This window comes from Apteryx mantelli, chromosome 14 (genome assembly GCF_036417845.1).
Source record: "Apteryx mantelli isolate bAptMan1 chromosome 14, bAptMan1.hap1, whole genome shotgun sequence".
NCBI classification, from domain to species: Eukaryota; Metazoa; Chordata; class Aves; order Apterygiformes; family Apterygidae; genus Apteryx; species Apteryx mantelli.
Genome location: NC_089991.1, coordinates 14,963,390 through 15,035,478, shown reverse-complemented (window position 1 = coordinate 15,035,478; position 72,089 = coordinate 14,963,390). Strand labels below are relative to the sequence as shown.

Below are 72,089 nucleotides of genomic sequence, written 5' to 3'. Positions count from 1 at the left end.
GGTGATGAATCGTATTAATTTCTTTCACTCTGGGCTTAGATATATGGCTTTTCTGGTAAACAATATTTCTGCCTTCATCGAGGTCCCAGTGGACCTATTCATCTGAATTACTTACAGCAATTAATAAAGTTTGCTGTATAATATTAATTGCTCTAATTAACTTTTTTGATTACTCCCTCCTAATGAAACAGGTAACATCTTATTTTATTATTATTTGCCTGAACCATTGCATAGACTTTCCTTCTCCTTGACCTACCATTTTAAACTTTTTTCTATCAGATATTTTTACTTTTTTTAACTTGCTATATATCAGAAAATAATTCTGATCACAATTAAGTAATGTGTATATTTTAGGTACATGAACCAGTCAATGCTTGGTAACCTCTTTTCATTCCTTGTCTCAATTTTATCCCACTCAGAGACGAACGGGATTTCTGTTTTTGCATCCTAGTGCTGTAGGTGAGAATAAAACAGACAACAAGCCAATTCTTTTTCTTATTTATATTCCATTTCTGTTTCTCTGAAGCTTTGATTCTGATTTTCTTTTTCCTCCTCCTTGACAGCAGTGCATTGGAGTGAGGTTTGTAGGTTTTCAGCAGTAACTCCCAAATCCCTACCCTGGTTAGTATGCAGCGGCACAAGCCTAGATCTCATGTCAGTGTTTTTCTAGCTTGCTTTTCTGTTTTTAGCTTCCTAGTTTTGGCTTGTGGATTTTTCTTTTATTGCTAAATAAAAGGATCCTACTTGTATCTGTACTGATCTGCTATTTCCATCATATAAACCCAGGAAGAAAAATGATACTATAATCCACTTTTGAATCATGTTATAACAATCCTCATTAATTGAGGCTTTCTCTTTAATCACCTCATAAGACTAGGTAGATATTTTTGCCTAAAAACTGCCACCTAAGTAGGCAATAGAGCCACTAAGTATTGCTGAAACCCTCTATTTCTCCCTAGTTGAAAATGTTATTTCGCTGAATACCTTTCACCTGTATCCCAGCCTGGTTCCAGCATGCCATCATTTTCTTTTTTCAACATGACTCAGCATCATACTTGCAACCTGAGAACTATATCAAATTATTCAAATTGCTGTTGAATACTGAGGTGCAAAAAGCTCACAGCTATAAGCCACATCATTTTCAACTCTGAAAGCATAAAAGTCTAAATCTAGATGGTTCGAGATGATTTTCCTAATGAGGGCTGCAGTTTCTCATCGGATCTTTTGGCCAGGAAGGAGCAGACAGTGGCAATTATCTTGATTAAAGTGCAAAAATGTTTTTTCCAGATGTCTATTTCCTCCAAATGCATCAGAAATTAAATCTGATTTGAATTATCTGTACATTGGCTCAATTACTACAATAACAAAAGATTTGTGATATAGCTGAAGAGGAGTCTGACTTCTTAGATAACTTAAAACCACTACTTGGTTTCTCACCATAAATTGAAAATGAAGACATACAAATAAAGCTAAATTGACCTAGAACATATGTGAACATCCTCAGATTCTTTATTAGGGGATAGGAGTTTGCTTCCTCTTTCTTGCTGCTGCAGCCTCTTTGAATACTCCCTTTTCTTGCTTATAGAGTTTTTCCACTTTAGTACTTTCCTTTCCATCCAAGTCTCTAAAATTCAGTAATGTACTTTTTTCCTGACAGGTCTCACTGCCCATATTTTTGTCTTTTGTACAAAATATACCTTTTTCTAATCTTGAATGTTCTGTCAGAAATGAAAGAAATTAGCATGAAGGGACAGCATATTATGAAAGCACTGATCAGAAGTGGGGAGATACCTAGCACAGTGTTTTCTCCTCAGGACAGTAAGCCTTAGTCTATATTCCTATCATATAGCTATATCAAAGATTAACTTGAGAAAGTAAGATAATTAGTGTCGATGCCAGATCTTATACTATAGTGCTCTAATTCTACCTTAAGAGGAAGACTTAGCACTGGAATTGTATGCAACTCGGCCCAACCTTTAGGAATTGCACATTCTTGTAGGTGATCTAAAATGCAAGGGATGGCACCAAACCTCCTAATATTCTTCTTCTTTTTTTCTTTTCTTACATCCATCCTTAAATGAATGCTGCTTTTTCTCCTCAAAGGTGATATAGGAGACAACTTGTCTCGGTGCACAGTCCTTCCCTCCTTCACCACTTTCACCATGTCAGTATACTCCAGTATGTGCCTTTCCCAAAAGAAGTCTGCTGTGAAGATGTTTGCCAATTATTTGTAGCTGGTATCAAGTTTCTTTTTGTACTATTCAGGCAGCACAAGACAGGCTTTGAAGATGAGAGAATTTGTTTTATATAGCAGAATACACTTAACCTTTATAATAAATTTCATTAACTCACAGAAGTTGAGAAGGATTTTTAAGTCAGCTATTCATTTCCTGTGAATAACTTGATATCACATTAATAATATTACTAATTATCAAACTATCTTTTAGTCATCATGTTTAGTCTTTCATATTTAAGTATTTAACACAGGCTATTTTCATATACTGATAGTTCAGACCCTTATGGGCTAAACATATCACATGTTGGAACTGTTTGTTTTAGATTGAAACGATGTCACATGGCTATCCCGAAGTCAAATTTCTGGGTTCAAAGCAAACTGCACATTTTTGACTCCTAAACACTAAGTCTGAGCAGTGTGAGGTGTTCAAAGTACCTGTTCACTAAATTTGATCCAATAAAAGTAAAATCCAGTGTGTGTTTGGCATTCATTAGGGGCAAACACATTCCATGCATTTAGAAAAGTCTAAAAGATCTAGTCAGAAATATCTGGTACATTATTCATCCTTTGTTATAATACCAAAAATGGAAACACCTGACCTAGCCTATCATTTTAAGACCTTACGAAGCACTAACAACTGTAAATCATGGTCTGATCGAGCTCTCAGTGAGAAGTGCACAATGGCTGCTTTCTCTACAGTGAGGGACATTAATGTTACTAGATCTGCAGTAACGCATGAATGAATAAACATTCTAAATTTTTTATTCCATCCCAGATTTTAAAAAAGGGAAGTTCTGGTGCTGAAGATATAGTCTGGTGATGTGTCACACCATATTACAGTGAATAACAAAATATTTCTGCTCTAAACTCTAATTTTTTGTGAAATCCAAAGGCAGCGTTGAGCAGGGATAAGCTGCTCAGAACAGGCATGAGGGCAGTAGCTAGTGCCTATTCCTTTTGATGATTTACTGTCTCCTTTGGACAGGTCAGAGATGGCTAAATGTTTTTTGGCATTTAGGCCATATACAGTCATTACAAGTCACAACTCCGGGGCACTTCTGTCTCAGGACTACTGCTCTAATCCTGACATAGGTTGCCTGTAGCCAGTAAATCTTCCCCCAAGTCCTTTGTGCTTTTTAATCCAGCAGTCCCTTATGGCACAAAACAATCTGTCGTTTCAGTTTGGTCCTGGGTCTATTTCCTGTTTCTAGCCCTAACAACTCTTGGCAACAGCAAGAGCAAAACAAAAGCAGGTAATTGAAGGTTTAGCAAAATAGAATCTGCAAGGAAACTCTAGCACCAATGGTCTATAAATATCACACAAAGCTGTATTGCCTCCATTTGTTATTTTAACAAGATAAGCCTTTGTGTTGATGATGAAAGATCAGCCTACGTGGCCCATGACCTAAACTTGTTTAGCCATCCCCATTTCAGTAGTTAACCACATGTAAGGAAGAGATATCTGGCCATCACATGCCTGGCCATCACCTTTGGCCACCTTTCCTTTCATAGTCCCAGTGACCAGACTATCGAGGTGAGCACAGTCAGCTTGACACAAGTTTGGAGAAAAATTCAAGGCCTTCAAACCACATACACCTGTCATAAGATAGCTATTTTATGTAGAAAGATAGAAGAAAAAATGGTAAATGAGAGTAGCAAAGCAGAATGAAAGCTTTGCATCTATTGCAGGTTGAAATCACATTAGGCTTCCAGGTTAGGTACAGAATTGCCATTCGTACCTGTGAATAGCTCACAATTTCTCGCTATTGCAAGCTGGAAGCAAGCTTTGGCATTACTGAGGTGTGTGTCACTCATGGGGTGCTTGCTCTGCCTCATTTAAGATTGGTTGCAGCTCAGGCCACAAATACAGAGCTTGATTCTCCCCTGCTGTGCACAGCCACGGGTGTTCCCAGCAAAGCGAGGAGCACTCCAGCTGGGCAGAGCAAGTGGGGCTGGAAAGCACAACTGCCCCGCTGGCTGCCGTGCCTGGGCTCAGTGGCGCTAAGCGGAGTCATATGCAAGTGTGCTATTTGTGGGTACTGAAGATATTTTAACATACTAGGCTAGAATAAACATCAACTTTTAGAGGACCTTATACTTTGGTATCAATGTGCTAATTACGATGATGCAAATAAGATATATTCAGTATATTCCTGTTCCAAGTGCAAGGAAAGGGAGAGAGCCCTTTGGATAAAATACACAGGGGAAAAAAAAGGGCAGGGCAAGGACACAGGGAGGTTTTCAGACTAGCTGGTGTGGTGCACCATTGAAGTCTATGAAAAGAACTTAAATAGAATCTAAACTCACCATCTCAGCAGTGGGTGCAGCTGCTGAGTAGTGGGATGTTGGACCTGAGCTCCCAGACTTTTCATGGTTAGTGCAAAAAAAGAAAGGACATTTGAAGTGGCTGCCAAACGCCGAACTTTCTGGTGATTTCCCTAAAGCTTAGAAGGAACTGTGGCACTGTTTACCCTTCTTAGGAAATTATGTAAAATAGGGACCTCTTCATTACGGCTGCTGTGTTAGTAGTTAACTAAAAAATAAAGTGAGTGCAAATGAACATTGAAGCTAAAGAGGAAAGAGCAGCCACTTGAAGTTGAGGGTGAAAGTCACATATATTTGTGTGTATATATATATGTATTTAAATATATACTTTTAAATATATATATTTGAAAGTGTATCTGCAGGATTTTTATATTCGATTAAAGGGTTAGGACAGTTTCACTGGAGTTGAGATAAGAGATTCTTCTCATTATCCCACAGTTCAAGCTTTACATATATATTGAAGACATAAAGAGAGTTGTTTTTCCCTAAGGATGTTCTGCCCTTGGCAAAGTGCCAGAGCTAATGCAAATCTGTCAAAGGGTCAGGAGGTTTTACACTGTTTCTGTAATGTTAGTCATACAAACATTTTTAAATGTATTTTATACAAATCTGCACTCTATCATTTTCCCTTGAGCAAAGAGTAATTAGAGGCAACAATAAAAAAAAAAAAACTTATTCTCCACCTCTCTGTGACTTGCTACAAGATCTTATTTGATATTTACTGGACAGCAGCCTCACAGTGTCCTCCTTGGAAGACTCCATTGCCATAAGGCAACTGGTTTTATTTAGTAATCTTCTGCACCAGCAGTTTTAGCTTTTGAGCTCCAAAATTGATTTTCCTCATCTTGGTGTGTCTTTACAGCTGTGCCCCTTGGCCTACTGCACTGCACTGGCCAGTGGCAGGAGTGGCAGAGGAAATGCAACTCCAGTGGGTGATTTCTGGGACATCAGAAGTGGCAGCTTCATGAATACAGCAAGTGGAGACAGTTCTTGTGCAGTATATTACAGCTGGGAATCGGTCACCAAAGAAGCAGTTCAAGTTTAGGAAACTTTCCTCTTCATAGAAGCCCCCTCTCCCCCCTGCAAGACAGGGGATGTGTCTACCCTCTAAATGCACAGCCCAAAGTTGTTTTAGACTTCTGCTAAATATTTCATAAACTGTGTAAGAACTATTTAAATCTTAAATTTTGATTACAGGGACATGCTGCGATGAAAAAAACCTGCATAAAAAAGCCTGCATAAAATATATTCCTGTTTTGCTTAAAATATTGCTTTTACTACAGTATTCTCTAGTACTGGTTCAACTTTTCACTATCAATAGTCATTCCACTGCTGAGACTCCTAATACACATAAATATAGCCATTACTGTAGTGTGACTTCCATCATTTCATGCTTTTTTCTAATTATCTGCTTCTTCCCTCTTTGTGTAGCGTTTACCACTGAGAATTGAGATCATTCACTGCAGATTGTTTGCTGTATCAGCTAAGTATTATTAGTTATATGACATATTTTCTGAAGATAGTCTAAAGGTCACACAAGAAATCTGGAAGAGCAGCATGGATCCCTGGCTGATTTCTTCAGTCTCAGTGAACTGCAGGATAATTCTTCCTCTTACCTGCATTTGTTTCAAGAGGGAAGTATGAATTCAGAGAAGTTTGTAAGCAGATTAGCATTATTGTCACCATTTCACCAATGAAGGAACACTTTCATAGGAAGAAAAAGTGACTTACCTGCACTCACCCAGGAAAAAGTCAATAGTTTAGGTCCTTAGAATTTTGATGCATAGTTGAGCCCTAAGATTATATAACTTGAGTGGTGGTGTGGCGATGGTGAATATTTCCTTTTTGTTGTACAAAACTGGACTCCAAGTCACCTTAGATGAGCAGTCCCTCAAATCTCAGTCAACCAGAGTGAGCAGTTACTATGACCAACATTTCATGGCCTAGTCTGTCCTTGTTTTCACCTATGGAAGTCTGTTGAGTTTCTCAAATAGAAAAGGGATCTCAGCATACATCCGATTTAATGTTTTCTTGGCTTTTCTGAAGCACACCAGTGTAATTGAGGAAATTATTGAATTAATACTGTGCACATTTAGTAAGAAAATTTCAGTCGCAGGGAGCAAAGATTTCTCTTGGGATTTTTGATCCCCCTTTGGGGCAAAGGTTTGCATGGGATTATCTCCTGAAGTCCTTTCCAGCCTTGTCTTCCAATGGTACCACGGTATCCCTTGGGAGAGGGCCACAAGACAGCCCAGCACTTAGGGATTTTTGCAGAAATCTGTGGCTGACGTATCCTTGCCATACCCCTCCTGGAGGCAGACTCGGTTGGGCATCAGCAGCTGCCTGTGGGGACGCTGACCCGGGCAATGCAACTGGCAGGGGAATGTCTCCCTTGCCACCCCTGGGGCACAGGTCAGATGCTGGCCCCTGCCGAAGCCATGGCCTGACCTGGAGTCCCTGGCCAGTGCGGAAGCTCCTTTGGGAAGAGCTCTCACCTTGAAAGGGCAGCTATGCAGCTGCCACTGCATTGCCTCCATCCCTCCGTTGTTTGGGTGCACCTTCGCTCTTTGCCAGCCTCCCCTATCCCACCTCTGACTTTCTAGCCTTCAGTTCCTTCTTGTATGGCATTAGCAAAGTTCCTCCGTGACCCTGTTGCTCAGTTTGCCATGTCTATGCTGATGAGAACAGTGTGTGCCTTTTTCTGGCTATGCAAAAGGCTTGGACTTCCTGCACAGCACCTCAAGTAACGGAGCTGAAATCTCAGGCAAGTTCTTTCCTCCCTGTGAAAACTCATAATAATAGCAACAAGATACGTTTTTGATCTGGAATTGAGGGCAAAATGCATTAGAATTCAGTTTCTGCTGTGTTGGTTTTCTGTTCAAGATGCTTCATTGAGCTGACCTTGAAGCAAGTTTACTTTATTTTACTAATATATACCATCCAGCCACAAATACAATGTGAAGAGGATGTGGCTGATGATTTGCCATTTAACACTGACTGTAGTTTCAGATATCGTCAGTCTTTTTCTCTACTAAGCATACGTTCCTAGCTATTAAATGCTAGATATAATAAAACAAAATAATAGCTAATAATCCTTGTAACTTGCCAGCAATACATAGGTATAATGGCTCGTCTGACATTCTTTAGAGCCAATATTTACCTTTATTGCTCGTAAGTGCCTCCCGAGACTCATTATTCATGTAATTCCTATTAAGAGGCAGTAGTAAAACAGCCTGTTGTCTTACAACTCTTGTTGTTAAGTACACTATGTTTAGTAATAAATCAGTCAGCTTGTGCTACACAAGAGAATTCTTATTATCCTTATCACTAGACATTTATAAATAAATGAATCATGTTTATTTATAGACTTCTTTTCATTTACTTGAAGTAGCCAGATAAAAACAGCACTTCTTTAGGTATATTTTCATATTTCTTGAAGTTTGCTTATTCCTACCCTTTGAACCTATGCCTGTAACAAAATTAATATTCTTGCTTTTTATATCTTTCATTTTGCAATAAACCAATATTTAGGAACAATTTTGTAGCAATGTGTTAAAAGATAACTAATGTCAGTTCTAGAATAATGTGATAGAAATACTTCACAGAACTGAGTTACTTGAACTTCAAGCTGTTATTTCCACTGCCATTATTAAGACTTGATACAGAAAGATGATAATTAACTTGTGTCTCTAATCCGTCTGATCCATGGCTCCACACAGATCTATGACAACCCTCAATATAAATTTCAAGCTCTCTTATATAATTAAGAAAAGCTTTGACATCAATGTGAATATAGGAAATCTGTTTCTCCTTCGAAGACTTGATGTTTGTGTGGCTTGCCACTTACATTTTTGTGGAACTGTTCATGTTTCTGGAAGAGTAAGATTTTTAGCTTGATACCCTGGAAAAATCCAGACCAATAAAACATTGTCAACTGAAATTGCTACAATGTCTAAGGCTCTTTGTCTTCCTGTTACAAATTTTTATAGCTTCACCAGTATGCTTTTTAAAAGTAATTCTACATATGGCTAGAAATATTGAGTGAAGTTTTCAAAAACATCCAGTGCTGGTTTAATTCTGCTCTTCACTACAACAAAGGGTTTTGGTTGTGTTTTATTACTGCATTTGGTAGGAGAAGGCCAATGCTATCTAGGCGATTTGGGGTTTTTTAATCATCAGGACTAAAGCTATAATAAACATCTGAAAGTGAACTTCCCGTTTTAACAACTTTCTATATTATCCATACTGATCCTTCTCTTTTATCGTAGTGTTTTTTAAATTAATTTGCTCAATTTTTAAACTTTTGGGAGTTCCAGGCAGAAAATCCTTCTACTCTAAGACCAGCTGTGTAGAAGCAGACATTTTTGGCTCAGGCACCTTAGTTGGAATAGAAGGTCTAGATAAGAGTCATTTATGAATAAATATCACTGTTGAGATTCAGTAATTCAGTGACCAGAGAACAACTCCGCTGCAATCATATAAAGCTGCTAGTGGGATCCTGGCTAGGATCCGTTGGGAGTATTTGGAAGTAATTTTCAGTTTGGAACTGCAAAAAGAGTCACCCTTTCTGGGAACCTGGCTGTCTTTTTTCTGGTGTCTGAAGTAAGAGAAATGCACTCGGGTGTGAAAATTCAGGCTTTACAGCTATATAAATATTGAATCAATATATGTATTACTCTTATAATATGCAGTGTATCCTTTCAAACTTTTGAAAGGGGATGTGTTGCTCTAGTTATGTTATTTTTCTGTGGCCTTGCTGCAGATGGGGTAGTTATGAGACAGAACAGTCATGAGCAAGCCGGTAAAGGCCCCTGTGAGCACTACTGATGGCCCAAGGACTCCTTTTGCTTGGTCTAAACTGGCCCAGTTTCTTACAAATCGAGTGCTGGCAAGGCAAGCTAGGGAGGAGCTCAGCAGAAATGTGCAGAAATCAGCAGGCTGATTTATAGTAGGTGTTTTCTTGAGAATAGCTGTATGTAGCACAGTTTTATTTAACATTCCCTATAGGTGTCTTGTCTAAATGAAGAAACAAAATCTTGCCAAGCCTACAGAGTTTTACGTTAATCTGCATATTATTTTGTTGGATCCATAAGGCTCAGCTGAATGTTACGTGTAGTTACAAAAATATTTCACGTGGCCATCTTAAAACTAATGTTTGATCTAAGACTCCCACGCTGTTAGTTGCAGGGATATGCGCTACTGCCTTTGAGAATAGTGTCCCCAGCCTCTCTGTGCCTGCCTTCACCCCTCAGACAGCAAAAAAGGAAAACTGAAGTTGAAATTCATGGGGTTTTTTTTTGTAGAAAAACCAAACCAAACCCCCAAACCTGTCCAAGAGGCCTCCTGAAGCCAGTGAAATTGTATTAATTTCATCCAGTAAGGATATGGCCTCTTAACAATTAACAGATTGCGATTAACAGAGACTTTTACTGTGGCCTGTATTGACTTTTCTTCTATTGAGAAGATGCATTCCTTTAAAATGATTCTTGGCTGAAATCCAATCTGTTTTTATAAGATATTTTATTTAGAAAGTAATTTCATATAAGTGAAAATAAAGATCTTTCAATTGTAGCTTCACTAGGTTTTATTTTATGGTTTTAGATGACCATAGAAGATTTTCTTATGTTGCATTTGTGGTAGAATTTATCATACCTTTGTGGTAAATTTGTTGTACTAACAAATATTACTACAATGGAGAACAATCCTAGAACCTTTCCAACGATTTATGCAGAAGTGCTGTTTGCTCATTACAGGCAGTAATGGAATAGGAACTTTGAGTATGGTTTTAAGAAATTTACATTAATCCTATATGAGCTTTTTTTTTCTATGAGGCACTCTAGTCACCTAGTGTTAAGTGGATGATCAATACATGTAAAACTATCATTCAGCAAAGAAAATGCATTCTGGGCAACCATTAGCAAACCACTTCTATGGAAATTCAGCATCTTAGGTCTAATTAAGCTCCTTAGGCCTGTACAACTTGAGGTTAATTATATGCTTTGCATATGAGGGCACTTGGCAAGAAATTCATCATATCTGTAGTCAAAATGCCCTTGATTTGAGAAAGAGTTCACTGAATGGATGTTTCTTCCTTTGAGAGCACATTCAAAAAAAAAAGTGCCCTTTGCCTGTCTGTCTGCAGGAGGTTTCTGAGGGGAAATGTCTCTAGTCTTTGGGTGGAATGTGTTTAATAGGCAGCTGCGCTGCAAGTGCAAAATCCACCCAGAACATCTCCAGATGCCCCAAAGCAGTTTAATAAAATGAATTTCTCAGCAGCCGTGAAGTCACGCTGTCTGTTCAGATGGGCCTATGGCCGGGCTGGGTGAGCCTACAGGATCTTGTCATTTGGAGGCTTTTACCTCTCTTGTTGTATTTGACATAGTTTGTATTCAGATGTAACATGACAGCAACAGCTTGACAAGCTGATAATACACTTTACTTGCAAAATTCATGTGCTAAGACTGCAAACACATTTTTATTTAAGCTATGTCATGTTTATGCATAGCAGGATTGCTTTTTGCTGTAGATCTGCCAATAGAAAGTCTGAGGAGATCTTGAGTTTCTACCTTTTAAAGTATGATATTTCTCCAACTGCTAAGAAGTTTAACTTTCCCCAGTCACACTAATTTATTTGGACAGTCATTCAGATATAAAGCACAAGCTGAAAGAGGTTCTCTGTTATTTGCTCCCTGAAGCATGTGTGCCCCATTTTCTACCCATTAGTGTGTTTCATAACCTTTTATTATTTCTGTATTGGTGGAGAATGGAAGGGGATAGAAAAGGAATTCAGTTTTTCAGGACTCGCGTCTGTCAGTCCAAGAGAAAGAATATCATTAAGAAAGTTTTTGGTTTGCTTCTCTTCATTCCCACAGTATTAATGATTCTATGAGAAGGTCAAAGATTTTCCTCACTCTTGTTGGACCGGTTAACTGGTATGGTTAAGACATGCACGTTTCCACGATTAAGAATGTATGAAGTCTGGCTGCCTTTTGACACTTTGACTGCTTGGACTATCAACCAAGCATTTAGGTATCTGTTTGCTGACGGATACTTCAGCAGGAATCCAAAGCAAAGCTTACACGTGTGCTTCCGCACTGGAAGTGACACACTTCATTCACTCTCGTCCACTTTGCGTGGTATTTTGATGTTAAATATAGTTGCCTGAATTACCACTTGTAACTCTGATAATGTGACCTACCAGCAAGATCAAAACAAGCAGAATGCATATGAAAAGAGGACTTTCTCTATTACCTAATATGCAGGCAGTAGGAACATGGCTTAATTCTGGCTGGCAGCCATCAAACTCCTCCATCATCTTTCCCTGTCTCCATAAGAGATGGATTATGACAGAGAGGGAGGGAAAACAACATTTTATCCTCAGCCAGGAAAAAGGGTTATGGAAGAAAAAAGGCAACAGCAAGTTTCAGATTGAGCTAAACTTGCTCTGCTACATTCCTGCAGTGGCTTTGAGGGATGATCCAAGAAAACCTGGCAGAATTTTCCCTGCTGCTGGACTCTGTCAGAGTAACACAGCAATGCCATGCCAGGGTGTCATGCTAGGACTGTCTGGTGACTGTGAATCTGTCTCCTCATGAGGCTGCTCTTCAACAACTTGAGGTTGAATAGTGCTATATGTATTTCTCCGAGTCAAATCTTGTCACTTCTATTCATTTTCACTCAAGTTACTCAAGTAAGATTCTGCCTAAAAATGCCTGAGCATCGACAAAGGAAAATGTGAGGATCCCCATGTATGCTCTGCATCTGGCATGTAAACATAGGAGGTGGCTGTTCAAACGCTGTCACTTGCCGCTCTCTTTACTCCTTCAGAAATGAGCTTCCATAGGGATTCAGCTCCATGGAGCTAGGAGGAGGAGGCAAGAAATAGGGATTCAAACTGTATTACTCGCATTCAAAATACACTGAGGAAAGCAGAATCAGTTAATAGCATTTGAGCCTATATTAACGTGATCTTCCTTGCCTTCCGTTTTGAAAATTTCTTCTGTGGGACTCACAAGGGAGTAAGAACACTATATATACACTGTTATATACATATACATATTTGTATCAACCCTTCCTGCTGTGGATCCTTTAAAACTTATGTCCATCAGGGAATCCACTGGTTGTCTTCCTTCCCATACAGATGAGCACGAACCGCACTTCCTAGCAACTTCTTCCCTCCAAAACTGAGAGTTGAATGCACTGGACTGATTTTTCCTCTATCTGTATTTTTGTGTGTGGAGAAGAATGAAGGCTTGACAATGAAAATTTTCAAGCTATACATATGCTTGTTAGAATGCTATCTCCACAACTCACTAAATAAGTGAAATAATATTTTTTTACAACCTGAGGTTCTGTTCTGACAGGCTTTCTTAAATCTGTATATTTATTTAAATAGTGATCTATAATAAAAATACCCATACTCTACCTTTCTGGTTCATCTGTCATTTTAACTCGGAGACAATGTATTTTTTTCTATTCCTACCTTATATCATGTTCATTGCTATGGTATTACTAAACCTTACAAATTGTTCATCTGATTCACTTTATTGCTTTAATGGATATACATTGTGCAGACAGCACTATCTGTTTTTGAATGTCAAATCATATTTCAGAAATCTTTTTGTTAATATATTTGCCCCTGGAAAACACTAGACAGAAAATTACATTCATTAAAACTGTATTCGTTACCAAATCCACAGAAACTAAGTTTTTTGAATGAATAGCAGTTTATCAAGCAATGTGTCGTAAAAGACAGTAACTAAAGAAAACCAAAGTAAAACATTCACTTTCATTATTGAACATTTTTAGCTTTATTATTATAATAGAATTACAGTCTGACATAAAATAAAGAGCTTTTGCTAAACTCTGTAAAGCAATACATGCTTCTGCCATAAACAACCTCTATTAGATTTAGGTTTTATTGCCACATCACTGCACTGAGGTGCAATAAACATTCAATGTCATCTTTTTAAAATTATCCCAGGAGTAAACAGAAACTGTCCTCTATAAGAGTGTATCATTATTTTCAAGGAAGACTTACTATTATTACATGGTTTAGCAAAGCACTGTAAAAAAGCTACATAGAGGATACCTTGTCTTTGATAAACTGTGCAATCAAGTTTATACAGTATAATACTATTCTCATAGACTAACAAACTAAGAGGTGATATAATGCAGTCATTGCATAGCAAAAAGCAGACTAGTTAAGTAATATTCACATCTAATGTGCAAAATGCAGACCAAAAGGTAGCTATGAATTGTTAGAAAGATAAAATGCTCTAAATGAACACACTAGATTAACGCCAAAAATAACAAGATAAACAAGTACACAGAAGTTAAAGAGCCATAGTTTATTTTTTTCTATACATATATCTACACATGATATCAGAAGATGAAACACCCCCTTTTAATAAGCTCCAATCAGATAACTTATCAAGTTTAGACAGGACTAAATGTTAGACAATGAAGCATTATTTAAAAAAAAAAAACTTTTCTAAATAAAAGATTAACTATTTCCTTTTGTAGATGTAAATGGCAACTTCTTGATTTATTGAGAAAGAGTTTATAAAACATTGCCTGAAACATGAATATGAAATTTGACTCTCATTAGCTATTTCTCTGAAGGCTCATGTAGCATTGTTTTTAAGTTCATTCAATACCATATATTAACAGTTTCTGAATTGATGCTTGCAAAATTCCACCAGTCTTCCTGTCTCTCTGAAAAATCCTTATCTGACATTTTGTATTTCTAAGAATCAGCAGTACCAATACTGACTAGAATTGTTTTAAAGGGAGCACAATACCTGCAAAATGGACATCTTGTATTTAAAGCCCTTACATATTGTTCCTACAAATATATTGCTACAGTAAAAATGAAATGTAGTAAGTTTACTCAATAAAATCTATTTTCCTGTACATTCTTTTGTGTATGACTTTTTTGTATTTAATGCTACATATATTACATCACTTATTGTAACAGTTATGTATCAGCAAATATAGCAGTAATATACAGATGAACTTCTGTCTTAACAAATATTTCACCATTTTTACCTACCAAATATAATCCCGTACTTTAGTATTTACGCATGACCTGAGCAGACCAGTCATTAATCTAATAGTATACATTGGATGACATTGTCAAATTGCAAGCTACTGTACACTTAACCACTTTACAAATGGAATTAATTCCAAGCACTTTCCATGTATTTTTAGGCTTTCCAGTACCACTGATTTTTTTTTTATCCAGGCTCTAAATATGTTTTATTGAGCATTTAACAACATATTAAGAGCTAAGAGGTGAATCCTACACAATGTTTTAAGAACACAACTTTAAAAAAGTAAAAAAATGTACAATCTCATGCTGCATATTTACATATATTATTTAAATACTATATTTTGTCTTTCTGCTATCCATAAATTTCAGTCTAAAGCTTTTTTTAATGTATCATTTTATAAAAGAATACATTCAACATATCTAGAGCTTGCAAAACTTTTTTGTTTTTTTTTTAAACTCTCTAAAACATAGTGATGTGTAAAAGCTACCTGTAAAAGCCTCCAGGAATAGTTTGGATTACACAGGAGACAAAGGGAACTTGGGATCTGCATTTGATTGTGCAACTGATTTTACATCTAGTCTAGTGACAACTTAATGCTTAGAACAAGACTGCAGTGAGACAGCAGATTAAAGCATTTGTTACCATTAGATCAAATGTGCTATACAGTGATAAACTGTACCTAGAGTGAGCAGATTTCCTTTTTCTTTCAAGACCATTTAATATGTCAAGTAGTTTGGAATATAGAAGGGAAAAAAAAGCTAGGAAAATAAGATATCTTATGGAATTCAACAAATGGAAAGCTTTACATCCTTGAAAAGTTCATAAACAGCGTTTGAATAAATGGTAAGTACAGTATAGTATGTGCAACACGAACATCATAAAGAACATTTTCCCACTCCTCCCAATCCTTAGAATAAAAATATCTCTTTTACGTACATATACAATATCTTTTTGGGACGTTCAGTAATATGCTACCTGCAAACGGTTTCCTGCTTTTCATTGCTAGAACTCTTCCTTTCTCTTTTTCAGAATCACTTTTCAAAAGTATGTAGCTCATTGTTCTTTCCCTCACACACAGGGATTTTTAAATATATAGATATATTTTACTTTTTGTCAAAGAAACCTTTATTTTCATTAAGACAGAGGCAATGAAGCAAATGGGAATTACTGTATGTGAAAACTAAAAGCAATTCCCAGCGCAAAACACAAAACAGAACTATATGAGTAAATGAGGTTATTGGTGTGGAGTTGGGGCTTTTAACTGGGGCTCCCGGTTTAAATAGGTAGCCCAATAGACTAAATTAAAGATTCCAAAAAGCAATGGGAAGGCTATTCTTGATAGTCGATCAATTTTGCTGACGCTGTTAAAAGTTTTCTTGGGTTCTGCAGGTTTTGTTTCTGGTTTAACTTCTTTGGGCTCTATTGTTGCACTTTTAGCAATCGTTGCCAGCCCAGGGTCCCTTGCAATATTAGGGGTGTAGCTCGTAGCTGCAGCTGTGTATGTGTTATTTTTCTTAATGAGAGGATCCTTCACTTTCTTTGGCTGAAGAAAGAAGAAAATATTTTATTCTTACTGTCTTCTTAATAGATAATATTATGACAAAGCACTATAATATTTCGTCATGCATGGAATTTATACCACAATTGTAATACGCTCTAAGTAAAAAGTTAGTGTCTATATACATGATTCATGTGAAATATTCAGGTAGAGCAAATGATAGAATCATTCATTTTGATTACTTTTATTAATTAAACCAAATTACATGATGGATAAGCTATAATGAGGACTTACTGATAGCTAGGATCACTGATATACAAAATTACCTGTAATGGTAATGAATACTGACAAACCACTCATAATTCAATGTTCCCTTAATCAATTGTACTTCTTGACCAGGACAAATACTTTAAGAGACACTGAATTGCTTACTGTAGCTTTCCAATATTAAGACAAATAATGTTATTTGAGGCATTCTTACACAATTCATACCTAAAAACATCATGTGACTAAGCACTGAAAGAGTGGATCATTTAATAACATGCAAAGCTGCTTGCTATTCTATATGCTAGGGGTTTAGACCAAAAGCAAACGCTTTATGGAATAGATACTTAAAGTGCTTGTTTGAGTGCTACAGCTGGGTCATAATGGCTGAAATGTCACCTATAAATACAGGGGCTTATAGAGCTGTATGATTTTGGTATCCATCTGCTTATTTTGTTAAAGCAAGAATCCTAGAAAGATTGAAAAAAATCTTGCAAAAGAGAGAAAATCTTAGTGGAGAAGAACTTAATGATCAGAAAGAATATCTAGATTTTGATCTGGGTCCTTACGCTTTATAGTATTCTACTTGTGGGGGGAAAAAGAAATTGGCCTCTGGGGATCCTGGCTGGAATACAGCTGTGCCTGTTGCAGACTGTCCTAATCTCCCCCCAGCCCTGCACAAAGATAAGTATGGAAGAGAGAGGTAGCGGATGGGCAAGGAGGCTTGAAAAAAGCACCGCTTTGCTCCAGGTGCCTCTGATTACGAGAAAACAAAAAGACTCTGAGAGCTTAGAAAATCTTTAAGCTGTGTTTGCCACAGAAAGAAAAAGCAGATATCAACGGTTTGATCCTGTAGAAGGACAGAAACAAAACAAAATGGTAAGGCTAAAGAAAAAAATTAGCAGTGTGATTTATTTTATCATTTTGTAAAATAACAGCTATAATTCTCTATTTTCAGGAAGCAGCTGTCCCAGAGAGGCAGTACTTTCTGAAGCAGTCATAAGACTATTTACGACAGATCAGCTATGGATTAATAGTTGCACAGGCAAGCCAGTGGCCCCCGAGTAGGGAAGCTTTGGTCAAAACCCCTTTTGCTGAAGGGGAGAGCGTGTCAGGGAGCAGCAGGGCTGCGGGAGGTGCAAGCGCATCGGGGCGAGGGGGCTGCAGAGGCTGGCTCGAGTGCCGGGGAGCCCCGCGCGGCAAGGACATGGGGGCTGCGACGCTGAATTTCTGTTACTTTGTAAGAAAAGGGATTCAGATGCTGCCTGTGCCGCAGATGCTCTTTATTTCAGGAAAAGAGTATTCAGCCTAGCTTGAGGCTAAGGAAAAGCTTCAAATTATCTTAGAATATTTCTGCTGAAGAGGAGAGACAAACACCCGAAGAAGAAAATATTCAAAGGAGGAAAAAAGCAAGCCAGGAAGCTGTTTGGTATGCCTGCCCGTAGGCAGCTTTCGGGCCGCCCCCTCCGGCGGCTCGCTCGCCATGCCGCTGAGCAGGAGCGCGGCTCACCCGCTGCCGGCCGAGCGCCAAGGCAGCCGTGCTGCCCCTCGGCCGGGCGTCGGGCATCGAGCGAGCGGCCGCGCGCCCCGCGGAGGAGGGGCCCCCCCGGGGACTTCAGTTCCGTGAGGGGTCTGATCCACGCACAGGCCTCACGCCAGTCAGGATCTTAATATTTTATGACAAATTCAGGTTTTTTATGAACAAGTAACACGACAGCTAATCGGAGCCCTAAACGTTATTAAGCCACGGTCGCTGCCGGTTTGCCTGGCTTGGCTTTGCCTCGCGCTCAGCGGCGACGCGCTCCACCAGGGACAGGTTTGTCCCTGCTGCCTTACACCGCAGGGCACGCCACGACCCTCACCTCGCGAGGAGTGCGAAGCCGTAACATCTTGCAGTGTTTCAAACAGTATTTGAACGCTGTTTTTACTGTCTTTTTTCTGCAAATGCAGCTTATCTTTGAAACACGTGAAATGGCCGATTGTAACAACTGTATTACAACATAGACTATATTAAAAAAGGCAATACTTGCTATCTAAGGATTTTGTTCTGTTAATACAATCTATTTTTAAAAAAAAAACATGAAGATGGGAGCACCACAAAGAATCAGACAAATGATTTTCATTGAAACTATCATCAGTAACTGAAAACTCAATATTTGCCAGCAAACAATTGTGCAGCTCATTAGTATAAGTTCATTAAGTTATTTCATTCAGTTGTTCTACAGTACTTTTGTTAGTTATTGTTGTTAAAATGTCCTAATTTCATTTCTATTTTATTATTAGATGACTTATGCAACTAAAATAGCAAAAAAAACCCCAAACCCAATATTTATATTTAGACCTATGCTCCTGAATTAAACACATATTCGTGTACCATGAGTAACATCTGCTCCTCCAAATATTTATTCTGCTGAAACTCTAGTCCGTGAGTGTTCATAAAAAGCAATTAGACAAGTAAAAAATTCTCTTTCAAGATCTCTTAAAAAGTAGCCAAAATGAGCTTCCTCACAGAAGCGGCTGACACGATAATTCATAGGAAATGGAAAACTTTCTCTTTCATCCCTTTTATGTCCTCAGCAGTTTCTCCGTGCGCCTGCGAGTGCCGGCCAGCCTGCGATGGCAGACCGAGCGGAGCGGGTGAGATGTCCCTCTGATGCCTTCAGAGAGGTACAAATCAGGGTTGCACGTGCCCGGCACAACCTTGCATACACCCTTCCCCCCAAATCAGTTTCTCCCATAAGCTATAGAAGTAAAACTAATGATATTTCTATTTTATAAAAATTGGGGAACGATAGGAGGATGATAGCATGTCTCCTCTACGTTGAGAAGAAATATACTTTGGAAACTGTAAAATACAGCAGCCACAAGATTTTTTTCTATATTTATACTGAGGCACTCATGTTTTCCCTGGCTTGTACAGCAGAGAATCAGTCTCCTTCCCTCAAAAAAATCCCCATTTATCTTCTTTCTGTTCAGTCACAGAAGTCAAAATCTCAATGGATGTTTGCAAAAAGCTTTTTCTCTGCAAAAAATAGCAGAATGGGCATAAATTTGGAATGATCAGTAGCATTAAATATCATCCAGTACGTTAGAAGTCTGTGTGTCTGGGTAGTCGGTGCTAAGTAACTATCGTTAGCAAAGCGTGGCCCCCCGAGGAGGTAGCGCGTGGTCTCTCTCCCCTAGCGCTGCCCTCTGCCACTTAGCGTTTCACGTGCCTGAGGCACAGGACCGAACTGGGCCCCCTTTTCTGTTGCACAGCGCTCGGCTGCCTGACTGCTGAATATAACCACTGTCCATTGGAATTAACTGCAGAAAACAAGCGTTTTCAGCGTACTGGGTGACAGACAAATTGTGCACAGCGATGCCAGCACGGTCATGTGAGGAAGCTCCTTTGGTAAACTTAGTTAAACTGCGCAGAAGCTCTAACAGGTGAAAGCCCAGACGTAGCGCCCGCGCGTGACACGCTACGACCTGTTGCAGTACGCGGTAAGCAGCGTTACCTTTTCGGGAACGACGCTTTTGCCGTCCCATGCGTAACCTCTCTTTGTGAAGTAATTCACGGTTGCAAATTCGATGAGTGCCGAAAACACGAAGGCATAGCACACTGCTATGAACCAATCCATGGCTGTGGCGTAGGCCACCTTGGGGAGAGAGTTGCGAGCACTGATACTCAGCGTTGTCATTGTCAACACAGTTGTCACTCCTGCAAAGCAGATAGTTTTAGTGTCTTTAGATCTTTGGCTATATTTTGTGCTTAATTTTGCAACTATTACAATAGACGGGAAACCCCTGTTTCTCCCTTCTCCCTCCCTATTTCTTTTGGACTTCCCTGCTTAAATTCAGTTGCTGACTGGGGGTATCAGACTTCAAGTTCTGTGGAAATGAGGGATCTTTGAAACACCTCTTTCATATTTTTATTCTTTGGCAATGTTTTAGTAGAATCTGATTTCAAAAATTGGAATTAGAATAATATTTTGAGTTGGGGACTGGTTGCTACTTAAGTTTCATGAAATTTGGAGAATCACCTTTGCTGTTCCCTATCCAAGCCCTGTGAATTGTCCTACAGCTCTAGCAGTTCCACATTTTTACTTCTTGCAACAATTCTAAGATATTTAGATAGAAAACTGTGGAAGTATTGTTTTCATGTTAATTAGCCTGATTATTGCAAAACAATTTATTTAGTAAATGTTAGTGTATGTTGTTCCTTCAAGCGTATGCACAAATTCAATTAGCTGTATGTGATACTACATTTATTTGAACTGATGGTTTTACAAATTTCTGTCCCTTCATTCACGATGCCCTAGAAATAGCAAAGAAGATATGTAAGAACAATGATAAAGCAATCTGGATTTCTGCTATCAGAGCTTCATACTGCTGTTGAACCTTTTCCCTTCACTAGCCATGGAGCTTTCACTGCGAGCAGCAGGACTGTGTTGAATTCACGCCACTTACAGATGCTTGAAAAAACTCTACAATGCAGGCTAGACATTTACATCAAATCACATGTTCACAAGTTACCTTGACAACTGCAGTGTCATGTATTAAATGTCTCTTGCAAGTTTATTTTGACTGCAATGAGTGCTAGTGAAAATGTGCAGTGGCCTAAAAAAGGCCAAATAATGAATGATATATTTACATACTAGTGTAAAGACCTTGAATTACTGGTGCCTAATGAGGATGCAATTTCTCTTCCCTAGGAGACAACTTAATCTTGTCTTTGACTCATTACTAGTGAGCTTATGTTCCTCTTATGTAGTAGCAAAATAGGATTTATGATTTGTTTTATCTACAGTGGTAAGTGGGCTAAAAGATGTAAGCTGTTCTTCTGTGTATGCATATATTCATGCAAAATATAGAGAGACATTTTTCCAGTGCTATTAGGGAATGAAAAAGCTCCCATCTTGATACATTATGACCAAATAAACACAACCCTGATTACTAAATAACTGTCTTCTAAAAGGAAAACTTTTAGACGTGTGGGTTCTTGAGCCTGTAAAGATGGCAGCTTCAACATCATACAGTACTATTCGTTATTCACTGAGAGACTAGGAAATTTTGTTTTCCATCTAGGGACAAAGAATTACAGCATTGCAAATTGCCAATCTGACATTTCCTTTTAAATGACATGGTCAAAGGGGATAAAATAGTTACAATTTTAATAGCCTTGAGTCCTTTAAGAGTCCCATATCAATTCTCAGTAGAGTCAATGATAAAACTTCAGAACTGATTTCAGATTTTAATCTAAATGATATTATGTAAAACAAATTAAATTATATTATGCTTTAAGCTGTTCTTCTCTAAACTCACAACTGTATACTAGCAGAAGGCCTCTGCTCGTTCCATAAGGTCTAAGGGTGTGCAAGTTGTGGCTCATTTCCAGAGGCTTTAGGAAACTAAAGCACAGCTGTAGAAAGTGCCTGGAAAAAGTCAATAAAAATAGCTCTTGTTCAGCGAGAGTCTCAGGGTCTCGGTGTTTCTCGGGATCAGGCCTTGTGGCTCTCCCGCTCTGTCTGGTGTAGACGGACAAGCTCTGTAGCCAGCAGCCCCGCACGGAGCGAGGGAAACGGGGGGCAGAGGCAGCCTGCCTGGCCGGTTTGCACCCCTCCGGCCCCACCTGAGCAGCACAAAAAAGGCTGGGTCACGCTGGAGAAATCTCATGTTCTATTTTCTTTATCAGAACTTTTGTTACATCTTTTTTTTTTAATTATATACCTGTCACGGATTAATATCTCCAAAGAATGTGCTAGTTGTTTGTTTCTAATTTTAAAATAAGCATTTGTAGTCAGTGGTTAAAACACCAGGGACCAACTGTATAACTGAAGAGTCCTTTAGATTCTCTAACTGCATTCATTGACTGAATCTATTCACCACCTAAGGATAATAAATTTTGTCACTGATTTGAACAGACCTTTAGCAGCAGTGTACAAAAGGGATTATACAAAAAGATGTTTAAGATGAGCATTTTCAAATGGCCTAAGCATGTCAAGTGGCCAACACTCACTGATTAAAACCTTTTTGTCAGTCTCTGCCACGAATGTCATTGCTACTGTTTCCCCTTTTTATTTATTTATGTTTATTATACATGTGTATTATTTACATTTATGTATATACTTGCTTTAGAAAAGTAGAACTGGACTAGATCATTCAAGATATTTTCAGGTCTCTTTTTACAACCAATTTCAAATAGTTTAGATCTTAAAAAATCAGTTTCTGCTACATCTTTGCAATGAAATGTTAACTATTGTGCATGGCACTATGTACAGGCTCATGCTGTTCTCTAATATCACATAACTTACTTTACCATAACATTTCTGATACGTATTTGGCATACCATTACCAAACAGTGCATAGGTTTTGCTTACCAAATACAGTCCTTGCTGGAACAGATTCTCTGTTAAGCCAGAAGGAAACCTGTGACAGAATCACTGTCATGATGCATGGCAGGTAAGTCTGAATGACAAAGTAACCAATCTTTCTCTTCAAATGAAAATGCGTAGTCATAACAACATATTCCCCTAAAAACAAGAAAAATGGGAAAATTAAAGCCTTTACGACTTTACAAATTAGAAGGCTTTGTAGGAGGCAATTTTTCTTTGTATTCACCCCTATTATAAAAACATAGTCCTTGGATCGAGTTGGGTAAGCTATGAAGAAAACATTTAATAAAGCAGATATTAAAATTCCACTAATAATACAAAACCAGACAGTTCTGGGAAGCGTTAATTAATTTCACATCTTTTCATTTCCTCTGAGTAGTGAATGAAAGTCTGCATTAACTGGTGGCTGTTCAGGTCTCTTGTGCAAGGCCTCATCCCGTTAGAAGATGGAAAACCACCACAATATACACATGTAAACAGCATTCAAAGGCTAAATCAAGACAGACACGCAGACGTGTTTCAGCCAGGCCAGGCTTAAGATGCAATGGTTGATGTGACTGTGTTTGAATCACCACTGCCTGTGCTTTCTCTGTTCTGAAGATTAAGCAGTTGTGCACTGCCAGTGCAGTACCCTGTGACAGTAGTAATCTCTCCTGAAGCAAACGGCTGATGCAAGAATCACACAGAATATTTTCATGAACACTACCTTTTTGGGTGCTGCAAAAACATGTGAGATGGGATTACAATCAAAAGGGTTCTTAAGTATTTATACAACTCTATAAACCTTTCCTGCCAGAGCACAGCAAATAATGCCCCATTTTCACACTATTATTTACCACATCATTGAAAATGGATTTTGGAAAAAAAAAAATTCTCAAAAGATAGGAAAATCTATTGTTGTGACATTTTGTTCAGGATAGATTGATTCTTCATAAAATAGACATTAGTTTAGGAAAGAAACAGGTGGACTTGTAACTGAACAAAAATCTCTGTCTAAATTAGAGATGACACGTGAAAATACTGTTATTCTCTTTTAAAATATAGGCAACTGGAAAGAGAGAGTTGCACTTTTACAGGAAAAGCCTAAATTGGATTGAAAAGCTATGTCTAGACACTGACTGCTTATGCACCAAGCATGTCAAATGCCCTTTTCTTTAATTCAGAGTCTAGAAGAACATTCATATGAACAATCTTGCTCAACTTATAACCCTGAGGCAAGCTTATAAATAGGATGTGACAATATTCCTGGTATGTTTCAATATAAAATAGAAGACAGTAGGAAAGGGGGAAAAGAGAATCAATTTTGAGAGGTAGAGCAAAGGATATACAGGGAAAAATTTCTTTCAGAAATAATACTGGCAGGAGCAGTATAATGGGCATTATTACTAGAATTTTGCCTACCTTTCTTTAACTTTCACCAAAACAACCTTCTTTTACTCTGTACCTCTGATTATCATTTTATGAAAGGTACCAGGCTTGGCTTGGAGAGCCAATAATTTAATTTTATCTACTAAAATATGACGTGGGAAGCTATTTTAATGCAATCAGATATAGCATGATCACAACAATATGTCAGAAGTAATTCAGTGATTTTAGATGGCAAGCTAAGAATACAGAGTGAACACAGCACCGTACTCTGAAGCTTTATTTAGCTGCTTAAATTATCAAAGTATTTTTAACCTCTAGAAAATGAGAACAAGATTCAAAGCATAAAGGCAATTAAAAAGATAGGGATTACTGTGATCTGGTAAATATTGTAACAGGTCTGAGCTAGTAGTCTGCTAAGGGTAATACCGTAAGTAGTATATCAGGAAAAGCACAGGCCTAGAATAATGCCTACAATTAAATTACAAGGCAAAAACATTTTTTAAGTCTCAAAATTACCAATGGACTGCAATCATATATTAGAAGATATCTTTGATTAGAAGTAATCTTTGATGAGATTTATTTAAATAACTGTAGGACATGAAAATTCGCCAGTTATTTAATGTATCTTTAGCTTCCTGCGTTTTATGGCCTTGTTTAATTGAAATGCATGTCAGCATTCACGACAGCTGCCGACCGCTGTCCAACTTCCCAGCGAGAATTCCTATAATTCTGTTTTCAAAGGTTTGTAATTCAGCCATATAATTCCCCACACTCTAAAATTTCAAATGGTCCTTGAGTAATATCTTTCCTATATTCATGGATTCTGACTACTTTTAGGCTTTAATTGAAAAATAACATGAGTTGCAGTTTATGCATCTTACATTCTCTTATTTATCTCTAAGATATTTCTTTCTAACTGCCCTGGAATCCCTGAGGTCTTTGACAAATAACCGTGTTGAGCAGATAAACTAATTTGTTTTTCGTTTCACTTATTCCATGAAGTTTAAATTAGTTTATTCATATTATACAAAATGAAACCTTTAAAAATGGTCACACAATTTCTTCATCTACCCTAACCAAACTTTTTGAACCATTTCCATATTTGAACATTTCCAGTGCTCTAGAAGAGTTTGTGTCTGTGCTCAACACTTTTGCAGCTGCAGTTCTTAATCGGCCCTTAATTCTACAGTATATCACAATCTTTAAAAGCCAAATGTTCAGGTGGTATAAATTAACATGTGTCCTCAGAAGAAAACGATTGATATTCATTATAGTTACTTCAGAGCTATTACTTCTGTAAATTATTTTTTAACAAACCCAGATGATTGTCAGATGGGTACCTAAAATTAATGTGTATCACAACATCAAGCATGAGGTTTGAGGTGGTGACTGAGTTTTAGCTATCATAATACTTTTTATATCACTATGGGTAGAAATAAAGCTTTCCTTGCCATTAATTTAAAGCACAGTATTTTTCATTTATTTTTTATACCGTATTACCTAGCAGAAAAAAATCTTCTTTAGAAAAGTGTCATCTCAGCAGATGTACAGAACATTAAAAAAAGAATATACCATTTAGTGAGTACAAATCCTGCTGATTTTCAGCACAAAAATATTTTCAAGGTGGCAAAACAAATCCATGTAAATAGAAATTTGTAGAAACCCTTTAAGCATCTGTTTTTCTCTTAAGGAGATCTTACAAAAAAGATAATTTTAAAGTCTTTCTGGATCAAAAAGACTCAGTAGTTGGAGACAGACAGTAATTTCACATACATCTCAGAAATGGATAACTGTGCTTGAGCATAGCAACAGCAACAATAACTATTATTTTGTTTACCAAATGGTAGTTGTGCATGCAAGGAAATGGAGATGAATCTTCCATTACCAGCATGGATGAATAATTATACTTGAGAAACATTTTAGTCTTTCAAAATCGTGACAATTGCAGATCTCTTTTCATAAAACATTCAGAATTTGTGGTTGTCTTCTCCTAGATCCAGAAATGAGGATAGCAGATGGCCTTCTAGCAAAGGAAGAAATTAAAGGAAAAAAAGGACTTGATAGTTTCACCAAATCATTTTAGAGGTTTGAGAATGTTCAGTGTAACCCAGCTCCCCCCACATCCTTGGAAATTACATGTCTGGAATTTCAGGCAACCATAAATTTCATCTTAAAATTGCACAAGATCTTGGAGATTCCTTCAATGATCCACAGAATCAGCTGCTCTATAGCTTCATTTTCTTGCCTAATATAGGTGCTGAGAACTCTTAAATGAAGGTTGTCTTCAGTTTCTTTGTCTTTTTGTCAGATGAGTCACCCCCCACAACTCTGAAAGTAGGGAAGACTTTCATAATTTTCATAACAGAGATATTCAGAGGATAAAGATGTGCTGGAGGACTGTTGGGACAACACCTACCCAAATGGGGAGAAAAGTGATTATTAACCACTTTTGATGCCCTGCATTATTTTGGTAAAGGCAAATGTCAAGGAGAAGTATTTCTCTGTGAAACATTGAATTTGCAAACAAAAATGTGTTTCCTCCACCACTCTATATTCTTAGTGGGTATTAACTTAAAGGGATCGCGTGTTTGGTACCAAGAAGATAATTTAATGGGTTTATTTTTAGTTTTGATAACCACTGTATTTAGTCCTTTGTAATGTTTTCTGCATCTAGACAATAACATTTATTTTAGCAAGCGTCAAATATACAGCATTTAAGGTTATGCATAGGCATGATAAAGTGTTTTTTCAGATAGAAAAAGGAGGTGGAATTCAGACCTATAAAGCATCACAGGCAAAAGAGAGATAATTTAGTTTCTTCATGGAAATGCATCAAGAATTTTTATACTTCCTAGGTTTGCCTTCAGTACTGTTGAAAAATTTATTATCTGCCTTTCTTAAGAATTTATAGGGTGCTGCTCACATTGCTATCTAATTATCCTGAAATATATCTGTTATTAGCCATCGAGTTTAAACATCTTCCCAGGCTTATGAGTGTCTTCTGACTGTCCTGCCATCCTCATAATACGTCCCGTGAGCAGAGAAGTGGCACTGAGAGCGAAAGAGCAGTCGTGCAGGTTGCCGAGGTCTCTTGGAGTGAGCTCCAAGTGAGCAGCTCCGCAACGGAAAGAGCAAAGAGCTCAGGCTCCTTGCAGTTCCTTACAAATCCTATTGACTTTTCCACAAGGGGCAGCTGGGGTGAATTACTGCCTCCACAAAAGTCAACAGCAACATCTCTAACTGTGGCCAGGCTGCGAATTCTTCCCTTTCCATTTGTCTGGCGCATGCCTTAGCGCTCAGTAACAAAAGCAGCAAATCTATTGATGCAGTTGTGTTAATATTGTTCTTATGCAAAATCCTTATTGCTGCCATCCTACTTACTTTTGTGATTACATTAACTGGACATAAGCTTCCAAGCTGAATATTAGTCCACTAGAACCATTTGCCTATGAGAAATTTTGTTGGCTAATAGGGCATATGAGTATATGGTGACAAGCCAAATAAAAAATTCAGGCATGAATTTAGTGTTCACCTTAAACTGACTCACTTTCCCTTAACTGTTGGTTCACTTTGTGAATGAAACACTAAAAAATTTTGGTTTATGCAAGTATAAGTGTACTACTTTAGCCGTTGCCTTGGCTGCATTCAAAGTAGTGCTGCTACTTCTAGTGGAGCACTTCTCTCTGGTCCATTGTACATTCAATCCAGTCAGTAGTTTGAGCTCTTGTTCATTTCCAATGCTCAGTTTATTACTATATTTTGGTCTCTGTTCCCCTTTCAAAATAGCCAAAATAAAAAGATTAAATCTTTCCACTGAGCAGAGAAAAAGTAAAAATTTTTTAGCCTGCTCCAAAGTCCAAAGTTATAGCTACATACTGTAAATATGGGCTATTTTTCTACATCTCAGTATTAGTAGTTTTGGAGTTAAAGCTGGTGCTAGCATTAAGACACCTAAATCCTATGTTTGGCTGTTCCAAATGGTTTGTAATTTGGTGAAATGTTTTGTTTACTTTAAATACCTCCTTGAGAGCTCACTTCACTGTCTATTCCAGGAATGCGATCTTCTGGGGATTCATATTCTGATGTTCCTTTTTCAGCTTATATAGTAAGCAGATAGTATGATAAAGATAGGAGGAGTGCCTCTTTCTAATGTAAATTACTATTTGGTTTTGGCTAGATATGTCACTATAGTAAACTTTTGAACTGCTCAAACATTTTAACCACCATCTGAAGTACGAAAATAATCCCAGGATATGCTATCTTTTGACAGTCATGTTTTCCTATTCTGAAGCTCATATATTGCAATTTACATCCCTTGCTCTCTGCTCTTCGGGTCTTTTTTCCCAGTCTAAATTCTGTCTTGGCAGTTAAAGATCCTCTATCAGTGCAGACCCGTGGCCCTTCCCAGAAAATGTATTTTACTCACCTGTACTGGACTGAACAATTCCAGAGTCCACAGTCTGTCCAAGCAGATCGTATTGGTTCAGTCGAGAGCCGTCTTCAGCCACAACCACTGATCTTGCTGGTTCCCGTGTCCATTCATACACAACCTCCGCTCTGGTATAAGCATCTAATTTAAAAGAAATACATTGTATTTCAGCTTTTCACTTTTTATTTCTGATATAGCTTTAACAGAAAAAAACATTTGAGCAGTAATTTGGATATTAAATTCTCTTTAATTTTCTGTAGAGAACCCACAGCTCGTTTATTCGAACTTTTTATCTATGGGAAATACTATTGATTTTATTTGTCTATCCATATCATGATTAGCTAAACATCTACTATAGGGCTGACTAAAGTTTTGTCCTCAATGGCATGAAAATCTTTCCATCCCTTATGTCATTCCTACCTGTATAAAATCTGAGTAATCGGAAGGGACAGTAAGATGGGGAGTCTCTCGGGTAGACAAGGACCCCAGCTGTTTTTCTAACCTTAAAGCCCAGTCAAGAAAGATGCGCCCCAGCCTTTTCAACTCGTTGTGGTGTTGACTGGGCCACTGTAAGAAAATAAGCCTCTCTGAGTAGCTTCAGCGATTTCCTCTTCACCAGCCTGGCTAGAGCTCTCCGTTTTGTTGTTCCCACCTCAGACCGCCCTTGCTGAATAACAAGCAGAGCAGACATTTCTGAGGCTGCCTAGGCTCAAGTGGTTTTAAATTACAATGGAGGTATTTTTCTGCTTTGCTTATTTCTGGAAAATGCAGAAAGTTCTTTTCTTTGTTTGCCCTTATTCAAGCCCTGAACAAAGCAAAAGAGAAACACTGTAGACTCTACAATCCTGATTAGTCTCGTATGTTATATAGACAACTCAGTAGCATTGTATCTACGGTGCTGCATATACCTTCCTGGTGTTTTGTGTTGTTATTAGTGTGTTATTATGCAGGGATTAAACTATACATAAGGATTTTTTTCCTAGTCCCATTGTAAAATTCTTCTGCCAGTTTGCTGTATCGGCAGTCTGACAGCTCCCACTCTGAGAGGTTCGGGTGGGAATTACTCGTCTACAGACAGGCACCTAGTGTGTTTCGGACATCTACAAGTACCCAGGACATACACGTGGGACCGAACACGTGACCAGCACCTACATAAAGCTTGCACCCACCAAAGGCCATTTGGCTTAGTGCAGCTAAAATGGCAGCGGACATGTATATTTAGGTAACTAACTGACTGCTACCTGCAGGATAAGATTTCCCCTGTGCACTTTCAGGAGTGGTGAACAGGAAGGGGAGAGAAGGAATCTGATTCAGTTGACCTCATTTGTGAGTTAATAATTTTATCTTACCAGTGTGAGCGAGAACAGTTAGTAATTGCAGAGGTGGCGCTGGGTGGGGTGCACTAGTCAGTTAATTGCATGGCATTTGCTCCTGCATTATTGAAGTAGAAGGGAGCTTTTGCCCTCAGCTTTCATATTCCCCAAGCACTGTAACATATAGCTTTCCTGGAAGCAGTGGGAAATGCAAATCTACATCTTAATAATTGTGACCTTAAAAACAATGGCCTCAATAAGTACAAGCATTTGCCTGTTAATCTAGTCACATAAAGGACGAATGGCAATGTTAACAGTCAGTTTCCAGCATTTTACCTACTCTGAAGCTCGAGAGTAGTTTGGAAGACAGGGGCCTGCTTTCTGACCTGCTGAGAGCCACCAGACGGGGAGCCAGCGAGCTTGGCTGGCCCTGCAACTCCAGGACCGGCACGTTGGGTTCCCTGTTGGCACTGCGGAGTCTCTGTTCTCCCTCCCGACCTCAGTGTCTGACTCACGTACTGCATAAGCAGCAACACAAAACATCCTTCCGCTCGTATCCCAGCTGCTTTCCGGAGTGGCCTTGGTTTTAAATGGGTAGTCGTGAACCAAGCTGACAATCAGATTCTTGTGGGAAGAGCTGAGGAGAGCAGCTGCCTTTCTGATTTTGCTTTTGCCAACATATGGCTTTTTGTTGTTCCAGAAGCCTCTTTAGCATTTGTCACATTGAATTTACATTGGAATAACCTCTAGCTTAAGCTGCTATTTTGGCAAATCACTTTAGCCTTGGAGCTAGGTCAAGCACTTATTGGCCTCTCCAGCGTGGGTAGAGGCCATGGGAGACATGTGCCATGCCATCAACACGAGGCCCTTCTGGATCCAGCTCCAGCATGTGAGGAATAACTGGAGGACATGGAAAAACCCTTATTCAGGTTAATTCAAAACAAAGAATGCTGGGCAGACACTACCTTGCGGCGTTACTAAGTGTAATATTGTAATCTGTGCTTAAAGCGTGGCTTTCATGACAACTAAAAGTCTCTTTCAGATAATTTTTCAGTCTATTAGGATGAATTTTATAAACTGCTTAAATTATTTGATAGAAATGCCCCAAAATATTGAAATTCAATTCCCCCTGAAAAAGCAATAATTAAACATAAGACCTACTCTCTTTTTGTATGTACAACTGTGAGTCCCATTTTCATACCCTGCCTGAGTCCAGCGGGAGATATTTCTATTTATATCAATAACTAAATGGTAATTGAGACAGAAATACTCTATAATCTGACACTTGCGATGTATAATCTGATGAGAAGGAGGGGAGAGGTCCAGGTTTAAGGCCCTGTTCTGGGCTGTGAAGTGTCTGTGCAGCGTTTGCAGTAAGAGCATGCTGCAGAATGCACCCTGCTCCACATCGTGCCAGTCCCGGGTGAGAAACTCCCCGGAGATTAGCAGGGGAGCGGAGAGTTTCCGTGAGAACTCCTTGCTTTGGTCCCATGGCCTCCCCAGCATTTGGAGTTGTTCATTTTGTGTATGTCACTTGTGTAAAGGACTGCTGTGGGTTTAGGACAGCTGGCATGGTAGCTAGTTAGTGTTCAAAAGAACAAATAAGGAAAATAGCCTGTAAAACATGACAGACCTTGACTGTACTTTGAGCTTAGAATACCAGTTATCACCTCTGGTGTTAGGGTAAGATATGGTCTTTCAATCAGAAATAAAACTCTTATTTTTCTTCTGTTTCTGTTTTGTTCATTCTAAGACAAATCATGTTTATTATGACAAAAGATATTTTGCAGGATAAAGAGGAAACCAACATAAGGTACAAACAATATATCTAAATATCTTTTTGCTGTCTTGTTTTTACCCTTTGGTGTGGTTCTGGAGTTGTACTCACATCTGTATTATCTATCCCCATTCATCCATAATTTCTGCATCTCCTTCTCATTTAGTTGAGGCAACATCTTTAGTAATCTGGAAAACCCAGCACTTTTTGAGCCAAGACTGCTCTAATCTGGGACAGAGTGGGCCAGAAAGAACTGAGTGCAGGAAAAAAATGGAAACTATTATTCATATCTGAGAGTCTCTCTGGTGTTTTAGGCTGTCGTTCAGTGATATATGAATATGGTGATAGATTTCTTAGCCCGTCTATATAAATTCAGTCTGCTGGTTCACATTTGTTCAAAAACTGTTGATGGTTGAACTTTGTATTAGCACCTCCCAGATCCAGAATACATCTGGCATATGCTCTGTATTGTGCAATTCAAAAGAAACTCACTCCCGATCTAACTGGTACTCGCAGGGGATCCCAGGAGCACAGATTTGCTGTTACTGATGGAGGAACCACTGCAGCTATTTGCCCTTTATTAGTTGGAGGAAGGCTTCTTTTTTTCCCTTCTGTTTTACAGGAGATTTGGAAAGATTTATTGGAAGTGCTGTCAGAAAATTTAACATCCAAGTAGTAAACTACTCTTGTCAGTTATCCTCCAAGTTTGTATGAGCTTTTTGTTCTCTAAATCTTATCTAGGAGACTAGTAGCTCTTTAAAGACAACATATCAGTCCTTTTTCATAGTAAACATAGAGCTAGCTATTCAGCCCAAAGTAAATTATCACCCTGTCTGGTACCCTGTGAAGAATGAATTGGGTGTTTTGTTTGTTGACTTCTAAAATAGATCAAGCCACTAAGTACCCATTATCAGTGAAATGACCAATTTCTACTGGAAAAAAATAGCCATTGAGGAAACAATTTGTACACTATTACATTTTCCACTCATTTTGTCTTCCTTGTTTGTGCTGAAGCAACCAAAGTAAAACAGTTCCTAATATTTTTTTATTTAAAGAGTTGAAGGGTTGTTTTTTTTTTTTACTTAATTCTTGAACTAATATACTTAGTTAAGTTTCCAAGGATCAATGTCATGTTGGTTGTTTATTTGAATTAAAGTTTTGGGGAAAATTCTGGACTTACTGAAAGTAGTGTCAGTTATTACATGGAATTTCAATTGCATTAGTTTTTGTCCAGTGTGTTCTCTAAATTAAGATTAAAAATCTTGCAAGCATAGGACTCTCTTATGAGATTTTTCACTTGCAGAAATGTCATATGATTACCATTTTCTGTGGCATGTTGACATCTTCATTTGAGTTCGAACTTTTAAAAAAATATAATACGAACATTTTATAATATTATACAAAATTTTGTTCAAAATCTGCCCAGACTATGGGAGGGGAATTATTTTCACCTAGATCATTTCAGTTATCCATGGTCTATATTACTTGTCCTGTAATATCAATTTTGTCACTTAGCAAAATAAAGCAACTGTGAGGTTAACAATATTTTCTATGTGTCAAACTATAACTCAGTTTCTACATGTTTGGAGTGCAGTCATTTTTCTCCTTTATGAATGTCCAGGCATGACACTGGAAGATATTTAAGATACATAGAAGAGGTTCATTATATTAAATATGTATATAAGAAAAAAAATACAACCCTGCAAGAAGAGTGAAAAATACACAAGATTTAAAACCTTGAGGTTTGCTCAGTTGCAAAATACTTTTGTAAAGTGGCCTTAAAAGGGAGAAACCTCAATTTAAAAATAAACTTACAGCTTCCAAATTTCAAGGGGCAAGCATGTGCATCCATAGGGAAGTCTTCTAAATGCATTGGACATTCTGCTCTCACAGTCAATCTATAACGGATTAATGAGCAAAAGGACACATTTATTCTAGTTTCATAGAAATAGCAAATAGACTTCTATTAAGACACATAAAATAAGTATAGCATGATATCTGTTAAGCGGTTAGTTAGCGGCTAGCATGGGTTGTCTGGTTGCCCAGTACTGACGGGTGAGCGTGGACATAGCGGTGCGACTGGCACTGCCCCTGTACCATGTCTCACTGTATGGCGGAGACATGCTTGCAGTTGTAACCTGGTGTGCAGATTAAAATATGTTAGCAACTGGAATCATTTCCTTGCTGTCATCATTAAACTGGCCCACTCTGGATGTTCAGTCATTTGCTGAAATCATTTTTGTTGCCTTCAGCTTGGATGTAAACAGGTTCCTCAATAAAAGAGATTAAATAAACTAGAAACAGTTCCTGAAACAGTCACACGCATCAGCAAGGAATGGACAATCACACTTGAATACCAGGCAAAAGATTTCATTACAGCACTTGCAAAGGTGAGGAAAAAGAAATGGTTATGGCAAAAAAAAAGACGTATTTGAACAATGTGCTGCCAAGAATAGTTCTCTTGTGGATTAAATCTCTAACAGCCAGGCATTTAGGAAGACAAGAAAAATTGACCTGGACTTGTATAACTACCAGCCAAGCAGATTCTGCCCTAGCCTAGGTAGTCTTGAAAGATGTTTCAGAAAAAACTGAACATATTTGACAGACTCCCAAGAGCCTAAAGACTTTGTTTTCTCCAAATACTTGTACTGCTTTTAAAAACATTTTAGAATTATTAAAAAAAAGCTCAGTGTTCACCTGTGTACTAAGCTATCCATCTTGACTTTGAGTCAAATGAATCACATTATACCTTGCTTGATTCCCAGGGAGACATAAATGGGGGAAGTGTAGCTCTGTGGAGACAACATGCCAATTTTGTTTTTACTTTTAAATTTCAGGTCTTTTAATCCAGAATGTTCCACCACTGTGTATCTTTATTAAATCAAAGGATTTAATTAACTCCTCTGCTGATGACTGGTTAGCTCAAGTTCAGTTATCCATGAAGAGAATAATATATTTCCAATAAGACTGATGCCATCGCAGAAATCATGTATTACCCTAACTTTTCAAATACTTTAGTGTATTGTGTTTCTTGTAATGAAAAGAGTAAGAAATGTCCAGTTTTAGATTCTCATGCTCTCTATTCCTGACAAACACAACAAATGTGAAAAATGTGCAATGAATTCTGTGCTCATCTGCTAGTTCTTAGATTCTGCTTTCTATAGTATCCAAAGATTAAAGACTCATATATTTGATTGAGTTGGCTAGATTATATTAAGCTTTTAGGTTTCATGATACTTTGGAGCTGGGATCCTTGAAAGCATCTCCAAATTAATGTCCACTGGAAGCTGGATGATGCCTAAAACTCTAGGCACCTTTTAAAAATCAAACATTAAGACACATCCAGTAAGTGTAAAAGGTGGCACAGCAGAAGGGAAAAAATGAACATTGCAAACTCCACAATTTCTCCATCATCTTATGGCCTATTGTGATAATAATAGTTAAGTAAGAATCAAATTATGCTCAAAAAGGAACCTGCCTGTTTCCTGTTTGGAAAATACGATGCTTTAACAAGTTAAATTGTCAAATTAAATGAAGGATATTTTATTTTGGGGCTCACCTCATTGTGTACAGCAATGTCCCATCCTCTGTAATTCGTAGTAGTTTATTTGGCATCGTCATGTTATGAGCCACTGACTTCTTTCCATTGTGGAAAAAGGTATCAGGTGTCCAAATTTTGCTGGCCATTAAATTATTTAACCGGAGAACAGTCATAGGTCCTTTGAATTTTAATCTCTCATCTTTCCAGCTTTGGCGGAAAAATACATCTATAGTGTACTCCTATATTAATTCAGAAAATAGGGAAACTCTCATGATGTAATATCTTGCAGTACAAGAACTTGATAGGTATATTCTTACCGTTCCCTTAAAAGCAAGACTATTACTGAAATTAGTAATTATCAGAACACATATTCTCTATATTACATCCAATATATCTGAAGCTGGTTATTAAACAGTTACAATATCATTACTGTGTTCAACAGAATAAAAGTTTGGGAGAATTGTACATCAAAAGTTAGACAAGAATTTGCGATATAATACTGTAGAAACAAAATAATTCACCCTCTTCTCATTTTCCCTTACCCTTCCATAAAACGGTAATTTAAAGCTTTGGATATCAAGCCATTATGTGTAGCACGAGGAAGAATATGTCTCTTTGTATAAAACAAACCTGGCGAGACAGGATCTTGCTAGCGCCTTTTGTTCTAGGCGTCTCATTAGCATAAACATCTAGTCAACCTGGGAAAAGTTCACAGATCACTGAAATTATGGGGTCTGATTTATGAGAAGTAAAACAGCTCAGTGGGCCAAATCATTGGACTACAGAGAGTGCAAGCTGAGGCCAGTTTTGGACCAAGAATTATAGTTCGGTTATGCAAGGACTGGAACAATGAGGGAAGAGACACAGTAGCTGGTTTGGTGTACACGAAGAGAATTAAAATAACCAGCACTCACTAAGAAATGAAAGAATTATTTGACATATTACAAAGCAATAGGAATGGAAGTTAAGAGGTTGAAATTGGAAAACATATTTTAGGGTATTATAAATAAATCTTTGAATAGTTCCCCAATGGAGTGGGGTGAAAATATGAAAAACTCCTGTGGATACAGTATAATGCAGTATTTTCCGTGGAAAAAGTGCCACCCCAACACAGAACTGAAGTATGAGATTAACCTGCCCTTTCTATCATTCATTGTTAAGATGTTGTGATGAATGTCAAATGTAGCTGTTCAAAATTACCCTCAATGATAATCTTTTGTTTTAGAAACTAAAGCTTTGCTGAGATCTCTTGCCAAAGGACTGATGGCAAATCCTGAGGGAAAATGGCTTGGGCATATACACAGCTACAAGTAAAAGAGCTGCCCCAAGGAATATGTTAGTGAAGAGAAGCATTCTGGAATGAATATGCAAAATGTGACCATAACAGACTGCCTTGAAATTGTGATTTTCATTTTAACAAATTGCAACATAAGTAGTTGTGAGCTGTTTATTCTTCAAGAAATTCTCAGCAAATAAGAAAGGTGATTGATTGTCTGTCAGTGCGTTTCTCCTGTTTTCAGAGCATGAAATGCCTGAATAAATATCTTGTGGACATTAAAATGTTGTAGTTCCACAGGATGGTCTTATTTTGCTTTGAGGTTTATTCTTTACACCCCAGTTCTCTGAATCATTTTGACACATATTTAAATGTAAGCATTTCCACTTTTTTTAGTCACCTGCTCAGTGAGCTACTGGAGCCTGGATTTGTTTGGCTCCAGTGACAGCAGTTACGTGCTTATAACCAACTACTCGCTTTAGGATTTTGCTGGATTGAGGCTTCGGATTGAACCGTGTGTGAAATCTTGTCCCAAGTGTGCAGAAGAGTGGAAGAGAGAGAAGCAGGTTTGAAGGGCAGAAAATGACATTAAAATATTGGGTTTCCACTGTATTTCACTAGCACCACAGAAGATTTCCTCCTACACACATGGGAAAGGTAAAAGACATGCCTAGAAGGTGACATCACTTCAGTGTGAATTTTAGCCATTCCCTTTTTATATCTTGGTACTGCAAAAAGGAGGGGAGTGGGTGGTGTTACAGGTTGAGAGGAGGGAGTCTGGTTCTTCACTTTATGTTAACACAAGTTTCTTAAGCTGGAAAAGCAAAAAGAGTCTAAGAGATTTGATAAGGGATCTGACAGTAGAAGACAAAAAAATCAATTAAAAAGTAGCTGACAAGTCATGCCTGGCACAGACTACATGTTTCTCTATCCTAGGCTGTTGCACGATAAAGCATAAATTCATTTTGGCTGAGCTTTCTCACCTCCTTAGTTTCCACTACACATTTTAACATGAGCAATAATTCTGCTTAAAGAAATCCTGACAGAGAGCTGATTTTAAGATCAGGTCATCAGATACTCTTATTCCAATTAGGTTTTTTTTTCCTACAAGAGAGTGTCATACAGAATAAGGAGAGAGAAGTATTTTCCCCAAGCCATCTACTGTCACTCTGGTATATGTGCAAATAGATGAGTCAGATGAGATTCAGACTAAACTCTCCATGGAGGAGATTATTCATTCCTTAGTGTGCAGGTAAAGAACGAAGATTCCTCTCTGCACCTTGGCAATAAATTGTGCAGTATAGCATATTTGTAACATGTTGGCTTAAATGTGAGATCCAAGACGGAAATCATTTCACATTTTCTGTGTTCTCTAATTTATTTACATTTTATCTCTCCCTGAAGATAGCTGGTTTATTCATAGGGTAGAACACACCATGGTCTGTATTGTACTGGATCCTGGACAGGAAGGTAGGAAGACAGGAATCCTTTCCTGAAGAGCTTACAGTACAGAAACAGATGGAATGAAAGTTTACTAGAAAAAATAATTCTGTCTGTATGAAAAAGGCCAATTTTAAATGTTCTTATTCCAGAGAATGTAAATCAAAACCTTCACAAAAATAGTACGGACAGTCATCTGAGAATAGCCAGTTATCTGTTGATTAGTTCAATTCACGATCTCAGATGATGCCTGAAAACCCACAAAACTCTTCCAAAAAAAGATGTTATTATTTTAGAATAAAAGTGCTTTTCTCCTGCTTTGTACACAGGTTTAAGAAGGATCCAAGACATTCTCTGTATAGAATAGCATGTTATGTCTATGCTGCTCTTAAAGAGTGTCTTGAGAGTGGGTAGGAACACCATGTACTCCCTGATATACCAACCTACTATCTATATAACTGCCTCATTGGATTCCTGCAAACAGATGGTCTAGGTATGCCTGGTGCCTCACTATGGCTGTAGTTTCATAACATATGGCGTCAGCTGGAATAACTCATCCCCAGCTCCCAGCCATCAGTCCCGGGCTCCTAGAGGAACCCACCCTTCTCCCTAGTGTGCCAGTACAGCTGCTTCTGAGGCCCCCCTGCAATTGAATCCCACGATCCAATCTGCATGGACAGTCAGTCTGGTCACTGGAGCAATTTTGGGGTGGCCTTCAAATGACAGTGTCTATAACCAATGTGTCGTATGCACAGAGGACCTTGCACCATGCTAAATTTGCACTGAAGTTGAATCAAATGAACTTTATATTCTGGTAAGCTCTTCATTATATCTTTCTCTCTGCGTTTGTCTCTTATTTCACATGTATTTCCTTAAGCAAAAGAGTTAGCATGAGTAGGCTGCACAGACACTACTTTTTAGGGGAGGTGAGTAGGAGTTTTACGCTAAATACTGATCTGTAATGCCTTAGTTTTCAAAATATGTGAACACCTGTCTCTGTGTTTCTTGTTCACACACTTTATTAAGAGATTGATGATGTCTTTCCCCAATATTAACTAAGTGAAAATCAGGAGACAATGCGGAATGGGTTTTTAAATGATCTTTGAGAATATTTTTTTTTCCATAGGTAGTGATAGCTTCTGCTATAATAATTCAGCTATACTGAGGTCAATACATTTCTTTCAGATATACCTATTCCTAATTCTGGAAGTAGATTGTTTTGGGCTTCAGTGTTTTATCCTTCTCTAAGCCCAAATCCCACACAAATACCAGTTTTCCCAGGAATGTCAAATTAACTTTACCTTCTGTTTAATAATTATATTACCTAAATCTGCCAAGTATAAGTAGAAGCAAAGGTCCAAACGTGATCTAATCCCATGTGCATCAGCAAGCCTATTGACTGCTTTAATCTTATGTCTACATGTAGGAAAGCATCTATGCCCATTTGTTTGTTAGTTAGCCATTCATTTTTGGAGTTTCATATTAAATCTGACTCAAGAGAGCAAACAATAGTTTAGTGAGGCAATTTTTAGAGAACTCAAACAAATATCAGTTTAAAGAGTATTTTCATCTGCCTATATCTATTACTCTGTTCACCTCCCACAAACATCTGTCCAGCTCAATATTTTAAAGGAGCTTAATTTTCAGGAAATAGGTAGCTACCTCCCCAAAAGAAAGTCCCTTCAAAGCCTCTCCAAAAATGGAACAATCTCAGCTCACTTTTACAAACTGCAGCTGCTAGAGTTTTAATTCAAAGCCTGTTAACGTAAAAAGGATATTTTAGTTATATGCTTGTTTTTAAAGTTCTCGGCTGGCCCCATGGTGACTGGTTACCTATTTGCATCCCGAAATTGGAAAGCAAGATGAAGTGCTTTGCTGAACTAATCACCAGAACAAAAATAGTGGATGTCATTGCTTTCTACCAAACTTTTATCCAAGGACTTTCTACTGTTTTAATTTATCATTTAGAGCAATAAATAGAACTTGTAACTTCACCAGATTATCACAGATAGAACAGAAAGCAAAAGTCATTGAATGAAGTTTTTTTAATTACTATTCTTCTCCATTGTATACTACCTAGATACAGTACTGTATGTGTGCACTGTGAAGACCAGTCATTAGCTGGTGGGTTTCCCTAGATTGTGTGTCACTGGCAGGACTTCTCAGCAGAATGACCGGTCAGATAATCTGTGCTTCCCAAGTATTCTTTCAGGTTTAAATATCATGGCATCGGCTGCAATTATAAATTTGATTGTAATTTTATGACTGTTATTATCCAGGCCATCAGGAAGATGCATAAAGTGCATTTAGGAAAATAAATTGTCTTGTACAGTTACTTTCCTGTTATTTCCTCCTGTAATATTTTTTGAGTGGTCAGAAATGTGTTAGTACCTGGTGTTTAAGACCTGTCTGCAGTGTTAGTTCAAATTAAACAACTGACAATTTTGTAGTGATAAATGGGAAGTGTTTGCTTTTCTGTGATAATTTGTCCTCTTACTTTTATTTCCTCTTTTCTATAGTGAATGTCTTTAGCTAAATGTGGCTAGCTACAAGATTTAACTGTTTTGTTCTTTTTTTTTCGTGTAAATTAATGAGGATGTTTTCAGCATTCATCCTAACACAGGATCCAGCAGATACTAGTAAGTGTAAACCAGGCTTTCGCTCTCAAGAGCAACCTACTTGTGAGAGTCTCATTTATATGGAAAATTTAAAATACCTTATCCATATTTTTACACAACTTTTAATATCTCTTAAGACCAGGGCTCACAACAGCTTCATTTAGTTTTCTGAACTGCTGAATCCCCTGCAGTTATCTAGCAATTTGATTTTCATATTCATGCCATAAAGAAGTGACACTAATTCTCTCATTAATCTTCTCTTCTCTTTCAGCAGCCAAGATCTAGGAAACACACCTCCCATTGATCAGTAGCTTTTAATACAAAAATACAGGTTAGACCGTGTGGATGTCACACTGTAGGCATAAGTGTTAATTGTGTTTTAAGATGATGATCTTTCTCAGCAAATTGGATCAGTGATGTGCCAGCTAGGACCTGAGCAATCATTCTGTGAAGAGTACTGATCCAAACCCTAATGCATGTCCTAATATATTATGTAGCAAATATAAGCTATGTTAAAACGCATTATTAAAGTCACTGAGGCTGCTAATTTAAGGGCACTTAAATACAGTCACAGCTAACAATAATGGTTGCACATAAAAGCTGACAGCATTTTGGGATCAAGGGTTTAAAAAAACAGCCTTAAAAGGAGTAAATAAGTTACTGCAGAGATTGCTTATCCTCCAAATTAAAAAGACAAGAGAAAATGAATGCTGTAGAAATGGAGGCCATCACTTACCATATCATGGTCTGAAACAGGCCCAAAACTGGTGACGAAGATGTCAGTCTTCACTTCAGTTACACGCTCTGATGAAGCAGGAAATTAGGACAGTGAGTGTCTATCAACAGTCTTCATTAGATCTAACCACTACCAATTCTCACAATAAATAGAAAATTTATTGGTTTTGATTAGCCATTCTAAAATTGGTCTACAATACAGTCGTGATAATTTATTCTTCTAGATGTAATTTCACAGTCAATATTGTCAGCAACATTTTTTTTTATTAGTGTTTCCGTAGAACTTTTTGAGACATGACTTGTGATGCCAAAGTATAGAAGCCATAGTTCTGCTGCTGTGTAAATCTTTTCACTCCTTGGCTAATGAAGCTTCTTGCCTGACATTATAAACGGTACTGAATATTTTACATACTCAAATGTCATATTGGGTATTTGATGTTTCTGGGCAAGCTGAATAAGGTCTCTAATAATTAACCCTTGGCTGATGCATTATGTATTTAGTATTGAGACACAGGAATGCAGAAGAAAGATAGAGAGAGAATACATTATGGTGTATAAAAACATAAAGATATTTTATTGGCATGAGTTAGAGATGGCTGCATTACTTATAACTGTAATAAACAAAAAGGAGATAAAGCTATTCCCAATAAATATCAACTAAGCATCTCTACTATATCTTTTTGACATCTGTATAAACTTTATATTTTGTAATGTTGTAATCTTTTTTAATTGATATTGGCACTAATGTTAGATTTCCTTTAAACTAAATGATTTATTTTACAGGCCCCAATGACAGATTAGTGTGAATAATAATTTGGAAATCTATAACGTGTACATAAAATAGATCATAGGCATGTGCCATATCTTAAAGTTAGACTTCTCAGTGCTTTCCAGGCTGTACTTTCGCTCAGTGGCACAATGCCCTTGGCCATTTCACAAGTACCTCGTGATTTTAGTGGTCGCAAACGAGCATTCAGCCTGAGACACCTGAACTGGTGCTGATTTCCAGAAAGAGCCAAGCATCTGCCTTCTGCAGAGCCACTGGTGAAAGTCCCTCTGGGAGACCTGCAAGCTTAACCTCCCTTCATCCTCTCCTCCCCCTCTGCACACACGTTACCAGCCACTTCTGAACACATTGGTATTTTCTGGGCCACAAAATACCAAAAAATATCCATCCAGGATGGCATGTATCCACATAACTCAGTTGATTTAAATATAGCTACAGGAAGGCATAAATCCAGGCAGTGCTGAGTGGAGCTAACCCCATCAGCTTTCACAATTTACACGGAGGTAAGTCCGAATATTTACTATACTAGTACACAAACCAGCATGGGTTTTTCTGATAGAAATTTCAAATACGGAAGAAGGAGGGATGCATTTCTCAAATAGCTTTCAGATAAATAAATTGAGAAATTTGGAATAGTCGAAGTAATCCCCCCCCAAAAGAGGCTAATATGATTCAGTAAACAAAAGTCAAGCAGCAGGCAAAAACTGTCATAAGCCTAAGAAATACGTATGGATCTATATTATCTATATAATGTTATTTAAATATTGTAAAGTAATTAAGTGGAAAAAATAATTTAACAGAACCCTCTTCAAGTTCAAAAGATTTCAGACTGTTGAAATATGATTTGTTTTGTTGCGTCTGACAATAAACAAGACTAATTTAAGTTCTGACAAAAGAGGAGTGAAAATAAGGAATCATGGTTAAGCAACTAATAACAATATACATCTCTATATATGACCCGAAAGTTATAATGGGAATGAATGTTCTAAGGGGTACACATAAAAGTTTTTCACTATTGCACTTGAAAAAAGTCTGCAACTTATAAATGTATACAAATGTTTAATATATATGTATATAATATTGCTTTTTTTGAGACAGCAGTAATCAAGATGTAATATTAGATCTGATTCTATCATTCTTGTAATGCACTGAAAGACATTTGTATACTGTTAGCAAGTTAGTGCAAAATTTAGTTAGTAGCAAAAGTAATATCCAGCATTCATTTAAAAAAGTCAAAGGATGAAATTTCCAATGTATTATTCCTAATCACAGAAAGCAAAATACTGCAAAGTGGCTGAGTTGCCTAATAGTGTCTTTTGTATTTGAGGTCTTTCATATATGTGACTGAGAGGTGTGCAGACTACTGTGACTGCTGACAAAAGCACTGGATAGGTGAAATTTCCTCGTTGGCTATCCAGTGAAATGAATGTTTGACCTTATCATCATTTATGAGCTTTTTAATTGGCCTAAGAAATTTAAGTGCTCCCTTGACATCTAATTGGCTCTGGACTTAATCTTAAAGTTCACAGTGAGAATTTAACCTCCTATTACAGGAAGAGGCATGTGGTTGTCCAAAACGTATTGACTTGGAAGAAGTACTCTCTCTTTCAGCCCACCACTCTCAGCTCAAGAAGTGAAGGCTGTGATCTCAGATGAAGCAGCTGGCAGCAGAAGAAGATGGAGATTTCACAAGGTCCAGTAAAATGTTGCTGAAGAGATTCTTTAAGTTCCAGCTACTGAGTCATCTTTTCTTAAGAAGAGTGAGAAACTCATATCATCACGAAACCTATTAGAATTCTGCATATTGAAAATTGAAACTCAAATGTCTCTTTTAAAGCTCTTTCATTTTTACTCTCCATCTCCTTTCCATTGAGGCATTCCCACCAGCATCATTAGGAGATAGTCCCAAGACAGCAGATGTTGGAAGCAATTCAGAAGCAATGTATTCATCCCTTAATGCTATAAACTCAGAGTCCCAGCTGAAGCAAAATACTGTGGCTTTATTTAAAATAATAGAATGAACTGATTTACCTTACACAAACACAGATTATACTCTTTGAAGCATATCATGTGGTGGTATGCTGAATCCTAAAAATCATTCTAGAATTTTAGGAGACTTATGGTCATAATAGAGAGGTTAAGGCTTAAGGAAATCACTTGGAAATGGAAACTAAAGGCTTCAGCAGTAAGATGGAAGATTTCCAAGGGAATGGACAAATGATCTCTTTTATCCTTGATATGTACCTCATTTCCAAATACAGTAAAAAAATGTGTATGAGCACACCAAAGAAAGATTAGCCCCTTCAAAGCTGTGTGGAAGTTTTGAAATTTTTGTTTACTGTTTTACTAATTAGATGATTCAACCATGCTTTGTTAAGAGCTCCAAAGGTTGTGAGTCACTCCTGCACAGGACATGGATTTACTCATACAGTTGGGATGTATATTTAGAATCAAGGTTAACCATTTTCAGTTTGCAACTTGATTACCATGGGAAGGTTTAAACTGTACTTGAAATGCTCTTTTTTTTTTCCCCGGAAACCTCAGATCCTGACTATATTCAAAACCTTCATGATATCCCTAAGACTTGCAGAAAATTCTTAAGCCACTGAACAAAGCAAACTATGGCCAGGAGCTGTTCTAACAGCTGAGGATAAATCAATCAGTTGTAAAGACATGTCAACCACGTCTCTTGACTATAACATCTACCCCCTGAATCAAGACTAGGTAATATAGGAGTATTTGTAAAACCGATAAGGATTCCAGCTTAAAAAAAGTAAATTACTAGTGACTTTACATCATGTTTAAGGAGATAAACTGTAAAGCAGCCATAGTGTTTGGGGTCCAAGTCATTACTGATCAGCAAAATTGCAGGAATATGTGAAATACCTTATTTGCTTTTTATGCTTTAGTGCTAGATATCAGAGGAAAACTCAAACAGGTTTCTCTCTGAGTTCAACACCTAGAACAGACCCGCAGGCAGTAAACCAATTTGCACCAGTGGAAGATGGTTTTGGTCCACATATATATGTGAAAGCATCAGTCAACATGAATTACTGTAATTTTACTGTTTACAACTACTATGTTTTGCTAATGAAGTTAAGCTAATGTAAACTCTCAAAGTTAATAAGTAAAAACAATAAACACTTCGATTTAAACTCCCAGGGGGCTCATTATTTCTAGACTAGTGGTTGGATTACAAATTGAGATCAAAAGAAAAAAATCCACAGATTTATTTAAACAGCAGGAAATAAACCTATTTATCTATAGAAAACTATCCATTTTATATTTTCCTTTCTGACCTGTTTGTTTCTGAGCACAAAATTTATTTGAATTACTCATTTTGATAGTTTAAATTAATTACATCTTTTTTGGTAATGCAACTGTTCCTGCTCTATGTCTTGTGTAAGCGTGTGCTGTAATTATTAAAACAGAAAAAGGTTTTCTTGTGATTTTGAATGAAAAGATTAGATGCCTGTATACTGTATACTATTACTATTAAAAATGCCATAGGCTCACGTAGACTAATTGCCCTGGCTGAGTCCTATGAAGTATCATGATCGAAAAAACACAGCAAACACTTGGACCAATTTTGTGCTGCTGCTTTTGCAAAAATTAGGGAGACTAGAAAAGGAGAAAAACGTGCTTTCCCGCGATGCCGTAGCCTCTGCAGCCACTGTGACGGGCTGGCTCCGAGGGCTGCGCTGGTCCGCGCCGCTCTCCCCGCAGCACCCACCAGCACCGAGCGGCCACCATCTCCCTACTCCACTGCGGTACTGAGGACACTTTCCTAGGTCTTCTATGGCTTTCTGCAGTTGCCCTTCTGTCAATGTGGTCCCTACAGACTGGAAAAAAAGACCAAGATCAGCCCCTCATGTTCTTATAGGACTAAGTATAGGATCTGGTCCTTATTCCATTTACAGGATTATGAGTAAGGGTCCAGTATAGGACTCTCTTTTCACTTAGAGTAGGATCATTTAGGTTTAATTTATTTTATATTACACACATAGACCAAAACCATATTTTCCCTAAACTTTAAGTTAGTGAAGATCTGAGTTCAAATCCCAAAATTTCCTTTGGGACCTCAATCGCCTTATCACCTTATCATATTTATAGATAATGTTCTCATAAAAATGAACTTGAAAATGTAATTAACATAATACTGTCAGGCTTACTCTCCATCACTTTAAATATGAGCACTCTGTGGAAGTAATGGATTGCTTGCGATAGACCCGTTTTCCATTTAGGGATAGTCACACTCAATTTTGATATACATCACAGAGAATAGCTTTCACTTACACCATGAAACAAGCATAATTCTGTTCAATACTGAAGTAATGGTGATAATCTGTTGGGATGATCTAATGTGTATTTGACGCAACAATAAAATGAGATTTCATTTAGGAAGCTTCGCTCTGATCTTCCTAATGAAACCCACTCTTCTTCTTCTCCGTTGTTCTGTATTAACAATCTTCTGTCTTTCCACTAAAAACCCCTCTCAAAGGAATAAACCACACTGACAACTATTCTAAGCTAAAAGGTCACAGACCACCTGATATCCTTTCGTTGTAGAGAGGGCACATGTGCCAGTACAAAAGGGACAGTCTTAAAATCTGGAGCTGCAGCTGATTACACCTTCACAACCCTCAACAGGAGGTACTGAGCCCCTGCCCATTGGCAGGACCCCTCCACCGGCTCGCCGAGCCTGCCAGCGCGCCGTTTGTGGCTCACCTCCTTCGCCACACGAAGGCAGTCCAGAACGAAAGTCAACAGCATGTTCATTTACCCAAGAAACTTATTTTTTCCATTGTTTCCTATTGCTTTTCAGTGCTTTTAAACTCCCACTGTAGAGACAGTGATCTACTGTGAGAGGTCACCAAAGACCGACTTCACGTTTCCTTTGTATTCGACTCTTCTCCACTGCTATCTGAGCCTTTATTTTGTACAGGATCATGTATTTGAAAAGAGCACAGCATCTTTATTATTTAGTCTATTTTTGATCACCCCTAGTTCTAGGATCCAGATAGTTCCCACAGAAAATTATGCTATTACCTTAATGACTTCACTGTTTATTTTTTTCCCTTAATGTCTAACATGATTTCCTCTTTTTCAGCTTCAATATGTTACTCTATGTAATTCCTCTTCCTTGCTTTTTGTAAATGATTATCCTCTCATAGAGTTAATAGGTATCCTCTGGAGTGATTCACAATGTTTTTACATTCATTTTGAAAGTTCTATTTTCCAGGCACAAATAACTGTAAACGTAGTTATTTGTCTGTGTTTATGGATGGGTACAACAGATGCTTATTTCCTAGCTATGTCTGACTAAGTGACTGTGCCCACGTATGAAGGAGGCAAACAACTAAATAATATAATTTATATCAATAATTATTGATAACAGGTGCAAATGTGTCAATGCATAACATAGTGCTGTGTGTTTCTTTTTAAAAAAAACAGATTCATTTTTGGCACAATGCCTTTTTTTTAAAATAAGAAGCATATTCAGTAACTGTTATTTTTCTCCCTGGGTCACCCACTCCACTTTTTTATACTCTTTATAATGAAAAATAATTCCATTTCAGTTCATTTCAGGTATGGCCTTACTGTGTTATTTGAGGAATAATAATTTTCATTTCCATACTCTACGGAGCATTCGTGCTTTTCCAGTCTCCCTTTGAAGTGATACCTCAAAAGAACATCTAAAAAAAGAAAAGGGAGGACTTAATATCAATCTAGCACTGATTCCACACATTCTGAAAGTGCGGGTCAGAATTCTACACCTCTAAATTTTTCATTATCTTAATGCTCCCCCTTATAATCTGGCTTGCCAATGAATATATAGTATAGTTCTGACACTGTATCTTTATAATGAGAGCTCGCCAAGAGAGAGAGCTGGCTTCATGGCGCCTGATCCGCCACGAAAATCTCCTCCACCAGTACATGAAACCGCTCACCCCACTAATAGGAAGTCTGCAAACTCAGGATAGAGAAATATCATGGGGGTTATCTCAAGAGGGAGGAAATCGCTTCTATAAGCAAGAAAATTTATTGAAGACCAAACCTCTTCTACAGTTCATTGCATTATTATTTTGTACCACACCTTTTTGTTACTGAATTCTCTGTACATACACATACACACAAGGGGAAACAAATAACCTGACTGACTACCTTTTCCACAGCTGAGAAAGAGAGAAATTCATTCTGTTTTTTGTTTCTGTTCATGTACAGAATTCTGGGTTTTGTATGTGTATATATTTGGAAAGCTGCAGTGTATAACGAGAGGTTTTACATGGAAAAGTAGAGAGTTTTCTGCAATGTAGCTCTTTCTGTAGGAGAAAACAATGGTATCGTATATTGTTTTACATCATCTTTTGTTTCTCAGAAGGCACTGAATGAAGACAGTAGACAATTCTGGATAACCAGAATAGCGTGTTATAACATAATCAGTGGTATACAGATTTACATTGTGCTTGACACAGTGTAAAATTTATCAACATATTTTGCCTAATTTCTCTCATAGCTGCATCATAGCTTATATGGAATGAGTCAGTTTTAGACCTTATTCTATGTATCATAAAACACTGCTGTACTAGTAGCTTTGGCAGCTTTCTTAACTTTCTCTTTGGAGTGGATAAAAATCTTGTTCTGATTGAAATATTTAATAAGAAACCATCATCGGCTTTGTTGGGAGCAAAACGAAACCACCATTCTTGCAAATAGGTTTAAAGCTCCCAGCAACAGACCAAGCAAACAGAACAGCTGAAGGTTATTGAGCTTCCATCGCCAAAACCCATGCCACATGGGAGATATTGATTTAGACGTATTGATGGTTACTTCTATGTACAGACCATTTCAGAACATATTTCCCCATTATACAAAGTGTCTAAATCAAGTATGTCAAAATTGCCTCATGTTGAGGTTATTAGGTCATATTTAGATACCTCAACAAGAAAGCATTGTAAAGAAGAATTTCAGAGTTCCCAAGCAACAGCTTTATTATAAATTGGCATCAGATTTGAAAACACTGGGCCAGGTGTCCATCTTTAGTTTTTAAAATCTACCATTTATATCTTTTGAACAACACATTATCCAGTAGTCAAAAGAGTAAAACCACTTCTTATTACATTTGATTTTAAACACGAATTTGCTGCCCATAATTTCATCAGATGGGGGATTTTTTAGAAGTCCTGATATGTTTAATTCTAGTATTCTGAGCTCAGAAATATAATAGATAAATTAAATTTACTCTGCTAAACTGACACCATGAAACTGTATTGTATTGCATGATAAGGAAATTGTGATATTCCAGATCCTTGGCTCCAGGGAGGAACATGCAACACTCAGTTCAAGAAAGGAAGGAAGCACATGCAAAGACGATTTTATCTTCTCTAACCCTTGGTTAATGAAAGTACTCCAGTCCTGTTTTCCCTCCCCTGTACTCCCCTGCTGCACACACACACACACACACACACACACACACCATCTTCTGCAAAAAGATCTCTCTCACACTTAATATGAAGTGCTTAGGAGCTTAAATAGCTATGCGGAGAGTAAGAGAGTAATGCTTTTTCCTGCATCTCCTTTTGTTTGCTCTTCTAGTAACTGTAAAACAAATCATAATAGCTACAAAACTCATATAAGAAATCATCATGTGCTTGCATTTTTCTTGTAGACACATAGCAGACTTTATACAGTTTACGGTTTCATTTATTTATTGCCTTCTGCGCTATGTTTATTTACTATGATGTAGCAGCTGACTGAATTCTACAGCTGTATTAATCAAAGATTAAGGAGCATTTATTTGTAGGCTAATCCAAGGGTTTACAAGAAAGCAGACAAAAATACTGGTGGATGAAACCAAAAAGTGATTCTCACTTGTTGCAAATTATTTTGAAATTCCACCCAAAAATTTATAGACCAACCAAGTTTTAAATGTGTTTCTCAAAGAACACTTTATAAACAGGATGTTATCTATAGCCAGTCATTAAAGTCAGTGAAGTTAAACCATGGAAGAAGCCAGCTCATGATTCAAGAATCATTGCAAGATGGTAGCCTCAAAACGCAGAATAACTAAGCTTACTTTTTATGATCTTCCTTTCATTCCCAGGAGATGGTATAAGAATTCTTAATGTAATGCACGATTCTTCGTATAATACAGTTCTATAAGAACAGGTTGAACTGCACATGGGGGGGGGAAGAGTTTTCCTTTGTTTTGTTTTACCTGGAGAGTCAAAAAGACCAAAAACAGGCAACGTGGGAAAGAAGAAGTAAAGCCAAGCTTTCAGAGCGCTAAAAGAATGGTTTGTGGTTGTACAAGGCGACGGTCCGCCTTTGCGTGCAGCGATGGCGCAGGAGCCGGCGCGGGGCCGTGTCCCTGCAGGACACGCCGGAGCCCCTGGCCTCTCGGCACACTGAGAAGGAGCGGGCTGTGTAACAGCGGTTTGGTAAAGAAATCATTGCTATGTATTTTCTACTTTTTTACGGATTCAGCACTTTGAGCAGGAGGAGAAAGACATCTTTACCACGCTGAGAAGACAAAATATTAAGGAAACAAATCTTGACATACCTTAGTAGAAAAAAATCCTATAAACTTCCCATAGACTTTTATATGACTAAGGTTGATTGATGTTTTCACTTTCAGAACCAAATCCTCTTATGAAAATAGTCAGTAGGGTTTTTGCTTGTTTAGATGTGTCGTTTAGGCCTGATTCATAAACCTTTGTCATTTGTCAGGTCTCAGGTAATTTTTTTTATTATATTTTATTCTTGATACATTCAAAATTTTAGTGGGCATGAAGCAGTTTTCTTGAATTATCAACACTGACTTTTCTTCTTTTTGGGAAGTGTGTGTGTAAAGTGAGTATGTGAGACATAGAGAAAGGCACGGTATGTCTGAAAAAATGGATGTTGCGTATCAACATTATTTTATGTATTTATAAACTGAATGAAAACAAGTATATCATGGAAAAATAACATTGTTTAAAATGATTTTTTTCTCTAACACATAACCTAAAGAATGATAATATGACACACCTCCCAGTCCTGGTCTCAAGCGGTTATCGTAGCCATCCAGCAGACGATCCAATATTCTGGTAAATACTGTGGTGTTGTCTTTAATTTCATCTTGCAGTGAAGTTTGTCCGTAGCTGAAATACAGAACAGTTAACACTATAAAACAGTAACGCACCAATAACCTTACCAAACAGTAATTCCAAAATCTGTTTAATCTTGCTTGTACTGATTTATGGTCACAAAATCTCCTCTGTAAAACCAGACTGTAGCACTTCATAGGGTTCTTTCACTTAAACATTTTTTTTAAATTACACATTTTTAGTAAAAGCTTAGAAAAACAGTGCACTTCCACAAATGATGAGCAAACAGAACTTCAGTCCCTTAATGTTTATCTCATTATTCATTAATGGTTATAAAATTCCAATATGTATTTCTCAGTAAAAGGCTCATTTATCAGCAAAAGATAATGTGTTTAATTTATAATAGTTATAAAGGGTTTCCACACAAAGAAGAACACAATTTAAAACACTGACATTTAAGGACTGAAAACATACACTAAAACAAAGAGAAAACAAAAAATACAGAGATGTCTTCCTCATGAGGACAGAAGAAAATCATGTGAGAGTATACTTTCACAGATCAATATATAATTTTGCTTCATTTTATTTCCCATTTTCTGTTAGTGATTAGATTTGGAGGAACGTCTCCAACTTTCCCGTACAAATGTGCAATAAAAACATCTGTTGACATGGAAATCTTTCATCTCTGTAAAGCTTCACTTACAGATCCCTAATGTGATAGTCCTAACCCAGCCAGAGGTCTCCCAAATTTTCCCCAATGAGGAAAACAGAATTAAGCCCTTTGAACTCAACTACTAAAATCTTACTTTCATCGATACAAGTAGGAATGAAGTCCTTGGGCATAGAAGTATCTGACTGCTATAAGGAGATCAGAATCAGCCTTTTTCTTAAATCTGAAACCTTTACCAAATACCCCGTTATAGATAATTCCCTTCATCATACATTACAGTTGTCTTAAAGCCAACCCAACATCCTTTTTTCATTCGTTACTGGGAAAACTTCCATTATAAACACGTGCAGCCGTCGTGATTGAACCCAAAGACACTGCTTCCCAAAACACGCGTTACGGCTGAACTGGCTAAGCAGCGCAGGGCGCAGCCCCTTCTTTTGGATCAGACCCCGGCGCGCCTGCTCTGCCCACCAAGGCTGTCTTGGGGGATGTGGCCATGTGTGACATGATCTGGTTCTACTGAAATACCTACAAATGTTTTTTCCGTAAGCCACATCAGTTCAGCATCCTTTGTGCGTCCCACATGCAGAACGGAGGAGGAAAGGCACTCAGGTTACAGGATTTTTTTTTTTTGTGCAGGAAAGAAACGCTTCCAGGTTATTTTGCAGTACAGATTTGAATAATGAATGCTACAAATTTAAACATGTTTCAGAACTGACACTCACAGAGTTTTACTAACTTTTGTTTTATTTCAATAGGATGTGGTTTGTTTGGAGAACAGTTTTCAGGGTTTTTTTTTAATGCATATAAATTATGGTTTCTAATGAAGAGGACGGTACCTCTAGCAGTTTTTAAATGAAATACCCTGAATTTCTTCTATCTATATCATATGCCTTGACTTATTAAAAATAGTTTGATTTATACTTATTTTTATAAACCAGCAGTTATATTTTAAGTCACGGAGGTTAACATTTTCATATTTTTTCTTTTACGTTTCCTAGATGCTACCAAATAACAAGTTCTCCTGCTGCCTCCAGTGCGCAGTATCTCTTAAAGGATCTCTTCCCGTATGTCTTAGGTAGGATTGCAGTTAAAGACTCTTCTCTGGATTAAATCCTATTCTAACACTTTTTGGCAGTGAACATTTTGCTGTGCGTACATATCTCAAGGAGAGCAGAAGGTCACCAGGGTTAAAGTGCCCGAAGGATATAAAAACACTTCAGTGAGTCTCGGGGCAAATGCAGGAGCACGTCTGCCGGCGAGGCGTGCGAGGCAGGACGAGGGGCCGCGTGCGCTCAGGGGCCCTGACGGCGGCCGGGCCGTCGCCCCCCTCAGTGCCTTTACCTGGTCTTCTCACCGTCTCTTCAGAGGCGAAAGGCACTGTCGTTACGGCTGCTTTTAACGGACGTATGGTCACAACAGGAGGAATCCGAACATTTATGTACAAATAAAGTATACTGTAACTCCATGCAGACTGATTTTTCAGTCAAAACACTCATTAAAGTAGTCTGAATGCTTGTCTTTTTATGACAAGGAGAATTTAATGGACAGACTGTAGTAATTGTATCTAATTCATCAACTGTTTTTCATAATGAAGAATTAACAGCCCTCCAGAAGTAAAGGCACACGAAGTTACTGTGGCAAAATGGCTTCAAAGCCAGATATATTTTATGTAAGGTGTGTACATTGTGAGGAAAATGTCAAAGTTACTGTATGTGACTGTTGTTTCATATTAAGCCACTGTATAATAAAATACTGTGCACTAACTCCATCTACAGGTCATTATAATAGTGACACACCATATAATTTTTAAACATTAGTCCAATGCATTTTAATTCACACATTAAAAATTCACATGCATATATTTTATATATATATATATATATGTATGTATGTATTAGATATGTATGTAACTAAACAAGTTTTCACAAAATTCTTTAGGTAGGCCAGATGAAGCATCTAATGAGTGCTTTAAATTCTCACCTTTCTCAATATATTATCAAAATAAAAGTATTTCTTTAAATGTCATGTTTATTCAATATGTCAATCCAGCTACATGAATAATCTGTTATTATTCTTATTTTTTTGGAGGAAGCACTTGTGCAGGTGGACCTTTGCGCCCTCCACTCTATTTAAATTCCGCAAGGTAGCCAGGAGATAAGCGTAGCTGGAGCTGCTAATGCACGAGAAGACACTATTGCCAGCAAGGTACAAACCACATCCTTTAGGGATCACTAGTGACCGTCCAAAACCTCTCCTACTGCTTTTTGGTCATTAGGTAGCATTATTGACAGGACATTAATATCTTTAAAATACAGCAATGTATCTGTGAGCTTTCCCTAACGCCTTTACTAAATTTTGAATCGCAGCGAGTACTTTACTTCAGGTATATTCCAATCTGTTTTATAGTGTTTACTTCAACTGCTAGTTATTAGATGAGGTGTTGTATGATTACAAATTGCTCCTAATACTAATACATATCTGCAGTCATGAGTTCAACATACATTCTGTAGAGATTAGGTGCAAGATGGTCTTTCAAATATATGAACTATTACAGGCTTTGTGCCTATAAATTCTTCTTCAGACAAGCAGCCCCCTTCCCTTGGAAGGGCTCCTTCGGATTTGCAAAAACAGGTACTAAGTTTGAACCCAGTCCTGACCCAACTGCGAAGTTAAAGTTTTGCCTCTGCTTTCAGGGAAAATAAGGTTAGTAAATAGCCCTTAAATAAATAAATAAATAAATAAATCCCTCTTAATTACACTTTTTTCCTCTCAAGAAACTTAGAAACTTGCATCTCATTTGAAATATTGAATGAACTGAACAGTCATTATTAAGCGTCAAAAGGATTGCATAGGTGTTTAAAAGGGAGTTTAGTTTTAATTTGTTTCAGATAGCTTTTGTTTTCTTCACAATATTGAAAAAAATGTTATGCAAACAAACTGTAGTTTTCTTTCAGTCTTCTCTCACTTAGATTTAGCTGGGATCTGAACAGGGATTAACTTTCCCCAATACACTCAGTAGTAGTGCAGCCTATGCAATATTTCTATCATCTTATGTTGCTGTATTAAATTAAAGGTTCCCAAAATATATTGACGCATTAAAAAATATCTCCCCCACCTTCTTTCAGTCAGTGCATTCAGGAGGAGGCTCCAGGCCCAGAGGCAGTCGCAAAGCACCACGAGTCTCTTCATGGTGGGCTCTGAAACTAGAAGGAAAATAATCATCAGTGTTCCTTTCATTAAAACAGGTCCTGGAGGAAAAAGCAGCCCGATTTAGGCAAATTTGCACAATACTTTGATGTCAGGCAATGACCTTACAACACTCCAGCTCATGTCACTCAAACTAAGGGAGCATGGCCTTGTCTGTTCCCTGTTTACCTTCCGCTTTTGGACAGGGAGGCTTTGAGTGGGATTTGCTTTGAGGTAAGGGTGTATTCTTGTTTGCATCATTCTCAAACTTTAACAAAGACAGTTAGGAGTTAAGGTTGCTGTCCCCAAACTCGGTGAAAATTCCTACTCATTTTCCTCCTGTGCTGGAAAATGTGGCAAGGTGGGGTCCATGACATTTCCCAATAACCAAGTGCAATTTGCTTTTTGTTTGACTTGGACCGGCCCGAGTCCTTGCAAGCCCCTTGGAGGTCTCCGCCGGTGCAGGGTGTCTGCCTGGAGCCAGGCTCCCTTCGCAGCCCTGCTGCTCCTCGACGTGCCGGGAACAACTTTCTCTTACGGACATCACTATTTTCTTCTTCCCTGAAACATGAGTGTCTCAGAAGGAGTATAATGATCAGATCCTGATTCTGTGATCTGCTGCTAAGTATGTGCACAACTATTTTTGTCAGGCTAAGGGCACAATTTATAATCAAACCATGTGCTGATAACCTGCACACCATCTCCTAAATCTCTGTCAGTCTCTGATTGCTGCTAGGAAATGTTTTTGCATTAGCAGCCTCTTCCTCCTCTCCAAACATCTCTTGTCCTCTCTCCAGACTTCATTGAGTTACTCTCAGTTTACCAGCTTACCTCTGAGTAAAAAGTAACAGAACCCAGCAGTTATTTTTTTTTCTTTCCAATAAACCATAAAACACAAAGTTTAGCTGATATTTGTGGAATCAGTGTTCCAGATTCAGCTGACTGCCCAGGTGATGTTGCAGGTCCCTTTACATATCTATATGTGTGCTGGAATCCAGTCGATTTTTAGCATTCATTACATTAAATAAGGAAAACAAAATCCAAAGTCTGTGTTTTCCCTCAGTAGCGAACTGGAGTTCTTTGCAACGCCTGGGAAAAGGGAGCACTGTACGTTTCCCCGTTGTGGTACTTTTAAACGAATATATCCCAATTCACTGCACACTCTCAGGGACGATTTAAATCAATAAAATCCCATTGCAAAGCGGCGTGTAAGCAGTGAGACAGAATTAACGCGTTTATAGCAAAATGCCGGGGAGCCCGCGCCGAGCGGGGCTGCGCCAGGGCGAGCGGCCGGCGCGAGCGGCGGCAGGAGCTGGCAGCGGCAGCTGCCCGCGGCTCGGCACCCGCCGAGGCGGCGGCAGCACCGGGGCCCCGAAGCCGCCCTCTCCCGCCCCGGCCAACTTCTGCCTTTGCCGGAGCATCCTCGGGGCGAGCCGCGGAAAGTGCCTTATTCTGAACTACCTCGATCTGTTGAGCTCCGCGCCCGCCCCCCACCACCACCCCCCGCTTAAATCAACCCCTCCGGGCGCTATAAATCCTGGAGGAGCAAAGTTTCTTGCAGCTGGAAAAAGCAAATGCAAACAAAGACTTTCCCGGAGCGTTAGGCACCAGCGAGCCCCCGGCCTCCCCCAGCCCGCACCGCCCGGGAGAGCAGCGCTAGTTTTCCCATTCAAAATGGGAGAAAGAGCCACGCGTCTGGGCGAATTTCAGTAGCGCCCACTGGAAGGGGGGGGGAAAAAAAGAGAGGCATTTTGATGCATTTTTGACCCCCGGTGAGAGATTTGCCCTGCTCTAAGACACAAATTGAGACTTGTTTTCCTCCCGGCATTTCAACTTTGTATTTCCCCCCCCCTCACCCTGAGAAAGCCACCCCTCCCACCGCCTCCCTCGAAAAAAAACATAAATAAACAAACAAACAAAAAAAAAAAACCCACCCCACCAAAAGCCCTTTTCAAAGGACCGGTTGAAATCAGTCCACGTTAAAAAAAAAAATTAAATTAAATTAAATAAAAGCCCATCGATCGCTGCGGATTTTCAAGCTGGAGGGGTAGAAGAAAAAAAATCATATCCCACCCACCCGGCGGTACCTGCGGAGAGCGGGGAAAGGAGCCGCCTGCGCGCCTGGACGCGGTGCCCGCAGCCGGGAGCGCCCGGCGGGTGCGGGTGCGCGCGCGCGCGCGTGTGTGTATGTGTGTGTGTGTATGTGTGTGTGTATATATATGTGTGTGTGTGTGTGTATATATATGTGTGTGTGTGCATATGTGTGTGCGCGCGCGAGCAGCCGCCCTTACCGGAGCCCGGGGCGCGGGTCCGCGGCGCCGCTGCCGGCTGTGCCGGGGTGCGCGCCCGCCGCCCTCCCGCCCGCGCGGAGGCTGCGCGGCTCCGGCTCCGCCGCTCACTCCGCCTCGGCCATCGCCGCCGCCGCTGCTCCGCTCCGCCGCCTTTAGCACCCAAATTTCTCTTCCCAATATTCCGACCGCGGCTACACAACAAAAGCTTTCTCTTTACCAAGACAGTAGTAATACGTCCCAGGGTAAACCGGATGTGAAATAGGCTGTGACTTCATGCCAGAGAGATTTTATTTTAGAAAGGAAGGTGGTACCAAGCTCTCATCTAGAGACCAATCCGCCCATTTTTTATATGCAGCACAATTTAACTTCCAGTGCTCTCGCCCTAATCCCTTTCTGGCTGCAGACTCAAATCATTCTACAATCTGCAGCATTATTGCTATCCGGGGGGAGGCTGTGCGGCTGGGGGGCGGCAGGCTGCGCTGGGAAGCTTTTCACACTCGCAGTTTACAAAACAGGCTATTTTAGGGGCCGTGCATTAAAAATACAACCGATACGCGTTAGCACTCAACCTTTGATCAAATATTTAATCACGGCATAAATATGAATGAAGGCTGGCTGGGAAAGGTAGAGGATGCAGCAGTGCGTGCGTGCGCCCATAGACCCCACACACCTATAGAGGCAGGGTCGTAGCCAGGGATGCTTTGCAATCGTAATTAAACGCAGGTACCGTGCGTTTTGGGGGGAAACTCATAGGGAATGGGCTCCAGGACCTGGTGGATCTCCTGCACAGTCACACACGGTTTTGGGGGGGGGGGGGGGGGAAGGACACACATGTTTGCACAGAGCAGTCTCTGCTCTGGACGGAGCAGGGGCTTCGCTGGAGGCTTCGGCTTCGGCTGCGGCTGCGGCTGCGGCTGCGGCGCCGCCCTCCCCGCCGGTCCCACACGGCCCCGCTGGAGCTCCTGCTCCGGGGCGGGATGCCGCGGGCGCGGGGCCCTGCCCGCCCCTCGCCGTGCCCCAGGCCCCTTCAGCCGCGCCGCAGCGGCCGCCCGGCGGGGCGGCGGGAGCCCGGCAGCGGCGCGGGAGGCGAGGGGCGGCGGCAGGGACGCAGCAGGTGCGCGGCGCCGCCGCCGCCACAGGTTCCCGCGGCTTTGCCCCGCGGCGCCCTTCGTCAGCGCCGAGCCGGCCCCCGCAAACACGGCGTCTGAGGGGCCTTAGCCCCCCCCCCCTTTTCCCACCTGTGCCGGCATCGCCCGGGTTCGGCTCCCTCCTGTGATGCTGCTCCAAGGGAGGTCAAAATCCATGCATTTTGTCAGAGCTACCGGAGTTGGGTCCCTGTGTCTCCGGAAAACTCTCTTTTGCAAGCTTTAGCCACATTTTTCAATGAAATGCTGCACATTCTACACATCCTCACAAAACACATTATTTGTTTGTCTTTGTAATAGCGTGAGAAGGATTTGATTTAACCCAGCAAGCCAATGACATTCATAGCGAAGGCTGGCAATAACTTCCAAGGTGGCAGTCATTTTGGATAAATGCCTGACTTATAACAGTCTAAACACTGCAATGACTTCTCTAAGTACAAGGAAAATAGAGATTTTGTTTGCCAAAGTCCCCTGGTGCACTAAGTTCCCCCCCGTCGTTATGATCAGCACCGAATAGCCACACGTTACGTTAGAGAGAGCTACAATGGACTTTTTGCTTAGTTTCCTGATGTGGTTCATCTCATTTTGATTCAAGGTTGTTTGTAGTGCACAGAAAAGTAGGGAACAGGAAAACCTACTGACTTCCCAAAGGAATTATAAGTAGTGACTTTTCAAATCACTAGTGTGCAGCCACGCTTTTAGTGGCTGGAGGTATTTTCCAAATACTTAATGTTTCCACTTTCACATGCTGTTGGCTAATGTAATTTACTATGTTTTTATTTTGTGGTGAAGCGTGGGAGAGCTTTGCTTAAGCAACAAGTAAGCCCGGTCCTTAGCTGAGTTTACAAAAACAACGCACAGGCTTTTTATTAAAGTATGTGGAAGATGTGTGGCTATAAAACCTTTGAGATTACTTGCATGACCTTGTGTACGTGTGTGTATGCACACTTAAACCCTTTTTTCTAGGTGAGTAGTGTACATCTGAGAAAATAAACAAATGTTAAACATTGCCCCAGTATTTCATTTTCCCCTTCATTTCTCATGACCAAATACATTCTAAGTACATTTGCTGTACATGTCTGTCTGTGAATAGATATACAGATATACAGACAGACAAACAGACAGACTAAAAAATGAATGACGTAATGGCTAGAAGCTCATGTATAGGGTGTTTGCCTTAAAGCCTGTGCAAATGGGCAGCTGAAGTAGTTTCAGAGCCTGAGACGTAACTTCACATTCTGTCTTTCTCTTCTTGATTTATTTTAATTAGCATATAAACAATAGCAACAATTTTTATTTTAGTAAAGTGTCAAGGGTTACAAGGTTGGTCTTTGCCTCCATAACATAATTGCAGCATGCCAAAGGATGACATGGTTTTTTGGGTTCTCCCTGAGTGAAAATATTGACCTAAAATAGGAAGTTGCTCATTCTCTCTCTAATTCTCATCTCTTCAGAAAGTAGGACAAAACTATTTTTCTTTCATGGCTGAGATTCCTGCCCATCAGTGCTCACACGTAACCCAGATTTTCCCTTTTCTTTTCAAGGGCTGTTATCATGTCATTTCATAGCAAATGCTAAAAATATTTGGTTGTAATCAAATAAATAGACTGTTTATTACGGATTGTGGTAACAAAATAACTGGCTTTTAAGGAAGAAACTATAAAAGAAAACACCTAGTTTTTTAAAGACAGACATAATTTTTTGTTACCAACAGGAATGTACTTTCGAAGAAGTGCTGAGAGAGACACGTCTCCTGCTGTTGTTTTCTTTTCCTTTCCTGCCCAAATTCTCTGCCCCAGAGACCAGTTAACCACTAATGTTAACGAGTTTTTCAAACAAGTCCATGAGAATTCGGCTCAAAATCTGTGTGTTTGGGGCTTCTAACTTATAAGGATATCTTTGAAAATCTCAACCTATATCTATATACCTTACTGGCACTTCTCAGGGCCATATGATTTCATTCTCAAGTGAATTGCTCCAATGAGTAAGGAAAGACGCATTTGGACTTAATGTTTCCAAGCAGCTAAATACTAGCTGATGTGCATCTCACTGCATGGTTTTACAGTCACATTTGGAAAATGAAGATGTCAAGAAGACCTATGTTGTTTTCAAGCCAATGTTACAACTCCAGAAAGTTTTCAGAAAGAGGTTGTGTCATTCATGTTATAATACAGTGTAGCAGCTAAATCCTTTAAAAACAATATTGTTAAATCTAAACAGACAACCAAAACTAATTTGGCACAGCTACTGTGTGCAATGCTTTGAGCACTAATGTTGGTGCAAGTGATTAGTAACAGTGAAGTTAAACCAATGGAATCCTATTTTGGTTAAATAAATGAATTAAATAGAGGATTAAAAGTGACAGACAGATTTTTAAAAATAGTCGGAACTCCTAATTTCCCATAATTCCCTGCTTTGGGATTTCTAGTGAACATTTTCTGAAATCTGACTGATTGCTTAGGTGCCTGCTGATCTCTAGATCAAACACAAAACATATATATCTGTATATATTTACGTATATATTTTTACACCTATATGTGCTTGTATATATATAAGTATATATAGAAAAACACACATATATTGTATTTATACAGGTCACTATACCAGAAATTTGTTTTCAATATTGTGTTTTTATCACATTGATGTAATTCTTGTCTGTGTGTGCAAAATATACATATGTTTTGCTTAAGTTAAGGAGTGGATATCAAAGAACTGAAATTCCCCAGCAGAATCCTCTGACACAATGTGTCCTGAATAGTCAAAGGATTTGAATAAAGCAAATGAAACTCAGAGATTTACTAGCATAGAGCAGATCGATAAAGAATTAAACCGGAATGCCCATCTGTTTGAGAGCTTTGGACTCTGTTACTTACAAGTCTTGCTTGTGTGATTAAACAGAGATATTTTGTTAAATATATCATTTGGATTTGATTTGTCATTTAATGTACTTCAGGAACATACCGAAGGATGGCTATTGCCCCTTTGGTAAGTATAAGGAAATTCAGTCGTTTTTTTCCTCCCTTTAATTTACAGTCACAGTAAAGAAAACAGGAAGCATCTTTGGCACCTAACGTTTTTATAAAAGGCACATGATGATCTCAAATAAAAGTTACTCACATTACGCCTCTTTCAGTTTACAGTAAGGCAGTTGCCTCTTTCCTCTTCAAAAATGAATAGAAAGTGAAGAACTTCAGGGGATATACAAATGAGATTCTGCACGAAAACAAGTCTTTCAAAGACTCAATCAGAGGTACAATGCCCATTGAAGAAATAGGAATGTTCTTTCTAGATCTGTGTTCAAAACTGGAAGTGGCACTTATTTGAGCCCATTATCTATTAAAAATGGGATAAAAATGTAATATAGCTGGTGCTTGAAACTTAGAAATGATGATTGATTATTGCATTTTAAAGTTTCTAAATATGATATTTCAGACAGAAAACCCTATTACTTACAAGTTTTTCAGGCTTTCTAATCCACAGAGACAACAATTTATTATGCTACACTGTTGCCAAACATTGCCACAAAATTCAATCTGTAAAGCTGGAAATGTAGGATTCTTTCCCAGATAATAATAGCATTTCTTGCCTGATGTCAGAAAGGAAGAATGGGATGATAATCTGTCCCGTCCCCCCCGTCCCCCCAAAAAAAAAATAGAATTAATGTAGAATTAATGAAAGCAACCAGAAAGAACGAAGTTCATGCCTGGGGGCTTGTAGGGATTACAAGACCTTTGTAAACCCAGTGGTGATCATTGATGAGATCTTTTTCAGGGAGCTTTTCCTACAACAGCTGGATTTGTGTATGATGGAGGCCAAACACCTCATGTCTTTACTCTAAGTCACTGCTCCTGGAGAGGCAAAGTCCTGGCACCAGACACCTATCACCTCCTGGAGCTTCCACAGCGCCTTCAGTGTAAACTCACCCCAACTTCTACGGCTCATGTGTTCTCCTTGCAGGGAGAGGGAAGGTGTTCCTGCCACCCTGACCTGGATGTCACTCAGTCACACTTCAGAAATGTGATTTTGGGGCTCACCGGTCTTCCTGCTCTGCATTTGGAAGCAAAGGTTTCTTTGGGTCTCATACCTTGGAATTATGACTGGCAATTTGTCCATATTCCTACTAACCAATGAGCTACCCTGTAATTTCATATTTGCTTAAACAACCATATTGAGCCATAATTATGATTTTTTCCTAAAATCAGATAGGGTGAAACCTATTTAAACAGAAGAAGCTCTAGATGATTCAAAGCTCCTGAAGGCTGATACTGCAAAATTTTTTTTCCTTTTAAAGAATAACCTAGCTAAAGAATGTTTAGTGTATTAATAAGCCCTTGTTACTTGGGGATATAAAAAATAAGTGAATATGGAAAGAAAATAAGGAAAGCAAAGTAAATCTTTCCAGAGATAAGAAACAATAAAATGCATTTTAAAAAATAAGAAAAAAATACAGTAGGGAAAAACCCAGTTCACCATTATTGTGGTATATGCATTTGCCTTTGATTGAACTAGAAGATGGAGAATCAGAACATCTCAGCCTGAATTCCGAGAGATGCTTAAAATCTGTTTAAATCCATCCCTATTCAGCAAAATGCGTAAGAATCCAGTTAATGCCAATAGGTCATAAGTATTCTTAAATGTGTGACACTGGGTTGGATTTGGCTGCTTTGCTGGTCTGGAATCCAAATACCCTGCTGACACCTTAGGTGACCTTGGATGTGTTTAATTTCTCTCTGTCTTGGTATTTATATGTAGAGTAAGAACACTGCGACCTGTGATGTTCAGTTAGCCAAAATTCCTGTACATTTTAGTGGGATTTTTCAGTGAGTGCAGTGCTAAGCTTTCAGAAGAATACATTTAGGAACCACAGAAAATTTTGTAAAGCAAATGTAATGCAGTCATTAGCTCGCCAGGTGCTGGTTCCACATCATGTTTGATTCACCCATTCCTCCCACTCCGCTGCATTGCGCAGTGCTCAGATATGGGGACACAGGTGCTCTCTGGGGCACTGGTTCTTCCAGCCGCGCACAGCACACGCTGCCCGACTCCTGACGTTGCTGCGCGGAGATATCCTGCTCAGCTGCGGTGGATGGGCAAAGCAATCTTGCTTGCCCCGTCCTGTGCTACCACTTGAAGCCCACTCTAGAAACACCAGAGCAAACATTTAAGCGATATTGAGAGGACCAGATTTCATCTCAGTGTGACCTGCTTTGTGCTAGAATCTAAGTGTAGTCAGGCATGGCAAGTGCAGATGGGGAGTATGCTGGACCGGTCATTAACAAAATGATGTCACTGTAATGTTATGATTTAGTGCTTAACTTTTGCAATTCCTTGTCTCTTTTAAGATCCTTATCCAAACAGTACTAGCAGAACTCTTCTGCATTTTCTTTACATTTCAAAAATACCTGTATTTGGGTTTATATCTACTGAAAATTACACAGACAAAAAACTGCTGTGTTGGGACAATCAAAGGACCAGGTGTTGTTGTTGGGACAATCAGAGGTCCAGGTGTTGTTGCTGGGACAATCAAAGGGCCAGGTGTTAGTGCAGACATTTACAGGCAGTATAAAAATAGGGTATGCAGACTATGGGCTCCCTTTGGGTCCCAGTCTCCTAGTTTCTACTCATTTGGCTTCTGAGGTGAGTTATTCCTGATTTGTTCTGGATTGTTTGTTTTTTACTGTTGTACATTAGAACCTAGGTGTATGTTTTGAATTTCTTTACCAATCCCGTGTTTTAGGAGGGAACTGAAGTTCTGATAACAGCTAAAATTCCTCTGGATCTGCTGGATGAACTCTTAACTGTTTTCTATTTTTTCTAGAGTACAGATTCAAGCATATCTCCTGTTCCACCTGTTTTATTCATGGGAATATACTTCACAGTTACTGTGCTTGCATGCCAAGCTTTGCAGTGTCAAGCCTACATTTACAGTAGATCGTATATGTGGCTATATTATATTAAGAAACACTAGGAAGCTGCTACTTTTAAGTCATGCATCATTCAAAAGCAGATGAAATAATCACTGGTCTTCAGATTCAGAAAAGCAAGAACTCCAAAGTCATTATTTTCTGGACATTATCAATGAGTGTAAATATCAGCTAGAGTTGAAATTGTGTTGTAATCTGAATTTGTGGGGTTTTGTACTAAGGGGAATTTGTAACAATGCCATTTTTGAAGGAGACCACCTGATAATCCAAGGTGCTATAAAAAATATTTTTAGACTGTAATCAAAGGCTTTAATGGTGACTACCATAAAAAAACTTTAAAGGTGAGAACTGGCTTCCCGGCACTGGGCCCAACTGTGTTCAGTTCAGCTGAATTACAACACTTATGGCTCTAGCCCCTACCTACTACACTGTTTAAATAAATGAAGCAATTGCTCTAAACATTTAGGTTAGCTCTGATAATATGTGAAAAGGCAGTTAATTTTATATGAAGATGTATTTAGCATTCATAGTCTTTACTTGCTTCTTTCATAAATATGTTAATGTTTATCTCATCTTAATAGCATAAATATTGGTGTACACTTCTACATCTTTTAAGATTTTGTGTATCAGAAATTAATTTGTTTTTGCTAATGCTTAAGCTGTCACTTACGAAAATTATGAAATGTGACTACACAAATGCTACCTCTTTAGTCAGTTATGGCTGTTTAAAGAGCATCAAATCTTTCTTATGCTGTTAGCTGTTTAGAGCAGTGCCATTGAGATTAGAACAATATTCAGTGTAGCACGGTGTGAACGAGTGAAGGAGAGGAAAACCTTACTCTTCCACCCCTGCTGGTTTTTCTTTGCTGGGGGAGGGGGGGAAGGGACTCTGGGTTTTTAAGGGAGTAATTCATTGGCCTGGTTGTGGCACCAGCGTCCTGGTTACCACTGTGCACCCTCACTGAAGGCAATGAGTTTGCACAATGTCAACAAGGCCAGGCTTTGCACAAAGAAATGCTGTTAGTGATGGTCCTTGGGCTGCCAGGAAAGCTGCCCAATTGATCATTTTGTGGTAAGGTAGCAAGTAAAGAAATTGGCTGTTCGCTTTGAGGGTAAAACTCTGCTCCACAGGTCATTGAAGGCAGAGTTCATCTATCTTGTCTTTAGCTATCAAAACTTAGGTATCTAATTAGTTGTGTAGACACCATTTGTAATCAATGGAGTGTGATAGCACATCTCAACTTAGTTTTCCTAAAGATGGTGTTGGAATAGAATGAATCATTGTTCAGAGGGGTGTATCACTTTCCAGTAACTATCAAGGAATCCTAGGTGTGTAACTCCAAATAAATGCTTAATTTTTAAGTGGCTATTAGATCAGATGCCACCTGAACAGGATTAAATATAACTTTTTTTTTGCTGGAGGATAGATGCAGTGGAGTTGAGAGCTAAAAACTTAATCTTGTTGAAGTTGCTCGGAAGCTTTCTGTTGGCCTCAGTTGTGAAGTTTCAATGTAAATGGTATTATATTGAGCAAGTATACAATATTGTTTATCCTATTAAAACATCTGATATGAGAATAAAATATCTGCTTTCTGTTTCTTTGAATACTTCTGTCCTGTTTCCTGTACATAAGGATACCTCAGAAGTAAAATAATATGGCATATACCCATGTAGCCCGTGCATAATTATATGTAAGGCTCCAAAGTGTCTTGATCCATCCAAGTGCTGTGGCTCTTGTCATTCACTATTAATAAAATGGACACTCCTAGACAATAAGTAAAACTTAGCTAAAATCTCGTTACACAAATACAATGAAAGATTGCAGAGTCATGCTTATAGAATGCTGCTGCTCTCTGTCCATTTCTAACTCGTAACAGTTCTGCAGTTTCATTTATTTTGACTTTTTATTTATATCAGCTTAACTGAGAGTTCAAAGTACAATAAAGAAAAATATCCAGTGCAATGATATTTTGATACTGAGCTAGGGATGATACTGTGACAGCATCCTCCATTTTTTTCCAGGAAAAGCCAGTATTGGTATGCAAGCTCATCTGTCAATAGGCTAACATAGGTTCCTCATTGCAAACTAAATGGAGTGTTATTCATTAACATATGTGATTCAAACATCTCTGTAAGAATAGCTTAAATGATGACATGACTTAAGCCTGTGTCACAGAACTGGCTTGTGACACATTTGTCCCATCAGTTGTAAGCAGCTAAATGTTTAATCACCTTGTAGAGGTGTCATGAGTTTCTCATCTATCAGGGATGCCAGTGGTCATATAACTGCATAAATGATAGTATTTTCTTTGATTACAGGTAAAGATTTGCTCTGGGTAGCTAAAATATCAGTGTGCTTTACATGGATGAAGTGTGAAGGCTCTCCTCTGAAGAGGAGAGTCACACAAACTAAACAAACAGGACAGCAGTGCAGGTGCCTGCAGATACAGCTGCTTAGTGCACAAAGGGATAACTATTGAAACCGTATAGACTCTCTCCTGATGCTGGGTTCTTGGCAGGCAGCAAATAGAAAGGGTCTTGGGCTTTATTCTTATGTGAAGAAGCAAAAGGCAAGGAAGAGGTAAAGGAATTCATCTGAAGGCAAAAGTTCACTAGCACAAAATACCTGCTGTACACAAGGAAGCAAGGTCAAAACTGTGCATTTGTTATCATTTAGGAGAATTAGCCAAAGGTGCTCAGGGAAATAATTCTGTACATAATTTATTCTATCTTTTCTACCATATTTCTCTTCTAAAAGCAGATTATGCGTTCTTCACACTTTTTTCAGTTCTTCCATGAGCTTTTTCTTATTTTCTTTCCATTGTTCTTGAAGTTGAGTTATACAGATGAAAAATGATCAGTCACATAAGCCACCTGAGCATTTTTTCCTGGTTTGTAAGTACCTATTCATCCAACACAAGCATTTCTACTGTCTAAAGCTAAAAAGCTGTTTTCCATGAATATCTACTTGTACACATATAGGAACAGGCAACAAGTTGCTCAGATTTTTCCCTTAAAGCTCAAAGGTCTTATTTTCTAGATAGCATGCATGGATACTGGAAATTCTTGCAATCTAAATATAGAACTGTAATCAAAACAATACACTTAAATGTGAAAAGACTTGATTCCTTGGGGGGTTTGTCACTTTGAGGGTAACAAAGAGGATGTATTCCCAGTTGTGCTTGCCCCCTTGGCCCATGCACATACACCAATACTTGCAGTGTGCAGAAGGGGGAAGCCCATTACATCTTACCAAATGAAGATGCCAGAATTATCTTAATCCTGAATTCAGCTGGACATACAGGAATTTCTTAGATACTGCTGAAAGATACATGATAGTGATTCTTAAATAAGATATTTTATAAGCAGTACTTCTTGGTCACTCCTTCAGACCTGATGAGTACATACTTATAGTAATAATGTCTGTTACAGAAAAGCATTTAGGTCAAAGACAGCCTTATTTTGTGGCTGGCTGTCTAAAAGGTGCATTTACATTAGTATCTTCAGATTGAGTGGCATTTTGAAGAAAATCTGGGTGTTTCTATTTACTGCAGTTCAGCTCATGTTATGGAGAAGTCTCAGAGCATGGGAACTGGAATTGCTACAAACAAAAACAAACCAAAAGATAGTATCAAAGAGTTTCTGATGTGCTCTGCTAGCTGAAGTGCCTTCAGTCCATGGAACCACACTAGAAGTAAACTCCCAAAGTACATATTGGATGGATGCTGCTCCATAGCATCAACTGTTTTGATCTAGATATCCCCATCTCCTGGTCCATTCTACCTGATAATGCAAAGCAAGACTACAATAGTTAGATATTTATCACAAATTTCATCCTAATTCACTTTATTTTTGGTTGTTTACTTAGGACTGATACTATAGACATTAGGTATACAAAATATGACTGGAAGCATAGTCAGGCTGCTTAGCCTGGTGGTATTCTATGAGGCTGAAGTAAATAATACATCATCCTGAAGACTTAGGTAGAATAAACAATATAAAATTGAAATACCCAGTTTCCTGACCCCCAAAATTATTACAGGGTCTGTCTGCATGTGCCTGGGTATGGCTATGCCAGCCATGAGTTTCCCTGATGGAGGATGTTGCCTCCATGCTAGAAGCCTCCTGTGGAGCTCATACACCCATGGCTTTTTTCCCCTGGATGAGCCAGCAGTGGTTGTGTAGTGCTGTCTGCATTGTCAGATCTGCTGGTTGTCTTAAACGTGCTAAAGGTACAGGATGTCCAATGTGGTCCATCAATCAGCTTCATTTTTTTCTTTCCCTGTTGTATGCTGGCACTTTTATTTATATTAGGAAAAATGAGATCAATCATGCAGAGTTATTGAGCAAGTACAGTTAAGCAGTTTGGGCAAAACTCATTTCTAATTTATTGTATTTTGATTTACAATAGCAACAAGTGCCCTATACATGCTCTGAGTGCCTTGACAATTTTTTTAAGCTGGTGAAGTCAAACACTCAGAATCATTGGCTCATCCAGTCAAGGAATTAACATTCATGTAGCCCACCCTGCACCATACTCCTACTCTCCCTTTTGAAACAAATAGACCTTTCAAACTACTGTCAGACTAGGACAAAGGTGATTCTGTAGAGGTAGGGATATGGAGAATACCCTATAAAGTCATTTCTTCCAACTAGAAGGAGCTAGAATCAGTGTCTTCAGTATCATGGTTGTGGCAAGGTGAGAGCCAGACATATTAGACAGCAACACTATCTGTTATCAGGAATGTAATACATAGCCATCCTTGAAAATAAAGCTAAGGAATTACCCAGCTTTTTCTATACAAGCTTTTCCGTGATTGTATATAACAGTTCCTGTGAAAAATTTGCATGATTTAGAAGGCCATCCTGCAGTGAATTGATCTCCCAATATCTGGTTTCTTTTGAGTCTGGATTCCCTTGCTTTTCTTTTTTCTCATTAGCAGTATGAGGCAAATACTTTGATTCTTTAAAAAAAAAAAAAAAAGCTTCATTTGACAAGAGATGCCTCTTAAGTACTGATCTAAAATGCCATGCAAATATCTATTTTTAAGCATGTTAATAGTGCCACTGAATTCATTGGGACTGCCTACCGCATATTTGTGTGCCTTTTTAAAGTTTTGTGTGTTTAGAATTTGGTACTTCAGAAATGTTTCTCAGATATGTGGTGGATATTGCTGTAAGGGGCTTTCCTTGGAAATCCACTGACAGAGCTTAATATCAGTGGTGATAGGTTCTGTCTGTGTAAACAATTGCCAAAAAAAACCAATTATAATAAGGAAAAAGAGAAGGTCCTTTGTTATTTCAGTTTATGAAAATACATAGCAAGCAAGCCATTTAAATACTAATTGCATTATTTAAATAATTTAAACTGGAAAAAGGACCATAGCTTTTACTTGAGCAAACTTAGTGTGTATGTATATAGGTGATTTTCAGGAGAAGACCTATTCCTGAAAGTAGTCTGATAGTGTTATTAAGATGTGATAGAGCATTTTATTAAAATGTTTCTTGGCCTCAACAAGACTTTATAGGGCTATATACTACAGCACAAGCTATGCTTTTTCAGCTGTTTGGGCTTCATTAGGTACCTATGCTTGAAAGGATCTGTGTTAGTCAAAGCAAACCTTTAGTAATAAAACAGCCTTGAATTGATGCAAATCTCAGTTGGGCTTTCATATGCAATGATAGAAATGGTTTTGAATATGAAATTTCAACTGTACCTTTCTAGAATATTTTATGTAAGTACTTGCATATTCATTTATTCACTAGTGTGAAGTCACTGTGAAACAGCTTCTAATTCTGAACTTTTGCACCTGCTTAATTTTAAGACATCTTTAGTGAAGAAACATAGAATATAGATAGCTTGGCAACTTTTATCATACTCTTTTGTAAGAGCTTATATATGCAAAATATTATACAAAAATAAAAAAAGCACAAAGTTATACACTAAATATGATTACTATTATGCACTGAAAAGTATTCTCAAAAATGAACAGTTTTCTGTAGGTTGGAAAAAAGTGTTCTAAAACAAAATTGTAACGTGGAATATCATTCACCCAAATGCATTTTAGAGTTATCAAAAAAACCAGATTTCATGCTTAAGGTGAATGAATGTAGTCTTCAGTATGCCAAAACTAGTTAACACCTTTACAAGCAACATTTCTGAAAGAAAAGCTATTTAAAGGACCACTGCAATGAAGAATGACTGACAGTATGGATGAGTACAGAAGGGACCTCATTAATTTTTTTCACAGGAGAAAGAAATTGGAAAGCTAAAGCTTTCAGAGGGCAAGAGTCAACCAATGTAACAAGGAAGTTTCTTATACAAACTTTCTTTTCGCCTATAACATAGCAACCACTGCAGTTGAAATGCAAGCTCCAAGTGTTTGAAGATACAGCAGCAAAATGTGAAATATGTTAGTAAAATGCCCCATTCCCACTGAATTGTCTGTTATTGAGTTTAACCTAACACAAAGATGCAGTAGTATGGATCAAGATCTCCACAGGTATTTCAGAAAACTATTAACTTTAATTTGCCTTAAAAATAAAAATCACAGAACTTTTGTTGTGAAGCTTTTTGGATTTTCTGAAAAATATCCTGGATATCCCATGGTTATAACCACATAAGGCAGGAGGTTTGGCCAATTGAGTGATGGGGCCAAGCAGTTACTGGGACTGTATGATAGCCAAAATCTCTTCATCTTAACACAGGTTTACTCTGCACTGCCAATGTAACAAGAAAGTTCTTATATGAACTGTTTCTTTCTACCTATGACATAGCAACCACTCTCCTCAATAGGGGAAAAAAAGGAGATTTTATGTCCTACCATCTCTGTGACAGGATGCTTTATTTTAGCTCTGCTTGCCCCACCAACAGGCAGCACCTGCAGAGCTTGGTATTGGCATGGTCTGTGTGGAGCAGTTTGTGCTTCAGGGAAGGAAGAGGACAGCATAGCCTTGAGCTTGTCATAAAAACCGTGAAAACAACCTGACAGCTGAGCAGGTACATGCACTTACATTTTGTTGAAAGTACACAAGCATGAGACAACTCTGTTACATTAAGAGTGTGCCAATTTAAAGAAATTGTATAACAAAAAGTGCACCAAGAAAGACAGAATGCTTGCACAGAAAGGAATGAGTTGAGGTGGTATATCATGTCAGCAGGACCAAGATAAACCATGATCTCAACATAGCTGTTGTTCCTTTGAAAATAGCTATGAACTGAACAATGCACTAGTCCTTATACACTGTTAGACCTTTGGAAAACATGTAGGCTCCTGAATTAAGCTAGGATGAGAATACATCTAATTAGCAAAACTTCTTGTTGATTTTGCTGTAACAAAATATGGAAAATTCCATGTCAAAGCTATGAAGAGCTGTCAAATTTGTATCAGAAAAAAATTTTCAGCACTGCTAACAGGTCTGTTCTTGAACTGTGCATCGATCATTTTCATAAGCCATAAAGTTTATCGTATTTCTCTATAGAAATTGCTCTCTAAAAGAGCATTAAAATTATGTAACCTTAATACATGCATCACATTCTCAATTCATAGTTTTAATCTTCCATACCATTTTTCAGCTATTAATACATTTAGTTAAATAGCTTCTCATACATGGGTAGAGAAGTAGTAACTGTATGGCAGGCATGAAATAGAGAAGCAATTGAATGTTCCAAACACTCATTTATATTGCAGCCTTTTTCCTTAGCTCAAAATTTGAAATAATTTGCTTAGAATTGAAACTAC

The 72,089-nt window shown here is 38.5% G+C and overlaps 1 protein-coding gene across 1 annotated transcript; it reads right to left on the bottom strand.

Moving 5' to 3' along the window:
* Positions 1-15,713: 15,713 nt before the first annotated feature.
* On the bottom strand, positions 15,714-57,553 carry GABRA1 (gamma-aminobutyric acid type A receptor subunit alpha1). Its single transcript, XM_013953734.2, has 10 exons — positions 57,496-57,553; positions 54,917-55,004; positions 51,070-51,182; positions 41,254-41,321; positions 35,202-35,422; positions 33,458-33,540; positions 28,550-28,693; positions 22,741-22,893; positions 19,879-20,081; positions 15,714-16,159 (listed from the first exon to the last, which is right to left on the bottom strand). Exons 1-10 carry the CDS (start codon positions 57,551-57,553, stop codon positions 15,851-15,853), a joined length of 1,440 nt encoding a protein of 479 aa, XP_013809188.2. The 3' UTR covers positions 15,714-15,850.
* Positions 57,554-72,089: the final 14,536 nt, after the last annotated feature.

Excerpts from the sequence above, each read along its gene's own strand:
- GABRA1 (XM_013953734.2), bottom strand. The coding sequence starts at position 57,553 with ATGAAGTCACAGCCTATTTCACATCCGGTTTACCCTGGGACGTATTAC. Across the intron at positions 41,322-51,069 it reads CTTGAGACCAGGACTGGGAG|AGCGTGTAACTGAAGTGAAG; the intron begins GTGTGTCATATT and ends CTGCTTCATCAG. Across the intron at positions 33,541-35,201 it reads ACATTGCTGTACACAATGAG|ATTGACTGTGAGAGCAGAAT; the intron begins GTGAGCCCCAAA and ends AATCCGTTATAG.